Source organism: Xenopus laevis, chromosome 6L (genome assembly GCF_017654675.1).
Source record: "Xenopus laevis strain J_2021 chromosome 6L, Xenopus_laevis_v10.1, whole genome shotgun sequence".
NCBI lineage: Eukaryota > Metazoa > Chordata > Amphibia > Anura > Pipidae > Xenopus > Xenopus laevis.
The window spans coordinates 55,920,551-55,992,639 of NC_054381.1; the positions used below are offsets into that span (position 1 = coordinate 55,920,551).

The following is a 72,089-nucleotide window of genomic DNA, read 5'->3' on the forward strand; positions in this document are numbered from 1 at the left end:
AAGTAAACCTTTTTTTTCTAACTCAAAAAATACCCTATACACTGGCCCAGAACAATATACATTAGTCCCTGCATTCAGTTTAATGTGGTTTCTGAATAATAAGAGGAACTCTCCTCCTTTTCTCTCGGAGCTGTCCTTATCTCTTCGATTATGAAGAGCAGGTTCACGTGAGGCCAACAGAGAAGCAGTATCCAGTGTGCACATGCAGATTTTTTTTTTTAGCTATTCCTGCCATGACTCTTTGGTTGTTCCGGTTCATTCTAGTTCTGATGGTCAGAACTAGGATGGTCAAGAAGTCCTCAAGCTACTACACTGAAATGTACTACAAGCCCCTTACAAACGTCTTAGGATATTTTGATTGACTGAATTAAGCTTGTTTCACCCTGTTCATTATGTGTTTTGTCCACTGTTCTGATCATATTGCAACTTGCAAAAAGAGTTGCTGTTGTACTTAATTTCGCCCCCACTTACTTGGATCTTCAGGCAGCTCCCACTATTGTAGAATGTGCTTGGATTTGAACTGTTAGGAGTACAATTCCTACTGCTGCAGTTCAGAGCCCAGAGATCGTGAGTAGAAAGTTCCCCTGCACGTGAAAGCAGCTGGGCTTCCTATTGACCTTACAGTACATAACCAGGCACATTCCTAACTACTGCAGAACTCTTGTGGATTTTGTTAGCAGCTTTAAAACAACATACAAGTTACTGGAGGCAGAGATGAGTTATGACAGGAGAGGGAGAATCAAGCCTAGCAACCGGCTTGCTTCAGTCTGTGCAGGAGGAAGAGGGGCACATGATATCAGAGCAGCGTGCACAGTGTACTGCTCGCACCCGAATAGAAAGGAGGCGCGTACCCTGCTTCTTAAGACTATGATGTAGCGCTGCAGGTAGAGACTCCGATATGATAGGGAAAGCCCGATCCAAACACTCCCATTGCACATGTCATAAAGGGGAGGGGAATAAGGCACTGTCTTTTTATCCAGAAAAGAGCTGGGGAGGACACCTCTCCGTTTGGGGCCCGGCTTACAAGTGCAGCGCCGCATGATGCCCGCATCTAATAAGGCATCGGCCCACTGATAGGACAGATTACCAGTCCGGGCCTGGATATACCACAGCAGGTGGCATGTGCCGACACCAAATGAAAATATTAACTAGAGAGGTACATTTCCTGAAGAAAATGTGAGTGGTGCTTGCCGTGGCAAAACTCAGGCCCAAATCTGATTGGCTGTTGTTGCCCCGCCCCTTTTTTTCCTAATTGTGAACCACAGTCACTCAGTGACTAACATACCAAAGTTTGGGAATGCTGTCATTTAATGTGTAAAAATGGCAGCATTTCTATTTTTTTCTATTGAAAATCAATGAATGAAATTTGATTGGTTGTTGGTGGCTCCACCCACTTTTTCTAAACTTGAAGTGGAAACCCCCAGCGACCACATTTGTGATATTCAAGGTCCCTGACATCAATACTGAGAGAATGGCAGCCTTCTTAATTTTTCCCATTAAAACCAATCAAAGAAATCTGATTGGTTGGTTTTGGCTCCACCCACTTTTCTTAATTTTAATCCCAGTCCCCCAGTGACCAACTGTGCCAACTTTGAGGAGGCTGCCATTAACCGTCTTAGAGCGGCAGCAGTTTAAAATTTTCCTATTTAATTGAATGGCTGAAATTTGATTGGCTGTTGTAGACTCCGCCCACTTTTTGTAAATTTTGGCTGCAGTCACCCAGTGACCCACGGTGCCAAGTTTGGGAGCTCTGGCTTTATTACTGTGAGAATTACAGCTGTTTACATTTTCTCATTGAAGTCAATAGGGAAAATCTGATTGGTTGTTTGCGGCTCCGCTCACTTTTTTGGGTCCCCAAAATAGGACAGAAAAGTCACAACACCCCATTCCCGAATAAGATGAACGGTTTGACACCTCATTCATGGGTCTGCGACAAACTAATTATTCGATAAATTCCCCATTATAAGTCAATGGGGCAAATTTGGGGACCTCTCCTGCCCCGGGGGTAAAACTTATACCCTCGTGTGGGGTATCATCTGACACAGGTCGCAAACCTCTTCAAATGTGGTAAATTTAACGTTTCTACAAGATTCCCTCTCTGCGCTAGAATCCGTCAAAAGTTGGCCTCAATGTTAATCTATGGGACTTTTCGGGGTGGTTAATTGCCCCCGCAAGGGGCAATTAACCACCCACCCCTTAGAAAAGTCATACCACCCCATTCCCGATTAAGCCGCACGATTTGACACCTCATTCATGGGTCTAGGACAAACGGTGCGGGACTAGTTACGCGCCAAACTTTCATACGGAAGAAGAATAAAAATAAGTTTGCAAGATAACAGTAGTGATGCTTTGCTTCGCAAGCACCACTAACTAGTAGTATAAATGCACTAACCAGGCAGATCAAACCTTCCAGTGCATTGACAGTTCCAGCCTGATTACACTTACAGTATTAAAATAACATGTTAACAACCACGCTATTCCCTCACACAAAAAAATGACTACATTTTAGATTGCATTTAGTACATTCCTGCTTTATGTGTTTATTTTACTGTTATGAGAATACTGTATCTCTGGATACACACAAAGTAATTTGTATATAGGATATTCTGGGATGTCCAGGGGCTCACCAGGGTTGTGCTTTCAAGGGCCCTAGTCCACCTTCCCCATCCCCCTGTCCCCTTCACCATTTTCTACCTACTCCTTAACTTTCCACTTGAAAGTCTGGGGAGTGAGATTCGGGTCCAAGAGCAGGTACTGGGCATGTGGGGCCTACTGGGTTTTTCCCAGTGTTCCACAGGCCCAGAGTATAATTATTTTGTCTAGCTTGAATTCTCTCAATTTTAATTTCTGTATAATGAATATTACTATATCTGTTACATACCTGTGTATGCAGGTGGATTCTTCAAAAGACTTTGGTTTCCACTCAAGTAGATCTCACTCGTAGATCTTCCCATGTTATCCAGAAAATACCTGCAATTGCAAAAAGCAGTCAATTTGTGGTTTGCTTATGGAATATTACTTTCCGATAGCACAAATTGTAAAATGATGTTCTATAGTATCAGAGATTTGGTCTGGGTATAGCATTGCTGTGCATATGTCCCCGTATAATTTTAATGCACAGTGTGGGTATTAGAATGGGACGTGGGTGACTAAAGTGTAATAAAGTACAAAAACTGCATTACATAAACTACACGTTGCCCATATTTAGGGCCGGAAGTAGGGGTAGGCAGAAGAGGCATTTGCCTAGGGCACAGTGGTGGGGGACACTAGTCACTTACCTCTACAATCACTTACCCCTAGTCATGACCCTTGTCCTCTCTTGCCGGCAATGTGCTCTTGTGCGTGCGCGTGCCTGTGGTTGTACATGTGTGTAGGGGGTGCGAGGGGGCTGGCTGGCTTGGCTCGGCCCTGCCTATATTACCATTGTCAATTATCTGTGCTGTCCTGGTATCAACGTTTAGGATTTCTGGAGTCCAGCTTCTTTCATCTTTCACACAGAATCTTCCTTTCCATTGTAAATGGCTCCAGGGGTTCTTTACCTGAAGAAACCTTTAAGACTGAGAAGCAGACAACATAACCAAAAAACGTAAGAATTAAGAAAATAGAGCCCTGCAGGATATAGTTAATTACAATACACCTAACTAGACCAGAAAGTGTCCAGGCCTGCCTGGTTCAGGATAATGCATGTGGGATCACAATTTTGAACACACATTTCCAGCTACTGCCCAGTATAAACCTGGGCCCCCCCCCTCTGATAAACCAAACTATAAATCAAATTTTTTAGGATCCCCGATAGTTGTACCACCTGCATTCCATATTGGTTGTACAGAGTAAATGCGTATATATATATGTCTAAAAACAAAACTGTATGAATTCCCTTATGTCCAGGACAGTCTATGCATGTGTAGGAACCAATACTTTTTTTCTTCTTCAGTCATGACCCCTGTAGCTGTGGAGGGCCTGGAGTGGGATTTATAAAAAGACCTGTCATTTCAAGTACACAGAGGCCCAAACAGCCCACACCAACCAGATAAATAGTGACTGCCTATAGCAGCGGTCCCCAACCTTTTTTACATTTAAATATAAAAAGAGTTGGGGAGCAACACAAGCATGAAAATAGTCCCTGGGGATGCCAAATAAAGGCTGTGATTGGCTATTTGGTGGCCCCTATGTGGACTGGCAGACTACAGGAGGCTCTGTTTGGCAGTACATCTGGTTTTTATACAACCAAAACTTGCCTCCAAGTATGGAATTCAGTAATAAGCACCTACTTTGAGGTTACTGGGAGCCAGTAACGGAACTAGGTGGGGGCGGGCCCTGGTGCGGGCGCACACAATCTGCCGGGGGGGCCCTGCGGGGTGCGGGCCCTGGCCCAGTTGCACCCCCTGCGCCCCCGGTAGTTACGCCCCTGCTGGGAGCAACATCGAAGGGGTTGGTAAGCATGAGCAAATTTCCTAGAGGTAAAAGCGGTTGTTCATTTACTTTACACAGTAAGTGATAGTCTGAGACAATTTGCAAATAATTAAAAACCATTTATTATTTGTGTTGTTAGTTATTTAGCTTTTTACTCAGCAGCTCTCCAGTTTGCAGTTTCAGCAATCTGGTTGCTAGGGTCCAAATTATCCTAGCAATAATTAATCTACAAGACTGGAATATGGGTAGGAGAGGGCCTGAATAGAAAGATCAGCAATACAAAGTAGCAATAACTGTACATTTTGCAGCCTTACAAAGCATTTGATTTTATATGTGATCCGTGACCCCCAGGGCCAGACCAATCCGTCCAGCAGCCCTAGGCAACCAAGCGGCCACCACCCTCCTCACCAGTGGGCACGTGTAAACGTCCACGTGCCGTAAACTGGGGTAAATAGACAGAGGATAAGGAGAGTAGAGTGAACGAAGGGAAAGCGGCAGAGGGGAGGACAGAGGAGGGGGGAAGTGCATCAGAGGGGAGGCAGAGGGAAGGCGAAGGAGAGGAGAGTGACAGAGGGGAGTGACTGGTGGTAGGCAAAGACCCATTAACAGGTACCTGCTCAGCTCCCCCGTATTTATGTGCTCTAGGTAGGTGCCTCTTCTGCCTACACCTAGTTCTGGCCCTCGTGACCCCCATTTGAAAGCTGGAAAGATTCAGAAGAAGAAAGCAAATAATTCAAAAACTATAAAAAAGAAAAAAAGAAGGGCAATTGAAAAGTGGCTTAGAATGAGTCACTTCTTTAATACAAACTAAGTCCCAGAATATACACACTCTAGACACCCAATGGACAGATCCAACCCTACTTTAATAAAGGATAATATATTTCACACAAATTCTATATCTAAATACATAAAGATATTAATGTGCAGAGGCAAATTGGCTAATGCAACAAGTTTGGGGGGTGCGAGTGACGTGCTGGGGGAACTTGTTGTGCAGAGGCAGTTACAAGTTCGGTCTGCAGGGAAGGGGGGTGCAGGTGGAACTCGAGTTGTGCAAAGTCAGAAGGAAAGTTTTTACAAGTTGGGAAGATGTGGAGAGGGGTAAATTTGACAAGTTTGGGCCGCAGGTGGGGTTGGTGCTGACGGTGCTTGGCATTCTCTACCTTGGCAGAGGGCTCTGGGAACAACTCCAGGTGCACGTGCAATTTATCCTTAGACCTGATCTTCTGAGGATTGGTTCTAAACAGCAGACTTACGACAATTACATGTCTGCTGTTTTGCCTTTTCCTAGAAGCCCCCCCATAATTTCCTACTGGATACACTCTACAAGCCTTCTACAGGTCTCCCTCCAGCAGACCTATTTTACACACAACACACATTCATGCAAGCTTTTTCTAATTTTATAGACTTATTCACACACACATGTATACAGAGTTATATATGCACTCGCACAACTTTAGCAAGTGTACAACATGCGCGCGCGCACAAAAAAGTACTTGTTGCCTTGCTTTTTTTTTTTTTACTTTTACTTATATATGTAATATGCACACTGGCTGATTAATGAGATGTGAGGCCCTTAGGTTACAGTTTCCACAGGGCCCTTATCTGTGATGCTGAGCCAGGGTCACAGGTGCACAGTGTATCTGCAGACATAAGGGGCATGGGCCCATCTAGCATTGGCTTTCAATTATTATTTGTTTTTTCTTTGCTTTTATAGTATCTTGTATTTTTTTCTGCACTTTGCCCTGGGCCTGGGTCTAGCCAAGTGCTATACTGCCCCCCTGTGTACATCTGGTACTTGCTTCCAGGCCTGAATTTTTTTCCAATTATTTTTATTTTCTTTAAAAATAGTTTGGGGGGCAGCAGTGCCGTGCTGCCCCCCATGTGTACGGCTTTATAAAAATATTAAACTGTGCTGCAGGCTTGCAGCTGCTACTGGGCCGGTCGGGTGCCATGCTGCCCTTGTGCACGGGCAGTACCTGCTTTCTGGCTAGCTGGGAGAAGATTAGGCAAAGCATGTCAGTGCCTGTACTTTGTGTGAGTCTCTATAAAGCTGCACTTATGTGCCTTGCTGTTTTGCTTAATCTTCTCCGATCCTGCCAACACAGCAAAAATATATATTTTTTAAAGAAAACAATAACTTAAAAAGCCCCACGGGCCCCTATAGCCTAGGTAAGCCTATGCATTAATTGTTGACCTGTAGGAGATAAGATCCTCTGAATTGGAAGCTTTGAGGATATTTTTCAAGGTTTCCAATTTTTTTTTATAAAAGCTGATAATTTTAGGAAAGCATTGAAACTTGGTAATTTAGGAGTAGAAAGACATATTTACCCATTTTAGATTAGTCATATTTTTTTTCCAAAAATGTCCAGTTTCCTAAGGGTAACCTACTGTTAGTTTTATATTTCTGAAGTCTGCAGATTTCTGGAGCAGCGCTCTTGGCCTTTAGTAAAGTACTGCTGTTGCTTTTTGTCATATACAAGTCAGAACTTTCCACAAAACAACATCTTTTTTATTGACGCATTTGGGAGTCATGGGACAAATTGTATACAATTGTATTTTCATGTATAAAATAAATGGTTTCTGATAGGTGGTTATATTAAGTCAAATATTTTTGACTTTCCCATTTTTTAGACATTAAGAATAGATTGCTATAAATTTGTAATTACACAAAAGTACAAAAAAAACTTCCCAAATCCTCTGGTAGTGAAAGGGTTAAAACGACTGCACGACTCGCCGAATAGGAAAGCAAAGAACACTAGAAATTCCACAGAACTTGCCATTTTTACAATATCCCAATTTGGAAACAAACATCATGCCAAGGACAGCAGCAACACACAGAAACTGGCGCAGCTCGTCTGTCAATACAGTCCATTTTAGGATGAACTCAGGAATGAGCTACGTATGTGCTACAGGCTCTCTCCCTCTGTCACAATTCCCACCTCCCCAACGTTAGCATTTAGTCATGTATCTGCCCTATTCCATTGGATCTTACCCCCTCCATGATCTCTACATCTATGTCAGGTGTCAGGCTTCCTTCAACTTACTTGCAGCATCCAGTATTCCTGCCCTCATTGGCATCTAAACTATATGACTCAGATTCCCCGCCCTAGCAGCTCTCAGCCAATCGCCTTCCAGCAGAGGGTGGGAACATTTATGTAATCCAATGAGCAAGCAGTATTCCATTATTGCTGTTGCAGACGAGCCAATCAAAACGGACTGCCCTCTATCGATTCTGATTGGCTGTAGCTATGGTGGGGCGGGACTTTCTGTCAACAGGGAAAGCAAAAACGGCTTATGAAGGGGAAAACATATCGTGCAGGAGAAATGACATGGAGGAGCCTGCAGATGTCTATACCTCAGGTAGGATTAAAGACACCTGTCCCCAGGACATACAAGTAACTTAGAAGGAGGGAGAGGAGGGTGCATGAAGCATATGGGGAGGGATGATAGAGGTGGGCGGGGTTAGGGGCGGTGCCGCAGGGCAGAGAGTAGAAATAAGGGATGACACAGGGAGCGAGGGAATAATCAGTGTGAATAATTGAATGTTAACATTGGGGAGAGCTAACCTTAGGGAGGCAGATGTTTTGCAGGTGAAATGAGTGTTACTGGAAGCTGTCCCCACAGAGACACTGACTGTACTGCCTTATACACGTGACACATGGGAGACATGGGGGTGGAGTTCTCAGGACTTTCTAGTTCTTGCAAGGGGAGTACGTAAACAGCAAATGAATTGCTGAGGCAGCTGGGAGTTGTAGTTAACAAGTGCTGCTTAGTGAAGGAGTAACTTAGGACAGCGGCTTGAAAACAGTGAAAGGGGGCGGCGCTGCGTTATGCAAAGCCACACCCCCCTGTTTTCTATTGGCCCGCGGAGGCCAGCAGCTGACATAGAACTTGTCTGACAAACTTGCCGAGCCAGGTATGCTGATGGGAAAATAGCATGAACAATTTTTGAAGGCAGTTTTGTGTTTCAGGGACCAGAGGTACAGTACAGCTGTGTTACATTTGTACATGTGATGATATCCTTACCATTATTGCTATTGCTCTCCTGCTTTGTACAGACGTTTAGTTGAGGGTGTGTTGTCAGGAGGGCGGCTCAATATGTCAGGCAAGTGGTTTCTAGTCATGTGTGAATATGATTCACTGGTATAGCTGCAAATGGGCATGGGAACCAAGGGTTAATATGGGGTGCCCTTTTTATTTCAGTACAACTTTCTCTGGCCACGTGCTGTACCAGCCAATGCACACAGCTTCTGAAGCCACACCCCCAGGAATGACAGTTAGGGTCAGTTGGAAGGAGGAAGTCCTCCTTTCTGAAGCCAACGCCCACAGCCAATGACAGTTAGTTCAGTTGGAAGGAGGAATCAGGAGGATGGACTGGCTGGTCTGTGTGGGTCTCGCTAAGTATCCTGTAGCATGTTACCCCAATAATGGCAGGAAGGTGAGATATTATCTTTTTATAGTTACCGTGTATATTGCAGCAAGGGTTGAGAAAATATGATCATCAAGGTTATATTGTTGATTAACAGAATTGTGCCTAACTTCTGGGGTAATCTGTTCAGCAGACAGTGATGACAGTTAGTTGAAGATGGATTGCTGGTTGTGTGGTCTGACTAGTGGGCAGCAGACAGCAGCACATACCCAATAATGGCAGGAATGAAGGCAGCGGAGGGGACGACTGAAAGGTGGTGGGTATGGAGAAAAGGGAAAGGGGAAAGGAAAAGGAGCCCCAGTGGGGAAACTGAAAATTGAGAGTGAGAAAGAAAAGTAAGCAAGGTCGGGAGCAGCAGTCTGAGTACTTAGAATGGCAGGAAGGTGAGATAGAATCTTTTTATAGTTATAGCAGCAAGGGTTGACAAAATACAACATAACCATCAAGGTTAACTTTTTGTTTTGCTAAATGTATGCCTAATTTCTGGGCTGACCTGCCCAGCAGTGATAACAGTTATTTCAATTGGCAGGAGAAAATCAGGTTTGCAGCATGTTCCCCAGCGTGGCTAAATTCTGGGTTGGAGCAACAAGTAGCATGTGTCTATCTTCTATGTCTTGTTGGGAATAATATCTGTGAGTATGTGTAGGGGTGTTGGGCATTATATTTACATATTATTAATATCACTATTATTGTAAGCTAGTAGCCCAAGCATATAGTGATGACAGTTATTTCCGTTGGCAGGAGAAATCAGTAGGATGGGTTAATATAAGGATTTGGTGCTTTGTTAATTGATGCTATCAGTTTTGTTTTGATTTTTTTCTGTAATGATTAATTTTTATTATTTATTATTTTAATTCCAATAAATTCCCAATAATGGCAGGAAGGTGAGATAGTATCTTTTTATAGTTTATAGCAGCAAGGGTTGACAAATACACATAACAATCAAGGTTAACTTTTTGTTTAACTAAATTATGCCTAATTTCTGGGCTGAGTGCCCAGCAGATAGTGATGACAATTATTTCCGTTGGCTAGGAGAAATCAGGTTTGCTGGTTTGCAGCGTGTTCCCCAGGTGCTTAAATTCTGGGCTTGAAGCAACAAGTAGCATGGACCACCTTCTGTGCATGGTTGGGAAAATAATATCTGTGCGTATATATGTAGGAGTGTTGGCATTATATTTACATAGTTCATGAATATCACTATTACTGTAGCTAGTTTATAGGGATTTGCCATAGATGCATAAGGTGCTGCATGATATATATGAGAAATGTCAGGGTTATTATAAAAGCAGTGGTTGTGTGTTGAAAGATGGGCCTTTTAGAAATAGAAATGCCCCTAATCTGTCACATGGTATGTCCTCTGAATATATATATCTATATCTATAGTATATATATATATATATATATATATATATATATATATATATATATATATATACCTATAATATAATAACAATAAGGAAACTAGTTCTGATCCGTCTACTATAAGGAAGATTTTGATTGGTTGCTACTAGAATGTGCTCTGATGCAGTTTACTCTTTTATATTGAAAAAAAAAAATAAAATTTGTTGTTAATTTATTTTTTTTACCCCTACAGCTACTGCTGCTAGTAAAGGCTCGTTCATTCCAGAGGAAAGGATAACGCCTCAGACAAAAATTACATGGCAGGTAAGTCAGAATATTAAAAATGTATCTGGCCCCAAAGCAGCAGTGGCAGCTCACTCAGAAATTGTTATTTTAGGTACTTACACACTAGGCCCCTGGCACACAGCACATTTTGTTTGCAGCTGAGGCAGAGGACAGTGCCCCTTCTCCACTTGTTGACTTACTCCTTACTGCTCCTTATACTAATCATCAACTAGGTCTGTAGTGAACGCATACAGAACAGTGACAGACAGATCTCAGTGCTCAAGCTTTCAAGCTAGTGTTTTGGTTGGGGTTGCTCCTGTCACTGTTCCATCTCATCTGTGTTCAATTACAGGCTTGTCATTAGTATTAGGCGCCAAGTGACAGGTAGAGAGGAGCATTCTGTCTGCCAGTGTTCTGCCCTGAGAGCAAATACCAAAGGCCTTAGTGCTGTACGGGCATTTAGGTGCCTGTCATTTCCAGTGGGTGCCTGCCATGAGGCAAGGAGAGAGGCCTTGTCTTAGACCGCATTGCCCCGCAAGTTACCAGAGGCGACAAAAAGCCAAATTTCAAAAAACGTAATGCGCTCTGTGCCCCCAACGATGGAATCCCACGGATTCACTCTTTATTCACTTGCTGGCATTTTCATGTGCATATTTATTAAATGTTTAAAACAGAGATTATTTGATAATGCTGCATAGGTAAATGGAGAGCAGGGAAGTTCCCTTTCTATTTGCCTCTAAATCAAAAAACAACACATTATGTTATTTATTGAAGAGTAAATAGATTTAAAATCTTAATATTTAATATCCCTAAAAATTGTATATGTGTGAACACAGAACTAGTGATGGTATGGCAAACTTTATTTTAGTGCATTTAATGCTTTATTAATCTTTTTCTCTATTTATCTCTATATTGCTAGAGATGTATATACAAATCTGGTAAAGTGTGAGTGCTTTACGATAAATGGTGATACTGCTTTTTTGAGAGAGAATTTAAATGTCAAATATATTGCAATGTGATTTTTATTTCTGTTTAGCTGTGGGAGTAATGCCAATGCATATATTTTTATATATTGTACACTTAATTTTGTTTAATATTAGAATATTTGAGGGGCATGTTTATGTATGGCACAACGGCTATGCATACCCCCCACCCCCAGGATTTATGCAAAATCATTCTTGCCTCAGTAAAGTTTTTTTGTAGTGTGGTAGCAAGTTTATGATAGGTGTTCATTTATGATGTAGTTGTTTTTAGTGTTTTTTTTTTATGTGTAGGCTGTTGGTATGTATATATTCTCTACTTATGGAGCATTACAGCATAGAGGTGTAGTAACTGAGCCTAAATTTGTCAGCCTTTATGGATTGTTTACGAGTCAATTTAGACCCTTGGAGGGGACAATAGTGCAGAACTGTGGTAAGGATGCTGCAGCAGCTGCACCCTGTTTGATCTTGCAGTTCTACATCTCTGTTAGATGTAATACAGTTGATCTGCAGTGTTATATCTTTGTTTTGAGATGTTTTAAAAGTTTTGTAGTATTTTTAATGGTTTGTAGCATTTGCAGCCTATGATGTGTATAGCTTGTATAGCATTAGTCCAAGACCATGCATGGGCAGGTAGGGATGCATTGGAGGAGAGTGACCCTAAAAGAACTGGGATTTATGCTGATATTTCTACAGAATGTAGCAGCTATCTTTTAAAATTCAAAAGCATCCTCCCATTTGGTGGCTGAACAGCGTAGGAAACAGATACATCACTGTGATACCAATTTTCTAATAGGGCTGCCGTCTGTGCCTGAAAATATGGGCAATATGAATTAGTGTGTATGTCTTTGGTCTAGTTCAGGGTGTCAGCAACGTTTACTATCAAAAGCATTTGCTTGGCACACAGGTTGCTCCCTGGTCCTTTCTTTGCTCTAAGATCTTCATGGAGCAATGCAAAAGGACCCGCTGACAATTTTTTTCACTTGTGACTTGAATTAGTGCTGTGATTGGTCTACATCCTCTTAGTTTTTGCACAAAAACTGTTCAATATTGTCATTATTGTATTGGATTTATCTTCTTGATATTTCTGACATGGGTATGCTTTTGCTAAAAGTTTATTGCATTTCATGTTTTCTTATTTTTTTGTCTGACTTGAAATAATGTGCGCTTGGTCTACATCCACATCTTTTTTTGCACATGACCAAAAATGTAGTATATTGTCGTTATTGTATTGGATTTATCTCTTGCAATTTCTGTTTCATGGGTATGCCTTTGCTAAAAGTTTATTGTATTTCATGTTTCTTATTTTTGTCCAGTTTATTGCTTTCAGATATGTATGCAGGAGTTATGGTCGCTAAGAATGTGTCTAAATGCAGAGGGTGTCTTTTTGAGGTTTCTGTATTTCTTTATGTTCTTGTGGTGGTCATTGAAACTTGATGCATGTGGACCTAGGAGCAAACAGGCATTTTTGCCTTATTATAACACATACTGGTAGGGTTTCCACCTTTCTGGATTTCACCCGCACAGCCCAGTTCTTGGACGGGCTTCCCGGGTGAAAAGTGCCTTTCCGGATTTCCAAATCCAGACAGGACATTGAAGTGAATGACATGGTGATCAGGCAATCACTGATCGACACGTCACCGGCCCACCCTTGACGTCATCTGGCCCGCCCCCCAACATCACCTCCCTGCCCTCGACGTTATCCGGCGTTTGCCCCCAACATCATCCGTCCCACACCCCGACTTCACCGGCCCGCCCCTGCCAGGTTCCCCCATGGAAGAAAGGTGGCAACCCTACATTCAGAGGCGGAGAGATGGCGGTCAGTGGGGCAACATGTGTGTCTGGGGCATTTGCTTGGCACACAGGTTGCTCCCTGGCCTTTCGTTTGCTCTAGGATCATCATGGAGCAATACGAAGGGACCTGCTGACAAGTTTTTTTCACTTATGACTTGAAATAGTGTTGCGCTTGGTCTACATGCACATCTTTTTTTGCACATGACCAAAAATGTTCAATATTGTCGTTATTGTATTGGATTTATCTCTTGGAATTTCTGTTTCTTGGGTATGTTTTTGCTAATAGTTCATTGTATTTCATGTTTTCTTATTTTTTGTCCAGTTTATTTCTTTCAAATATGTATGTAGAATTCTGGTCACTAAGAATGCGTTTAAATGCAGAGGGTGTCTTTTTGAGGTTTCTGTAATTCCTTAAGTTCTTGTGGTGGTCACTGAAACTTGATGCGTATTGACCTAGGTGCAAATAGGCATTGTTGCTTATTATTAAACTTAGAGGGACCCGCTGATAATTTTTTTCACGTGTGACTTGAAATAGTGTTGCGCTTGGTCTACATCCATATCTTTTTTTGCACATGACCAAAAATGTACAATATTGTCATTATTGTATCGGATTTATCTCTTGCAATTTCTGTTTTCATGGGTATGTTTTTTGCTAATAGTTTATTGTATTTCATGTTTTCTTATTTTTTGTCCATTGTATTGCTTTTAAATATGTATGTAGAGTTATGGTCGGCTAAAAAAAAAAAAAAATGCGTCTAAATGCAGAGGGTGTCTTTTTGAGGTTTCGGATATTTCTTTATGTTCTTGTGGTGGTCACTGAAACTTGATGCGTTGTGGACATAGGCGCAAACAGGCATTTTTGCTTATTATTACACATAGAAATGGAAAGTCATTTGAAAAAAAGTAGTTTTATCTGGTGATCTATCTGAAAACAACTAGTTGTTTGAAGGTGAACCACCTCTTAAAGAATGCATTTCACCATATTGTGGTTTATCTTTTTGTGGAGATCATTTAAATACAATAGATGGTGTGAGATAGACACACCAGTTGTTTCTTTTGAGTTGTTACCTTCTTATGAACACAGCCCTGCCATCCATTATTTGGAACCTTGCATACAGTACAATGTATACAATCCGTGTGTGAATGAGGCACCAAAGGCACACCAGAGATAATGCTGGGCAGTCAGAAATACATTTAACTGCATGACAAATCTGTATAAGTGTTAATGGATACATTGAAAATAACTCTCTGTCTTTTATATGGACCTTTATAAGAATAATTGGGGACCCCGGGTTCCAAACTTCTGGGGCCAGCACAGTGCTCAATGAGCAAACTGCACTCAAACATGGCACCGCCATATCAATATTTCACTTTGGGGGCCGGACAGATCAGGGAGCGGGTCTGGGCCATGAGGGCCAGTTTTCCCAATGTCCCGCCAGCTCAGTCCTACCCTGTCTTCATTTAATTTCACAAGGACTCAGGCAATATGTCAGCCTTTACTTAGTAGGTGGGAGGCCAGGGATACATTTCCAAGTAAATGTAAATAAATGAAAAGTCTGTGTTGAGTAAATATGAAAGGTGAAATTGTTTTTGTGTGCATTAGTAGATAGTTTGACCAAAAGGTGAAAATGATTATTCTTTGGCAGCAAAAGCCTTGTTATGCAAACGTTTATTGTTTGGGCACTGGCCCATGGGACATTTTCAGCACCTTCAATATTTATTAGCTCAGGAGGCAGGTCTCTAATGCTTAAAGTCCACTCCATTGACCTGCTATGGCATTTTTAATTGAAATCAGTTGTCAAGCAATTGTTACTGGAAATGTGCACTGCCGTGTTTCTTAGTGATCTCCCTCTACTACCACAAAGAAGTGTTTTGTATTGAAAGACTGCAGGATAACAATGCATCATGTTTAATATTTTGTATAAGTCAATGGAAGAGGCACCTATCTTAATTTGAAGTCAGGGGATGTGAGGGTCATGAACAGAATTATGGAAATATCAGTGTTGCCTCGAGCTTTTATGTTTTATTCACAGCAAATGCCGTGTTGTACATTAGATTTATTAATTTGTTTAACACATTTTTCCAACATCTTTAAAATAGATATAAGAACTTGTTAATTTAATGATGTTTCCACTACTAATTAATAACTCGTTAACTTAATGTTTCCACTACTAATTAAGAACTTGTTAACTTAATGATGTTTGCCCTATTAATTAATAACTCGTTAACTGAATGTTTTCCACAACTAATTAACAACTCGTTAACTGTGTGATTTTTCCACTACTAATTATAAACTTTTTAACTAAATGATGTTTGCACTACTAATTAATGTCTCATTAACTGAATGATGTTTCCACTACTAAGTAATAACTCGGTTACGGAATGATGTTTTCCACTATTAATTAATAACTCGTTAACTGATAGATGTTTCCACAACTAATTATTAACTTGTTAACTTAATTGTCTACTACTAATTAATAACTCGTTAAATGGAATGATGGTTGCACTACTAATTAACTCGTTAACTACATGATGTTTTCCACTACCAATTAATAACTCGTTAACTGAATGATGTTTGCACTACTAATTAATAACTTGATAAATGAATGATGTTTTCCACTACTAATTAATAACTCATTAACTGGAATAATGTTTTGCACAACTAATTAATATCTCGTTAACTGAATCATGTTTGCACTGCTAATACATAACTTGATAAAAGAATGATGTTTTCTACAACTAATTAATAACTCGTTAACTGAATGATGTTTGCACTGCTTATTAATAACTCGATAAAGAATGATGCATTTCAGTACTAATTAATAAATCGTTAACTGAATGATGTTTCGATCACTAATAACTCATATCAATGTTTCGACTACTAATTAATGAATTGGTAACTGAATGTTTCCACTACTAATTGATAACTCGTTAACTGACTGATGTGTTTTCACTACCAATTAATAACTATTTAACTGAACGATGTTTGCACTGCTAATTAATAACTTGATAAATGAATGATGTTTTCCACTACTAATTAAAAACTCGTTAACTAAATGATGTTTTCCACAACTAATTAATAACTTGTTAACTGATGTTTGCAGTGCTAATTAATAACTTGATAAATTAATGATTGTTTTTCCACTAGCAATTAATAACTCGTTTAACTGAATGAGTTTGCACTGCTCAATTAATACTTGATAAATGAATGATGTTTTCCACTAGTAATTAATAACTCGGTTAACTGAATAATGTTTTGCACAACTAATTAATATCTCGTTAACTGAATCATGGATTGCACTGCTAATACATAACTTGATAAAAGAATGATGTTTTCTTACAACTAATTAATAAGTCGTTAACTGAATGATGTTTGCACTGCTTATTAATAACTCGATAAAGAATGATGCATTTCACTACTAATTAATAACTCGTTAACTAAATGATTGTTTCACACAACTAATTAATAACTCGTTAACTGAATGATGTGTTGCACTGCTAATTAATAATTTGATAATTAATGATGTTTTCCACTACTAATTAATAACTCGTTAACTAAATGATGTTTTCCACTACCAATTAATAACTCGTTAACTGAATGATGTTTACACTGCTAATTAATAACTTGATAAATGAATGATGTTTCGATCACTAATGACTCATATCAATGTTTTGACTACTAATTAATGAATTGGTAACTGAATGTTTCCACTGCTAATTGATAACTCGTTAATGACTGATGTTTTTCACTACCAATTAATAACACCTTAACTGAATTGATGTTTGCCACTGCTAATTAATAACTTGATAAATGAATGATGTTTTTCCAATACTGATTAAAAACTCGTTAACTAAATGATTATTTACACTACCAATTAATAACTCGTTAACTGAATGAAGTTTGCCACTGCTACATTAATAATTTTGATAAATGAATGATGTTTTCCACAACTAATTAATAACTCGTTAACTGAATGATGTTGCCACTGCTAATTAATAACTTGATAAATGAATGATGTTTTCCACAACTTATTAATAATCGTTAACTGAATGATGTTTCCACTGCTAATTAATAACTTGATAAATGAATGATGTTTTCCACTACTAATTAATAACTCGTTAACTTAATGATGTTTTCCTACTACCAATTAATAACTCGTTAACTGATGTTTGCATGCTAATAATAAACTTGATTAAAATGAATGATGTTTTCCACTACTAATTAATAACTCGTTTAACTGAAAGATGTTTGCCACTGCTAATACATAACTTGATAACAAATGATGTTTTCTACAACTAATTAATAACATCGTTAACTGAATGAGGTTTGCACTGCTAACTAATAACTGATAAATGAATGATGTTTTCCACTACTAATTAAAACTCGTTAACTAAATGATGTTTGCACTGCTAATGTAATAACTTGATAAATGAATGATGTTTCCAACTACTAATTAAAAACTCATTAATTAAATGATGTTTTCCACAACTAATTAATAACTCGTTAACTGAATGATTTTTGCACTGCTAATTAACTTGATAAATGAATATGTTTACACTGCTAATTAATAACTTGTTAACTTAATTGTCTACTACTAATTAATAACTCGTTAAATGAATGATGGTTGCACTACTAATTAACTCGCTAACTGAATTGATGTTTTCCACTACCCAATTAATAATTCATTAACTGAATGATGTTTGCACTGCTAATTAATAACTTGATAAATGAATGATGTTTTCCACTACTAATTAATAACTCGTTAACTGAATAATGTTTTGCACAACTAATTAATATCTCGGTAACTGAATCATGTTTGCCACTGCTAATACATAACTTGATAAAAGAATGATGTTTCTACAACTAATTAATAACTCGTTAAACTGAATGATGTTTGCACTGCTTATTAATAACTCGATAAGAATGATGCATTTCACTACTAATTAATAACTCCGTTAACTAAATGATGTTTCGGCACAACTAATTAATAACTGGTTAACTGAATGATGTTTGCACTGCTAATACATAACTTGATAAATGAACGATGTTTTCCAATACTAATCAATAACTGAATGATGTTTGCCACTGCTTATTAATAACTCGATAAAGAATGATGCATTTCACTACTAATTAATAACTCCGTTAACTAAATGATGTTCGCACAACTAATTAATAACTTGTTAACTGAATGATGTTTGCACTGCTAATTAATAACTTGATGAATGATGTTTTCCACTACTAATCAATAACTTGTCAACTAAATGATGTTTTCCACTACAATTAATAACTCGTTAACTGAATGATGTTTGCACTGCTAATTAATAACTTGATAAATGAATGATGTTTTCCACTACTAATTAATAACTCTTTAACTAAATGATGTTTTGCACAACTAATAAATATCTCGTTAACTGAATGATGTTTGCACTGCTAATTAATAACTTGATAAATGAATGATGTTTCCACTACTAATTAATAACCGTTAACTGAATAATGTTTTGCACAACTAATTAATATCTCGTTAACTGAATCATGTTTGCACTGCTAATACATAACTTGATAAAATAATGATGTTTTCTACAACTAATTAATAACTCGTTAACTGAATGATGTTTGCATCTAATTAATAACTTGATAAATAAATGGTTTTCCACTACTAATCCAATAACTTGTCAACTAAATGATGTTTTCCACTACCAATTAATAACTCGTTAACTGAATGATGTTTGCACTGCTAATTAATAACTTGATAAATGAAATGATGTTTTCCACTACTAATTAATAACTCGTTAACTAAATGATGTTTTCCACTACCAATTTATAACTCGTTAACTGAATGATGTTTGCACTGCTAATTAATAAACTTGATAAATGAATGATGTTTTCCACTACTAATTAATTAACTCGTTAACTGAATGATGTTTTCCACTACCAATTAATAACTCGTTAAACTGAATCATGTTTGCCAATGCTAATAAATAACTTGATAAATGAATGATGGTTTTCACTACTAATTAATAACTCGTTAAACTGAATAATGTTGTGCACAACTAATTAATATCCTCGTTAACTGAATCATGTTTGCATCTGCTAATTAATAACTTGATAAAAGAATGATGTTTTCTACAACTAATTAATAATCCTTAACTGAATGATGTTTGCACTGCTAAACTAATAACTTGATAAATGAATGATGTTTCCACTACTAATTAAAAACTCGTTAACTAAATGATGTTTGCCACTGGCCCTAACTTAATAACGTTGATAAATGAATGATGTTTTTCACAACTAATTAAAAACTTGTTAACTGAATGATTTTTTCCACTGCTAATTAACTTGATAAATGAAGTGATGTTTACACTACTATATTAATAACTTGTTAACTTAATTGTCTACTACTAATTAATAACTCGTTAAATGAATGATGGTTGCACTACTAATTAACTCGTTAACTGAATGATGTTTTCCACTACCCAATTAATAACTCGTTAACGGAATGATGTTTGCACTGCTAATTAATAACTTGATAAATGAATGATGTTTTCAACTACTAATTAATAACTCGTTAACTAAATGATGTTTTCTACTACCAATTAATAACTCGTTAACTGAATGATGTTTGCACTGCTTATTAATAACTCGATAAAGAATCATGCATTTCACTACTAATTAATAACTCGTTAACTAAATGATGTTTCACACAACTAATTAATAACTCGTTAACTGAATGATGTTTGCACTGCTAATTAATAATTTGATAAATGAATGATGTTTTTCCATACTAATAATTAAAACTCGTTAACTAAATGATGTTTTCCACTACCAATTAATAACTCGTTAACTGAATGATGTTTACACTGCTAATTAATAACTTGATAAATGAATGATGTTTCGATCACTAATGACTCATATCAATGTTTTGACTACTAATTAATGAATTGGTAACTGAATGTTTCCACTGCTAATTGATAACTCGTTAACTGACTGATGTTTTTCACTACCAATTAATAACACCTTAACTGAATGATGTTTGCACTGCTAATTAATAACTTGATAAATGAATGATGTTTTCCACTACTAATCAATAACTTGTCAACTAAATGATGTTTTCCACTACCAATTAATAACTCGTTAACTGAATGATGTTTGCACTGCTAATTAATAACTTGATAAATGAATGATGTTTTCCACTACTAATTAATAACTCGTTAACTAAATGATGTTTTCCACTACCAATTAATAACTCGTTAACTGAATGATTTTTGCACTGCTAATTAACTTGATAAATGAATGATGTTTACACTGCTAATTAATAACTTGTTAACTTAATTGTCTACTACTAATTAATAACTCGTTAAATGAATGATGGTTGCACTACTAATTAACTCGCTAACTGAATGATGTTTTCCACTACCAATTAATAACTCATTAACTGAATGATGTTTGCACTGCTAATTAATAACTTGATAAATGAATGATGTTTTCCACTACTAATTAATAACTCGTTAACTGAATAATGTTTTGCACAACTAATTAATATCTCGGTAACTGAATCATGTTTGCACTGCTAATACATAACTTGATAAAAGAATGATGTTTTCTACAACTAATTAATAACTCGTTAACTGAATGATGTTTGCACTGCTTATTAATAACTCGATAAAGAATGATGCATTTCACTACTAATTAATAACTCGTTAACTAAATGATGTTTCGCACAACTAATTAATAACTGGTTAACTGAATGATGTTTGCACTGCTAATACATAACTTGATAAATGAACGATGTTTTCCAATACTAATCAATAACTGAATGATGTTTGCACTGCTTATTAATAACTAGATAAAGAATGATGCATTTCTACTACTAAAACTCGTTAACTAAATGATGTTTCGCACAACTAATTAATAACTTGTTAACTGAATGATGTTTTGCACTGCTAATTAATAACTTGATAAATGAATGATTTTTCCACTACTAATCAATAACTTGTCAACTAAATGATGTTTTCCACTACCAATTAATAACTCGTTAACTGAATGATGTTTGCACTGCTAATTAATAACTTGATAAATGAATGATGTTTTCCACTACTAATCAATAACTTGTCAACTAAATGATGTTTTCCACTACCAATTAATAACTCGTTAACTAAATGATGTTTCGCACAACTAATTAATAACTTGTTAACTGAATGATTTTTGCACTGCTAATTAATAACTTGATAAATGACATGATGTCCTTATCCCACTAACTAATCAATAATTGGCGAACTGAAATGAATGTTACCTCCCACTACCAAATTAATAACTTCCGCTAACCTGAATGATGTTTTGCACTGCTAAATTAATAACTTTTAATAAATGAATGATGTTTTCCACTACTAATTAATAACTCGTTTACTAAATGATGGTTTTTCCACTATCCCAATTAATAAACTCGTTTACCACTGAATGATTTTTGGCACTGCAAATTAAAACTTGAATAAATGAAGTGTATCGTTTAGCAATATCACTGCTAGATGCGAACTAAACTTAACGCATCCTATACTAAATGATGTTTTCACACTACCAATTAAATAAAACTTCGTGTGTAGACTATGTAATGATGTTTATTGCACTGCTTAATATAAAACTGGATATAAATGAAGTGATGTTCCCACACTACTATATTAATAACTCGTAAAACTAAATGACTGTTTTGCCACCACCCAACTTAATAACTCGTTAACTGAATGAAATTTTTTGCACTGCTAGATGTAACGTTGGATAAAATGGAATGAAAGTTTACACTGCTTTCAATAATTAATAACTTTTTTAACATTTAATTGGTCTACCTACTAAATTAATAACTCGTTAAATGAATGATGGTTGCACTAACTAATTAACTCGCTAACTGAAATGAATTTTCCCACTACCATTATAACTCATTAACGAATGATGTTTGCACTGCTAATTAAAATAACTTGATAAAATTGAATGATGTTTTCCACTACTAATCAAATAACTTGTCAACTAAATGCATGTTTTCCACTAACCAATTAAAACTCGTTAACTGAATGAGTTTGCACTGCTAATTAATAAACTGATAAATAATGATGTTTTCCGCTACTAAATAATAACTCGTTAAACTAAATGATGTTTTCCACTACCAATTAATAACTCGTTAACTGAATGAATTTTTTGGCAACTGCTTAATTAACTTGAATAATGAATGAGTTTACACTACCCTTCTCGGGCAAAGCCGCAATCCGCCACTGCTAATACATAACTTGATAAAAAGGAATGATGTTTCTAAAACTAATTAATAAACTCGTTAACTGAATGATGTTTGCACTGCTTATTAATAACTCGATAAAGAATGATGGATTTCAATTATAATTAATAACTCGTTAACTGAATGATGTTGCACTGCTAACTAATGAACTTGATAAATGAATGATTTTTCCACTACTTAATTAAAAACTCATTAATTAAATGATGTTTTCAACAAACTAATTAATAACTCGTTAATGAATGATTTTTGCACTGCTAATTAATTTGATAAATGATGATGTTTACACTATAATTAATTAACTATTACTTTATAAAAAAAAAAAACAGTCTACTAATAATTAATAACTCGTTAAATGGAATGATGTTTGCACTGCTATTTAAATAACTTTGATAAAATAATGATGTTTCCCACTACTAATTTGATAACTCGTTAACTAATTGATGTTTTCCATACCAATTAAATAACTCGTTAACTGAATTCTTGTTTTGCCAAACTTTTTGGCTTAAATAAATAACTGATAAAAAGAATGACGTTTTCTAACAAACTAATTAATACTCGTAACTGAATTGATGTTGCACTGCTTATAATAACTCGATAAAGAATTGATGGCATTTTCACTAATTAATAAAAACTCGCTTAACTAAATGATGTTTCTCACAACTAATTATAACTTTAAACTGAATGATGTTTGCACTGCTAATTTAATAACTTGATAAATGAATGATGTTTGTCCACTACAATTAATAACTCGTTAACTGAATGATGTTTACACTGCTAATTAATAACTTGATAAATAAATGTTTTCCTCTACTAATTTAATAACTCGTTAAACTAAATTGATGTTTTTTCCACTACCAATTAAAAGTACTCGTTAACTGAATGATGTTTGCACTGCTAATTAATAACTTGATAAATGAATGATGTTTTCCACTACTAATAATAAACTCGTTAACTAATAATGTTTTGCACAACAATTAATATCTCGTTACTGAATCCATGTTTGCACTGCCTAATATATAAACTTGATAAAGAATGATTTTTCATACAACTAAATTTATAACTTTAACTGAATGATGTTTTACACTGCTTATTAATAATCGATAAAGAATAATGCATTTCACTACTAATTAATAACTCGTTAACTTAAATGATGTTTCGCACAACTAATTAATAACTCGTTAACTGAATGATGGTTTGCCACATGCTAATTTATAACTTGATAAAATGAATGATGTTTTCCACTACCAATTAATTTACTCGTTAACTGAATCATGTTTTGCCACTGCTAATTAAATAACTGATAACATGAATGATGTTTTCCACTAACTAATTAATAACTCAACTGAATAATGTTGTGCACAACTAATTAATATCTCGTTACTGATCATGTTTGCACTGCTAATTAATAACTTGATAATAAGAATGATGTTTTCTACAAACTAATTAATAACTCCTTAACGAATGATGTTTGCACTGCTAATTAAAACTTGATAAATGAATGATGTTTTCCACTACAATTAAAACTCGTTTAACTTAAATGATGTTTGCACTGCTAATAATAAACTTGATAAATGAAGGGATGTTTGCCACAACTAATTAAAAAACTTGTTAAACTGAATGATTTTGCACTGCTAATTAACTTGATAAATGATGTTTTACACTACTAATATAATGGTTAACTAATGTCTACACTAATTAATAACTCGTTAACGGAATGAATGTTTTGCACTGCTTATTATTATAACTTGATAAATGAATGATGTTTTCCACTACTAATAATAACTCGTTAACAAATATGTTTTGCCACAAACTAATAAATATTCTCGTTAACTTTGAATGATGTTTTGCACTGCTAATTAATAACTTGATAAATGAATGATGTTTTCACTACTAATTAATTAACTCGTTAACTGAATAATGTTTTGCACAAAACTAATTAATATCTCGTTAACTGAATCATGTTTGCATTGCTAATACAATAACTGAGAAAAGAATGATGTTTTCTACAACTAATTAATAACTCTAACTGAATGATGTTTGGCACTGCTATTAATTAACTCGATAAAGAATAAGATAGCAATTTCACTTACTAATTAATAACTCGTTAACTTAATGATTTTTCCACTACCAATAATAACTCGTTAAACTGAATTGATGTTTGCACTGCTAATTAATTAACTTGATAAATGAATGAGGTTTTCCACTACTAATTAATAACTTGTTAACTAAATGATGTTTTCCACTACCAATTAATAATCGTTAACTGAATCATGTTGCACTTGCCTAATTAATAACTTTGATAAATGAATGAGTTTCCACTACTAATTAATAACTCTTAACTGAATAATGTTTTGCACAACTAATTAATATCTCGTTACTGAATGATGTTTGAACTGCTAATTAATAACCTGAATAAATGAATGATGTTTTCCACTACTTAATTAATAACTCGTTAACTAATGATGTTTTGCACAACTAATTAATATCTCGTTAACTGAATGATTGTTTGAATGCTAATTAATAATTTGATAAATGAATGATGTTTTCCACTACTAATTAATACTCGTTAACTAAAATTTGATGTTTTCACTACCAATTAATTAAACTCGTTAACTGATGATTTTTGCACTGCTAATTAATAACTTGATAAATGAATGATGTTTTCACTACTAATAATAACTCGAACTAAATGATGTTTTCCACATACCCAATTAATAACTCTTAACTGAATGATGGTTGCACTGCCTAATTAAAACTCTGTTAAATGAATGATGTTTTCCACTACTAATGAATAACTCGTTAACTAAATGATGTTTTGCACAACTAATAATATTTTCTCGTTAACTGGAATGATTTTTGCCACTGCTAATTATTAACTTGGATAAATGAATGATGTTTTTCCACTACAATCAATAAACTTGTCAAATAAATGATGTTTTCCACTACCAATAATAACTCGTAACTGAATGGATGTTTGCACTGCCTAATTAATAACTTGATAAAATGAATGATGTTTTCCACGTACTAATTAATAACTCGTAAACTAAATGATGTTTTCCACTCCAATTAATAAACTCGTTAACTGAATGATGTGCCACTGCAATTAGATAACTTGATAAATGAATGATGTTTTCCACTACTAATTACATAACTTGTAACTAAATGAGTTTTTCCCACTACCAATTAATAACTCGTTAACTGAATAATGTTGCACATTGCTTAATTAATAACTTGATAAATGAAGGATGTTTTTCATGCTAATTAATAAACTCGTTAACTGAATAATGTTTTGCACAAACTAATTAATATCTCGTTAACTGAATCATGTTTGCACTGGCTAATACATAATGATAAAAGAATGATGTTTTTACAACTAATTAATAACTCGTTAACTGAATGATGTTTGCACTGCTTATTAATAAACTCGATAAAGAAATGATGCATTTCACTACTAATTTAATAACTCGTAAACTAAATGATGTTCGCACAACGAATTAATAACTCGTTAACTGAATGTTTTGCACTGCTAATTATGAACTTGATAAAGATGATTGTTTTCCAACTACTATCAGATAACTTGTCAAAACTAAATGAGTTTTCAACTACCAATTTAATAACTCGTTAACTGAATGTTTTGCACTGCTAATTTAATAACTGATAAATGAATGATGTTTTCCACTACTAATTAAATAACTCGTTAAACAAAATGAATGTTTTTCCACTACCAATTAATAACTCGTTAATCTGAATATGTTTTTGCACTGCTAATTAATAACTTTGATAAATGAATGATGTTTTTCCACTACTAATGTAATAATCGTTAACTGAAATGATGTTTGCACTGCTAATTAATAACTTTGTATAATGATGATGTTTTCCACTTACTAATTAATAAATAGTTAACTGAATGATTTTTCGATCCACTAATAACGTTCATATCAATTGTTTCGACTAGCCTAATTAATGAATTGGTAACTGAATGGTTTCACTACTAATTGTAACTCGTTAACTGACTGATGTTTTTCACTACCAATTAAATAACTCCTTAACTGAATGATGTTTGCACTGCTAATTAATAACTGATAAATGATGACGTTTCCACTTACTAATTAATAAACTCGTTAACTAAATGATTGTTTTCAACAACCAATTTATAACTGTTAACTGAATGATGTTTCCACTACTAATTGATAACTCGTTAACTGACTGATGAATAACTGAATGTTTCCACTACTAATTAATAACTCGTTAACTAAATGATGTTTCGCACAACTAATTAATAACTCGTTAACTGAATGATGTTTGCACTTCTAATTAATAACTTGATAAATGAATGATGGTTTCCACTACTAATTAATAACTCGTTAACTGAATGATGTTTTCCACTACCAATTAATAACTCGTTAACTGAGTGATGTTTGCACTGCTAATTAATTACTTGATAAATGAATGATGTTTTCCACTACTAATTAATAACTCGTTAACTAAATGATGTTTTCCACTACCAATTAATAACTTGTTAACTGAATGATGTTTGCACTGCTAATTAATATCTCGTTAACTGAATCATGTTTGCACTGCTAATACATAACTTGATAAAAGAATGATGTTTTCTACAACTAATTAATAACTCGTTAACTGAATGATGTTTGCACTGCTAATTAATAACTTGATAAATGAATGATGTTTTCCACTACTAATTAACTCGTTAACTGAATAATGTTTTGCACAACTAATTAATAACTCGTTAACTGAATGATATTTGCACTGCTTATTAATAACTCGATAAAGAATGATGCATTTCCCTACTAATTAATAAATCGTTAACTAAATGATGTTTTCCACTGCTAATTAAAAACTTGTTCACTGAATGATGTTTGCACTGCTAATTAATAACTCGATAAAGATTGATGCTTTTCACTACTAATTAATAAATCGTTAACTGAATGATGTTTCGACCACTAATAACTCTCATCAATGTTTCGACTACTAATTAATACATTGCTAACTGAATGTTTCCACTACCAATTAATAAATCGTTAACTGAATGATGTTTGCAGTACTAATTAAAAACTCGTTAACCTAATTGTCTATTACTAATTAATAACTCGTTAACTGAATGTTTCCACTACTAATTAATAACTCGTTAACTGAATGATGTTTGCACTGCTAATGAATATCTTGATAAAAGAATGATGTTTTTCACTACTAATTAATAAATCGTTAACTGAATTATTTTTGCACTACTAATTAATAACTTGTTAACTTAATTGTCTACTACTAATTAATAACTCGTTAACTGAATGATGTTTGCACTACTAATTAACTCGTTAACTGAATGATTTTTCCAACTATTAATTATTCGTTAACTGAATGATGTTTGCACTGCTAATTCATAACTCGATAAATGAATGATGCTTTTCACTACTAATTAACAACTCGTTAACTGAATGATGTTTGCATTGCTAATAAATAACTTGATAAAAGAACGATGTTTTCACTACTAATTAATAACTCCTTTACTGATGTTTTCCAACAACAAATTAATAACTCATTAACTGAATGATTGTTTGCAGTAGTAATTAAAAACTCGTTAACTTCATTGTCTACTACTAATATATAACTCTTTAAATGAAGATGTTTGCACTGCTAATAATAACTTGATAAAAGAAGATTTTTTAACTATTAATTAATAATCATCTAACTGAATTATTTCTCCACTGCTAATAAATAACTTGAATAAAAGAAGTAGTTTTTAACATTAATTAATAAATCATTAACTGAAGTTATTTCTCTCCACTACTAATTAATAACTTAACGTATTGTCTACTACCAATAATAGCTTGTTTACTGAATGATGTTTTACACTACTAATTAATAACTTAAGTTAATTGTCTACTACTAATTAATAACTCGTTACTGAACATGTTTCCACTACTAATTAAGTACTAGCTCGTTAACTGATGTTTTCCACAACAAATTAATAACTCGTTAACTGAATGTTTGCACTGCTAATAAATAACATGATAAAAGAATGATGTTTTTCACTACTAATTAAAATCCGTTTACTGAAGGATATTTCGACCACTAATAACCCATATCAATGTTTCGACTAATAATAAATAACTTGTTAACTGATTTTTTTCCACTACTATTTAATAACTTGTAAACTGAATGTTTCCGCTACAAATTAATAATCAATAACTGAATTATGTTTCCACTACTAATTAATAACGTGTTAACTTAATTGTCTATTAATAATTAACTCATTAACTAAATGTTTGCACTACTAATTAACGTCTTAACTGAATGACGTTTCCACTACTAATTAATAACTTGTTAACTGAATATTGTTTGCACTACTAATTAACAACTCATTAACTGAATGATGTTTCCTCTAATTATTAGCTTGTTAACTTAAAGATGTTTCACTACTAATTAATAACTGGATAAGCAAATGTTTTTCACTATTAATTAATAACTCGTTAACTGAAATGTTCCACTACTAATTTATAACTCAATAACTGAATGATGTTTCCACTACTAATTAAAAACTCGTTAATAGAATGATGTTTTCTACTATTTAATACGTCGTTACTGAATTTTGTTTCCACAACTTATTAATAACTTGTTAACGTAATTAAGTGTCTATCACTAATTAATAATCCATTAAACTTGAATGTTTGCACTACTAATGAACTCGTTAACTGAATGCTTTCTGCTACTAATTAATAACTTAACTGAATGATGTTTTCCACAACTAATTAATAACTCATTAACACTACTAATTATTAACTTGTTAACTAATGATGTTTGCACTACTAATTAATAACGCAATAACTGAATGATGTTTTCACTACTAATTTATAACTCGTTAACTTAATGATGTCGACCACTAATAAGCAATAAAAAAATTTGACTACTAATTAATAACTTGTTAACTGAATGATGTTTCCACTAATTATTAACCTGTTACCTTAATTTTTACACTACTAATTAATAACTCGATAAGTAAATTATGTTTCACTACTAATTAATAACTCGTAAACTGAATGATGTTTTCCACAATTAATTCATTACTCATATAACTGAATGATGTTTCTACTACTAATTAATAACTCCAGGGGAATTTAGTTAATTGGAATATGATGACTTCCACTGCTGCTGTCTTTGTCTTCATTGTGTTTTTCTGCAGCCAAATAAAGTTTTTCATTGCAAGTGACAAGATGTCTGTTTTGTATTATTGGAATTCTTAAATACCTTTCCTTAAAAAAATCTATAATGTTGTTTTTGCAGCTTTTCTACATAAGCCCAATTGAATGAATTCATGTTTCCCCATTTTCCCATCTGTCAGCATAAGGCTCTTACAGACGAGCGTTTTTACCTGCGCTCCCCTGCATTCCGTTTTTCTGCGTTCAGCCGCAGGGGAGCGCAGGAATAGACGCATTACATTTTTTCCAATGGGGCTGTACTCACACAGGCGCCGAACGCAGGAAAAATGCAGCATGTTGCATCTCAACCTGCGTTCGGCTCCTACACGCGCCTGTGTGAGTACAGCCCCATTGGAAAAAATGTAATGCGTCTATTCCTGCGCTCCCCTGCGGCTGAACGCAGAAAAACGGAATGCAGGGGAGCGCAGGTAAAAACGCTCGTCTGTAAGAGCCCTTATGCTGACAGATGGGAAAATGGGGAAACATGAATTCATTCAGTTGGGCTTATGTAGAAAAGCTGCATAAATAAGAATAATAGAACTACCTATTTTTTTATGTAGATATGAACGTATCCACAAACTGAGAGCAAATCATTATACATTGCCTCCGGCTTGCACCATTTCTCTGCCCCTTTAGGCTGGCCGACTCAATTAACCCCTCCCTCGCCTTGTTTTAAACTGAAGTGAACAGAATTGCTGTCAACTGTTTAGGGAGAAGGAAAGGTAAAAACCAATGGGGGGCATCCCCCAGGAATTCTATTTGCTTATCTGCTACGTTAGGCTGCCATTCCTCTTCTTCAAAACTGCCAACATCTCAAGCCCAACTAATTCCTTATCTTGGCAAATAGAAGAAATCCTCTGCACTCGCCCCCATAGTCTATATAATAAAGACATTGAGAGTTTTTTCTGTTTTAAGCTACTACAATTGCTCTCCCCGGATATTCCAAACATCAGGATGATTTTAATGAACTGACACATTTATTAAAGCAGGTTCTTGTGTCAGTTTGTCAGGCGGTTCCTATTGCTACAAGGTGATATATAGATATACACATATATACAGTACGTTAAAAAAAAAAACACTGCACGGTGTTGAAAAAATATGTTTTATAGCACTATCCTTTGAAACAAGATTCAAGTACAAGTTACATTTGGGCTGTCTGTGGTACCCAACTCCCTTGAAGATTCTGATTGTACAAGACTGTGAGCCGTACTGGAGATGCACAATGTCACATCAGGGAAATGCAGGATCTTTCATGCCTCTTTGAACTGGGAATCTGCTTGCAAATCTTTGTCACTTGGAAGAACGGATTTTAATTCCCGGGTCACTGGAGTTGGGTCACCTTAATGGCTAATGCGGTGTTGAAGTCTAAAAAGAAGGGTCCCTCCTGGGCAGGCAGAAATGTAGTAGTTATAATGTTATAGACACCAGCCGGGATATTCTCCAGTTCCATGTAGCAGAAACCACACCTGGAAGAGAGACATGAAAATAACAATAAATAACCTCAAAAATAATGACTGTATTATATGGTGGGTTTTTAACCCTAAAAAAGCATTTAAAGGATAACCTATTTAACTTTAATAGTTGCTAACAAACATGATTTCCTACATCAGTGTTTGATTTATAGTGATTTATAGTGTACTAGTGGCTCAGTCTTACACAGGATCATTAGCTTGGCAGGAGCACACTGTACACTAGTACAGGTATGGGACCTGTTATCCAGAATGCTCGGGACCTGGAGTTTTCTGGATAACACATCTTGCCATAATTTGGATCTCCGTGCCCCGTACTAGAAAATCATTTAACATTAATTAAACACAGTAGGATTGTTTTGCCCCCATTAAGGATTACTTGTATATTAGTTAGGAGCAAGTACATGGTACAGTTTTATTATTACAGAGAAAAAGGAAGTCATTTATAAAAAATTAAATTTTTTGGATAAAATGGAGTCTATGGGGTATATTTATCAAAGAGTAAAGTTAGAGGTCGCCACAGTCCTCTAGAGTGAAATTCTGCCACTTTCCATTAATTTCTATGGGATTTTGAAAGGCGTATTTATCAAAGGATGATCTTTCCCATACAAATTAATGTGGCGGAATTTCACTCTAGAGGACTGTGGCGATCTCTAACTTAATTTTTTGATAAATATGTCCCCTATGGGAGACAGTCTCTATAATTTGGAGCTTTTTGCATAACGGGTCCCATACCTGTAACCCCCACCTTTCTGTACATGTCTGCAAGAGGACAGATACCTGGGAAGAGAATTGGAGGGGGAACATGGGTGCTGCCTCCTTGGCAGTAAAAAGTACAATACTGGCCCTGGTGTTATATTAACGTTCCACATGCTGTGCATATAAATTAATTTTGCACTTGACAATGAAACTTTTAATAATTCCATATTGAAGGTATTTTATAAGCAGCAGATAATACATTTACAGTTCTCTAAATGATAAAAAGGGTGACTTTCACCAGATCCACACAGAGGATGGGGTGCCTTGGCCCAGAAGCTGTATCTTGGGGAGACATGACTCAGCACATGATATCAGTGATAAAGTAGCAGGGAATCACTAAATACGGCCCAACACTTTACTGCTCAGACTCAAATGCTTTTGGCCTGTATGGCTTAATCACAGACTGTTTTCAAGCCACACTTTCTTTGATGCACTTGCTGAGAGTTAGGGATTACCCTCGGGTAGATATACTGAGCAGATGCCCAAATGGTATGAAGCCGTCACTTAAGTCTCAGGAATCATTTCATGAAGCAAATAATGGAAATAAAATGTACATCCACTTCCATGGGATTCCAGAGAAAGAACTCGAGGTCCGGTTGGATCAATCGTACCAATTGGGCAGGTCCTCACAAACACACGAGTTCCCATTACAGACGGGCACTGGGCAGGTGTCTGTTCAGCCGACCTCTAGTCCATGTTCATGCAACCTCTCCATTCCCTTCCATCCCTCTCCCCTTCGGCTTTTCCCCTCCCCTCTGGCAATCTCCCCTCCGTCGCTCACACGAGCATGGCAGGGGGAGCGTGGTGGCGCCCAGTTGGATTGGCCCAGCACTGGCCAGGCACCTGCATTTAATTTCAATATTAATGACCATGTGGTGCAACCATCTCACTATATGTGTGGGATTGTAAGGCTCTGCCCATACAAAGCTAAAACAACTCATCAGCTGATTTATTGTGGGTGTTGCGTCTCTCATATCCCTCAGGCCATGTTTTTAGGCAACATGGTAGCAATGTCCCCTGGTGTGTTGATTTTATTTAATTAATTACATAAATGGAAAATGTAAGTGACAAAAGCAAAACCAATCAATGACCAGTAAATAAGAACTTATCCCACAATTATCGCTTGTTCTGCCATTCTGGTCTTAGAGGAGTATAAAGGACAGCCAATAAGCATTCTAGCTGAGCGCTCATATCCTGACTTATCATACCAATTTAGAGGGCTGCATCATTTAAATGGTTTCAGAAGCAGGTGCACATTATTTAGTATAAAAGATAAAGCTGACGCATGTGAAGGGTGCTGAAGTATATATTGGGTAACATCTGTACTAGGGATGCACCAAATCCACTATTTTGGATTCGGCCAAACCCCCGAATCCTTTGTGAAAGATTCGGCCGAATACCGACCCCGAATTTGCATATGCAAATTAGGGTGGGAAGGGGATATTTTTTTACTCCCTTGTTTTGTGACAAAGAGTCACGCAATTTCCTCCCCATCCCTAATTTGCATATGCAAATTAGGATTCTGATTCGGTTCAGCCAGGCAGAAGGATTCAGCCGAATCCGAATCCTGCTGAAAAAGGCAGAATCCTGGCCGAATCCCGAACCGAATCCCTAATCTGTACATTAGGTATTGTAAGGTTCTGCTTGAAATCATGACAGGGACTGATACAGCAGTGTTTTCTTATATCTGGTACGTTCTTATGAGCTGAAGGGAACTTGACTCAATGTTAGATCCAAAGTGGGGGTGCCCTATAGGTATCAAGTATCCAACTGATTGGAATTATTTGCATATATAAAGGGGGGAAGGATTGGTGTTACCTGTAGTCACCGCTGCTCTTTTTCTGGAAACCAGAGGGCCCAGGGTCTCCTGTAGTCGACACTGTAATGACTTCAAAGCCAACACTGTACTGCTGTATGAGAGAAGCACACAATATTCACTGCAAAGAAGCTATTTTCTAACATAAATGCCAGGGCCTATTTTAATTCTCAGTCCTGACCTGCTGCTAAGGCTATGCGATTCCTGATTGCACAGTGTTGGGGGGGCCACATTATTATTAATTTCATGATGGAAGCTGAGGGCCAGTGTAAATTTGAAAGTGGGCTGCAATTGGCCCCGGGCCCGTCTTTGGACATACCTTGGTTAGGGGCAACTGCAGGAGGCTATGGAGCTTAGAGCCACAGGCAATGAAGAGTTGCTGCCAGTCAGCTGTCAGACACATGGGGGACCTTGTATTTGCCACCTGCCATAGCTCCCTGGCACCCCCAGCTTGCTACTTCTGAATGTGACACAAATCTCCGTCCCTCTTATATTTAGTGCTAGTGAATGCAGAGCTATACAGAGAGAGAGCAGCAACTCTTGCACTTCATTCTAGGAGAGGAGAGATTGCTTTCAGCTTTGCACCTGCACCAATTTTGTAGATATGAGCGGACACTGCATTAACCATTTAATAGACACCTTTGAAACAATATATAAGGCTCCTTTATTAAAGAAAAGCTCCTCAAAGTTGCATTGAAAGCTGCAGCTGCTTAAAAACACAGAGCTGCATTTGCAGTGCAACTACATCAGAGCAATGGGACTGCAGAACTTCAGGGCTTGCTCACAGTGTTTGTGGCTTGTGTGGAAGGACTGACGGCCACACTGAGAATTGCAGCAACCAACCAAGGTAAAAAAGTACAAAGGATTTGTGCTATGGCTTTAAATAAAGGGAAACTGTTACCCTATTTCTAACCAGGCCCGGACTGACAATCTGTCAGTTCGGGCAATTTCCCGAATGGCCGCTCCATTTACCTTTGAAATGGGCCGCTTCTGATTTGCGGCGTCTGGGCAGGGGTAGAGACTGACTTACATGCACGCTGTGCTTCTCCTTCACACACACGCTGCGTTGTTCCTCCTCCTAAGATCACTCAGGGAAAGGCAAAGGTGATTGCCAGATGGACGGTTGGGAGGTGTCAGAGAGGTCCCGTGCTGTTTCATGAAGCTCCTAGGAGAGGTAGGGGGAGGTAGGGGTGTCTGTGTGTGTCTCTCTGTGTTTGTGTGTCTCTGTGTCTGTCTGTGTTTCTGTGTGTGTGTGTTTGTGTCTCTCTGTGTTTGTGTCTTTGTGTGTGTGTCTCTCTGTGTGTGTGTGTGTGTCTGTGTGTGTGTGTCTCTCTGTGTGTGTGTGTCTATCTGTGTTTTTTTTGTCTGTGTGTGTGTGTGTGTTTGTCTCTGTGTTTGTGTGTCTCTGTGTCTGTATCTGTGTGTGTCTTTGTGTGTGTGTGTGTCTCTCTGTGTGTTTGTGTGTCTCTGTGTGTGTGTGTCTCTGTGTGTGTTTGTGTCTGTGTGTTGTGTGTGTCTCTGTGTTTGTGTGTCTCTGTGTGTGTTTGTGTCTGTGTGTATGTGTGTCTCTCTGTGTTTGTGTGTCTCTTTGTGTGTGTGTTTACATGTGGGCCTGCTTTGTTTGTTTTTTGCCCGGGCTGCTTTTTGCTCCCAGTCCGGCTCTGTTTCTAACCCTTTCTTAAATGGGCACCTATGTCTGTTTGAAATCACTGAGATAATCTATGATGTGAAATCTGTAATCTAACATGCTGTACAAATGAAAATAACTGGGATTATTATATTCAGATTCTTCTCTTTTTCACTTTAGAAGCATGTCCTCATGGAACATGGGTGGGGGGATCCACAATGTTTTATATACATTATATACAGTTTATATACAAGATTTAGCTGGACTACTTATTAAACACTGGCCATCATGCTGTGCAAGCCATACGACTGGGATGTTCAACCTGAAGGCCTCTCGCTTTGGCCTCATCCACATTTGTATTTTTTATGCCCATTCAGTTGGAAATTGGCATCTATTTGTATTGAAGGCAGATTCACTTTCTGGCACAGTTATACCATTGCACCTCCAAATTGAAATACAAGTTGACAGAGTTCTTGTTCTTGAGATGGTGGGAGGTGTAGTTCAGATACAGCTGGATGGATGTCCTTGTTATTTGTGAAATGAAATGTCATTTCTCCATGCTGTACCGTACATGAAACATGTAGTTTTAATGCAGATTATTGCCTTATTGAGTCTACAAAGTAACCCGGGCAGAAGCACATACAATTGGTATTTGTGTAATGTGATGTAATAATGCAGTTACATGTGGCAGCTAGCTGAGGGGGACTGGGATTGGTGGTGCACCCAGTCACAAGACATGAACACAGGAATAATTCTCTTCTCCTCTCTCACTTTGGGTTACACGGTACTTGTTTTAATGCAATAAATCATTTGCCTCAAACCTTTGTGTAGTGAGTGATTTTGCTTGAATGCGCGGCCCCTATTGTACATTGTGTGACACTCTATTAAAGGCACACTGTCATTAGAATAATGCTTCTCTTCTGGGGTGCTGGAAACATTGGATCATGGTGAAGGTTCTATGCTCTAGGGCAGTGATCCCCAACATGTGGCTCACAGGCAACCTGTTGTTCTCTGATCCCTTGGATGTTACTGGCCTCAAGCAGGTGCTTATTTTCAATTTTTTGCTTGAAGTTTAGATGCATAAAAATCACATGTACTGCCACATAGTGGCTCCTGTAGGCTGCCAGTCCACAAAGTGGCTATGAAATACCCAATCACAGCCCTTATTTTGCACCCTCGTGGAATTTTTTTCATGCCGGTTTTGCCTCCCCACGGGTAAAAAGGTTGGGGATCCCTGGTCTAGGGATTCTAAAAGGTGTCAACTAGACGCATGAGGTTCTTGGTTTCTCTATCTATGGGGCAAATTCACTAACCTGCGGAGTTGCGCTAGCGCAGGCTTCGCCGCACTTTTGCCAGGCGAAGTTACGCTAGCGAAGCCTAATTTGCATTAGGCACCAAGTTAAAGTACAATGGATGTACAGTATATGTAGCAGCAATACATTACACTTCACAAGCCTGGGAAAGCTTCATAAGATAAAATAGAGTTGTTATTTTGGCCCTATACATGTGCCCAGTGTATAGTTTAGGTGCCATATTTTAGGAAATGTAGGGGGGGAAGGAGGGTACCCCCAAAAAAAATTTACCATTTTTTTTCAGCCTATCACCCTAAAAAAAGTAAAAGACGCCAGTGTGTTTTGGAACTTAGAAAAAATTTCAACTTTTTTTTAGAAGCAATCCCTATCTACTCTATTGCACTTCACCTGGTCTGAGGTGGCGAAGGCAAGTCTGGCGCAAGAGGGAGCGTTCAGTAACGGACTGGGGGTCCTGGGCCCACTGGGACTGTTACCTTGGGGCCCCCATTAACATTTTGTACTGGTAGCATTAATAAAACAACAATCTGCCTATCAAGTAAAATCCATGACTAATCGAGCACATCTAAAATTATTTGGTCCCAAACAATGGGCAAAATGGGATACAACAGGGCACCCTGAATGGTAATATATATAATAAGATAGGTATAAAAAAAGATATGAGCTAATCCAGTCACACCACCTCTGATCAAGTGCCCAATGATGCAAAACTCATCAGGAGGGTGTGGTTAGCAAGGGGTATGCCGACAGAAAGAGGACACTGCCATGTGATATGCTGACATTTTTTTTAAAACTAATAAACACTATAAGTGATTAACTGCCTGTGACATGTTATTATATATACAGGACCTTGCACACAGTATCACAAATGATAATTTGTTAGATAATCTTCAGTGATGGGCAGATCTGTCGCGTTTCATGAAACGGCAAAAAATTCACGAAACGCATTGAAATTAATGAGCGTCAAAATAATTATATTGCACGTCAATTTTGCCCCCGAGCGACAAGTTTTATAGGCGTGACTATTTGGTCCAAATACATTAAAGTCAGTGGGCGCACGAATATTTTTTTTTTGACGCTCTGGATTTTTCGCCTGACAATTGTCACCACAGCTTCAAGAATTAATTCCCTTTGCCCGAAACGCAGAAATTCGCCACAAATTTGCGTCTGACCAATTTATTCGCCCATCACTAATAATCTAACATACACCCATTTTCTAAAATACATGATCTCTTATCTGAAGTGATTTGTTACTGACTTCTGATCATCTAAAAATGATGGACACAGTGCCTGAAATTACCCAGTACACTGTATGCCATTTCCATAAGTCTTACATGTAAATTTGATTTGAAAGACTATTTACTATCACGTTATTACATCGTAACTGTTTTATAACTCTCACTCTTAGGGTAAGGGCACGTGCTCAGATTCGGGGAGATTAGTCACCCAGCAACTAATCTCCTATTCTTCGGGCGACTAATCTCCCTGAACTGCCTCCCGCCGGCTAGAATGTAAATCACCGGTGGGATGGCACTAGGAGCGCTTCTTTTTCCGAAGTGGCCCGAAGTTTACTCATGAGGCAACTTCGGAAAACGAAGAGCATAGATTTGAAGAAACAACCAGGTGGAAGAAAAGCTCTAAAAAGACATTTTATCCATTATGTTTTTACACAGCATCTCATGTAAACTAAAGTCTCTTGTAGGGATGCACCGAATCCAGGATTCGGTTCGGGATTCAGCCTTTTTCAGCAGGATTCAGCCGAATCCTTCTGCCTGGCTGAACCGACTCCGAATTTACATATGTAAATTAGGGGCGGGTAGGGAAATTAAGTGACTTTTCATCACAAAAGATTTTTTTCCCACTTTTTCCTTTCATGACCGTAATTTGCATAAGCAAATTAGGATTCGGGTCGGTTCGGTATTCGGCCGAATCTTTCTCCGAGGATTCAGGGATTTGGCCGAATCCCAATAGTGGATTTGGTGCATCCCTAGTCTCTTGAGAACTATTAATTAGGGATGCACCGAATCCACTATTTGAGATTCGGCTGAATTCCTGAATCCTTGGTGAAAGATTCGGCCGAATACCGAACCAATCCTAATTTGCTTATGCAAATTACGGTCATGAAAGGAAAAAGTGGGAAAAAAAATCTTTTGTGATGAAAAGTCACTTAATTTCCCTACCCACCCCTAATTTACATATGTAAATTCGGAGTCGGTTCAGCCAGGCAGAAGGATTCGGCCGAATCTGAATCCTGCTGAAAAAGGCCGAATCCCGAACTGAATCCTGGATTCGGTGCTTCCCTTATATTAATGCTTTCATTTTGTAAAAGTTGCCAACCGATACCTTTCTAAATGGTGATTTACTAGTAAAATACCTCACCTGATCACAGTGAGCTTGTTGTAACATGGAATACGTTCTTTCACCCCATAATCATTTATGTTGTTATTGTCTAGTTCCAAAGCAATCTTTTTGTGGTACAGGTATGGGATCCGTTATCCGGAAACCCATTATCCAGAAAGTTCAGAATTACGGAAAGGCCGTCTCCCATAGGCTCTATTATAATAAATTAATCCAAATTTTTAAAAATGATTTCCTTTTTCTCTGTAATAAAAAACAGTAACTTGTACTTGAGATATAATTAATCCTTATTGGAAGCAAAACCAGAATATTTGGTTTATTTAATGTGTACATGATTTTCTAGTAGACTTAACCTTTTCGCTGCCAGACAATTTGGCTGATTTGGTACTTCTATTGCCAGACCATTTTTGAATATTTTGTACTCTTTCACTTTAAGAGCCTTTCCTGGGGGGTCTTTAGTTTAACCAGGGAAACAATACATGTTTTTTTTCAGGACAACCTGAGCTTTCAAAATATGCTAGAATTTTTGTGTAATTCAACTTTTGTAAAAAAATATAGGCTTCAAAGTGCCTTGTAAAATGAAAAAAAAAAAAATCAGGTTTCACATAGTACAATTACATATATCAGAAACATCATTTATTTTATGTACGAGAACACAGCAGATTTGGAAAGGTCTATGTCTCCTGAACGCAACAATACCAAATATAGTTTTATTGAGATTTCTCACTTATATAGATCAAAATCTACAAGCAGTACACTAGCAAATTTCCAAAGCACCGCTCCACAAAACGGCATAATTCTGATTTCAAGGCCAAACATTCCACTAACAGTAGGTTCACCCCAGAAAACTATATATTTTCAGAAAGTACACATTCTCCCGAATCTAAATTGGGTATGCATGTCTTTCTACCCCAAAGTACCAAGCCGCAAATCTTTCCTAAATTGGCAATTTTGGGACATTTCCAAAAATCACCTCAAAACTTCCAACGTGCAGCATCTTATATCGAACATACTATTGGTATCAAGACAAATGACCCCAAATATGAAAGCCTGGGGTCTGCTGAACAGTTTCATGCCAAATATGTATAGGTGTACGTAAGCACGTGGCATATAGGAGCCTCAAAAAGAAGACCCCCCCATTTGGTCTATCATTTTCAGGTGCTGCAAAATCAACAGATTTACATCATTTTAGGCTGGACAAAGGTAGAAAAAAAAAACGTTCACCCCAGAAAGCCATATATTTTCGGAAGTACACATTCCCCCGAATCCGAATTGGGTACGCATGTCTTTGTACCCCAAAGCACCAAGCCGCAAATCTTTCCTAAATTTGCCAATTTTGGGACATTTCCAAAATCACCTCAAAACTTCCACCTGTAGCACCTTATTTCATACATACTATAAGGTATCAAGATAAATCACAGTTTGATACCCAATGTACATAGGAGTATCGAAAGTACATGACATGTAAAGACCCCAGAATCTACCATGCGCATACTTATTACATTTACACTAATTTCCAAACATTACCAGTTTTATATGGGATAAAAGCTACAAAAAGTTATGGTAACCCCTAAAAGCCATATATTTTTGGAATGTACACATTCCAATGAATCTAAAATGGGTAATTATGTCTTTCTACTCCAAACTACCTTACTGCAAAGCTACGCTAAAGGCAGTGGTTTTTATGACATTTGAAAATTGTCTAAAAATACCCTAAATATTGACGCCAAGGGTCTACTGAACAGTTTGATGCCCAATGTGCATAGATATTCCAAAGCAGCTGGCAAGTGCGGACCCCCAAAAAATTTGTGTATTTGAATTTCGTTCGCTGTCTTTTCGCCTTCTGTGAAGAGTGACCCCTGACTGCGTATTATTTGCCAAAAGACCCTCCTAACAGCACATAGACCCCCAAAACCATATATGTTGGAAAGTACACATTCAGACAAATCTAAAATGGGTAATTATGTCTTTCTACTCCAAACTACCTTACTGCAAAGCTTCGCTATAGGCAGCGGTAAAAATATTGCAATTGGTCGCATTTATTTTACCCAATTTCATACATACAATTGTAAAACACCCTAAATATTGACGCCAAGGGTCTAATGAACAGTTTGATGCCCAATATGCATAGATATACCAAAGCAGCTGGCATGTGCGGACCCCCAAAAAATGAGTGTATTTGAATTTTCTCCGCTGTCTTTTCGCCTTCTGTGAACATAGACCAGTGACTGTGTATTGTGCCACAAGACCCCCTAACAGCACATAGACCCCCAAAATTATATATTTTTGTAAAGTACACATTCTGACAAAAAAAAAAAAAAAAGCCTGAAAATAAAAAGAATAAAGCTAACTTTGTAAAATGTGTATTGTGTACATGGATGTGTATGTAAATGAGTGTATAAGTGTTACATAAAGGCCACCTACCGTTCTGAAGTCCAGGAGGGTCCTGGGCAGCCAAGGGGGGTCCTACAGCAGAGTCCACGCAGCAGGAAGTCCTGATCGCGCTGGAGCAGGCAAGCAAAAGACGCAGCACAGAGCAGACACGTGTCTGCATAATGGCGTCGCAGGACCCACGTGACCTCCCCCTCCGGTGTCCCTGCTCGTTGCCTAGGGGTTGGGAGCCACCGGAAGCCTCTGCTGAATCGGCAATCGCCGCAGATGCAGAGAGAGGCCCTTTACAGCCAAGAACGTAAGTACTACGTGCTTGGTAGTTAAGGCTTTCCCCTGCAAGGAAAAGGTTAAGGCGTGAAGATCCAAATTAGGGAAAGATCAGTTATCCGGAAAACCCCAGGTCCGAGCATTCTGGATAACGGGTCCCATACCTGTACTGATTTAGCACAAATGAGATGGCACCACAATCAGATGACGACGCTCCACAGAAACTTAGCTTGATATAGTCTGCGCATATTCCTTTGGCTGCTAGTTTTCCCACTTTCTCACTCTGTTTTACAAATGCACCGTGCCATTCAAATAAAGTGAGTTAATGCATGTACACGGTTATATTCCAGAAATGGGGATCGAGGTAGGCTTTTTAGGTGGGATTTAAGACTGGTAAAGTTAGTGCTTTTCTTTTGATCTTGATTAGTGCAATAATAAGAACACACTTGAGAAAGGGCCTTTGCAGCCTGAAACATGTTGTGTGGACAAAAATAAAAGCACAATAGCAGACAATTTCTGCCCCAGTGTATGATTCCTAACCGCTTTGACTTATCGATACAATACTTGGATGCCTAGGACAGAGTATCCGGGGAACCACTACACTGGACAACATTTGCCTCAAACTGCAGCTGACTGTGAGTAATTACACAAGTTGACCCCCTTTTTGTAATTGAGGCCAAAGAATTTTTCAAGTAAAGGGTACTGCCAAAAAGAGGCCCATACTACTTAGTTGGCTGCTCGGGGGTGCAAATTTCTAACAAATGGTAAATAAAACTTGCCACTGATCGACAAACAAGCTTGTTACACTGAAACAAGCACCTGATTAACACAAACCCAGCCCATTCCCCATTACCTATACGAGCCCCATGGTTGTCCCACGTGGGTCATGGGCACCACCATCTTGGATGCGATGCCCCTGGAGACGGGCGCTCCTGACATTCTGCTGCTGTCCCTTCATATTTTCCCAAGGAATTGTGCTCAAAGGAAATATCTATGCAATCATGAATTTATTGCATCTGTCTGCATATGCTGTAATGGGTCTTCACTACACAGAATAACATTAACTGGCCATGCAGTTAGCCAGTCCCAAGTGACACCATAACACACCTCATAGAATGCTGGGTAATAGCCTCTTTATAATGGGAAATGGCGACAGGCTGGGAAGGATTTCGATTTTCTGGAGGTTATAACGTGCTTCTGAACAACTTGGGGGAAAGAAATCAAAAGGAAAATAAATATACATGTAGCTCTTCACATTTCCATTAGACAAATCCATATGAAAGTACAAGTATGGGATCCGTTATCCAGAAAGCTCCCAAACTACAGTGCAAAGACCCCCGCAAAACCATATATTTTTTGTAAATTACACATTCTGAAGAATCCAAAAAGCTACACTAAAGGCAGTGTTTTTTATGACATTTCTGAAGATCACCTAAAAATATTGCAATTTGCCACATTTATCCCACATAATTTCTTACATACAATTGGAAAACACTAAATATTTACGCCAAGGATCTACTGAATAGTTTGATGCCCAATATGCATAGATATACCCAGGGCCGGACTGGAGTAAAAAGCAGCCCACACATAAATGCGTGCTGGTCTTTTACTTACACACACGGCATATTTCAAATGTATATATACATATATATATTATATAGTGGATAATGTATCCCCTACTGTAAGTTATAAAGATATGTCACCGAGGAGTTATGTGACCATATAAAAGAATGAGGCCGGATAACTCCGAGGTGACCACTAATATCTTTATAAATTTAAGTAGGGGGTACATTATGAATACTAGACATTAAGCCCGTTAAATTAACGGGCGCTAGAACATATGTCGTCACATACCTCCCAACATTTCAGAATGGGTAACATTAGTAGGCAGGGCCCCCCTTTGTAGCACTGGTGGCCAGGGGTTAATGCTGGTGCCCAGGGGGTGTTAACATTGGTGGCCAGGGGGGTGTGACCATTGGTGGCTAGGGGGGTTAACATTGGTGGCCAGGGGGGGGTTAACATTGGTGGCCAGGGGGGGGTTAACATTGGTGGCCAGGGGGGGGTTAACATTGGTGGCCAGGGGGGTGTTAACATTGGTGGCCAGGGGGGGTTAACATTGGTGGCCAGGGGGGGTTAACATTGGTGCCAGGGGGGTTAACATTGGTGGCCAAGGGGTGTTAACATTGGTGGCCAGGGGGGGTTTAACATTGGTGGCCAGGGGGGTTAACATTGGTGGCCAGGAATGGCAAGCCCAGCAACAACAGCAGAGAACACGTGGTAATAAAGCTTTTTGGGGATGATGGGGCTTAGCAGGGGCGATCCATTGGTGACAGGGGGGACGTGTTGCCTGTTTATGTTATTTTCATCACACATGTGCTGCTGCGGATAAACTACACCTCCTGTTATCCTCCAATAGCCTCCTACTGCTACAGGATCATTCAGACTCTCGTTTGGCTTTAACTGAGGTGTTTAGTACATTCCCTCTGCATTCTGAGCATCTATTGGCGCTGCCTGAGTCGGTTGTTCATTGTGAGTAACTGTAAGGTGACTGAGGTATATATGTCAGTAATCTCGCTAAAATCGCTGCCGGGTCGAGGATAGATTTTCCTCTTTGGGTCTGAGCCTTGAGCTGTCCAGTATCAGGCGGGTGGCAATCCTACAGCCTTTGCTAATACCCTGACATGGCCCGTCATATGACTTCCAACAGTAGCACCGCCCCTTAACCACTTTAGCGCAACTGCTGGAGCTTTCACACAGCCTAAGGTTTCCTAATGACATTTTCCCTTTTTTTTTACGTTGGTTGATTGGCGCCAATAGGGACTGCCGATACCTCTACGGGCTCTATCAATCTGGGAGAGGGTTTGCTTGTAAAAACGCTGGCAGTCTGCGGGTTACTCTGCGTTGTGACATGTCAGGGTCCGCCTCCCTCCCCCCACGTGGTGCACATGCGCAGTAGCGCATTTCCACGGACACAGGGACGGACTGGACGCCAGAGACACTGGGATTTTATTATATAGGATAGGATAAGGATAATGCATTATTACAGCCAACTATCCCCTGCTAGCCGTTTGGTAGCGCTAGAGGAGCTGGGGAAGCATTTCCCTCCAGAATCATCCCTCGCCTCCGCTGTCCAAGCTACCAGAGTTCAACTCATTAAGTGCAGATCAGATACACGCCAGCAGAGAGCGCTGAGCTTCCACCAGCAAGCAAAGCCCAGAGGAGTTCGCTCAGGACTGCAAGTGCAGTTCCACATCACTCCTTCTTTCTAGGCAGAATAGAGAGGCGAACAGGAGACAAAGCCTGCGCTGCCCTCTCATACAATATATTAGAAAAGAAAGGAGGGGGCTGCTCTATGCCTAGATTTACACAATGGTGTCTGAAGACCCTCACCAGCACCCATACATTGCATTGAAAGTGTCCACAAACAGCAACAAAGCCAGAACAGATTTGTAGCATCTTCTTTATAAACTTACAAATGATAGAGACTGCATCTCTTCTATTGTGGCTGAAACGGAGCGCCCCACCCCACACATCAGCCTGCACGAAAAAGCAAACGGCCAGTGCCTTTAATTGCAGTATTGGCGGGTTCTGCGGCCACATGTTGCTGGGGAGCACACTCCGTGCCTTGTTAGGTTCTGTAGCAGCGCCCATGTCTGCCTGAGAGAGCCGTGTGTCTTATTAGCGGCGGACTCGCTACGGGCTCTATCAATCTGGGAGGGGTTTGCTTGTAAAACGCTGGCAGTCCGCGGGTTACTCTGCGGTTGGTGACGTGTCAGGGTCCGCCCCTCCCCCCACGTGGTGCACATGCCGAGTAGCGCATTTCCACGGGACACCAGGGACGGACTGGACGCAGAGACACTTGGATTTTATTATATAGGAATCTAGTTTTTATGTGTCTTACAATGGAAGGAATGGCTTCGCTTATACACTACTAAATGACACTTCAGTGGTGTATCTAGAGTTTGCACCCCCCCCTGCAAAGGAATTTCAGCCCCCCCCCTGTGAACCACTTTGGTGCCTCCCTCCATTTATATTAGTCAATGGCAATGCCAATATTAAATATACATTTTTTATTTTTGAAGTTAGAATAACATATGTGGAGTATATGGAAAAGTAAATTAGATAAAGAAAAACCAAATTAAACAAGGGCCTGAAGAATTTGATCATTCATATTATCGAGTTCTGAAGAAACATGACAATATACATGATCATTATGGAATTAGCCTATTGCCTGTTGGGACTCCATACTAATAGTAGGCCTGCTATGTAGATAGCTAGGACCCAACGTATTCTACCCATGTGCAGTTGACATAATTAAAGGGGATCCCTGCCGGAGGGAAAAGGGAGGGGGCAGAAGGGAAAGGAAAAAAACAGAATGGCTAAAACAAAGAAAAGTTATGAGAATACAAAAGAAAAACATAAATAAGCATAAAATATGGAAGCAATTCCATGTAAAATACCCCCAGAATTCATATTAGAATGACATAGTGGCATATTCACAAATGATACCCACGGAACATTTATTTTTATGTGCAACAGCCTCAGCACATGTATAAAACTAAACACACCATCACATTTTCACATTTCACATTATTTGCCCGCTTCCTGATTTCTTATTCTTTTGCATGTTTGTCACACTTAAATGTTTCTGCTCATCAAAAACTGTTAACTATTAGTCAAAGATAACATAATTGAACACAAAATGCAGTTTTTAAATGAAGGTTTACGTTATTAAGGGAGAAAAAAAACTCCAAATCTACATGGGCCTGTGTTAAAAAGTGATTGCCCCCCTTGTTAAAAAATAACTTAACTGTGGTTTATCACACCTGAGTTCAATTTCAAAGGTTATAAAGCCATTTCTAAAGCTTTGGGACTCCAGCGAACCACAGTGAGAGCCATTATCCACAAATGGCAAAAACATGGAACAGTGGTGAACCTTCCCAGGAGTGGCCGGCCGACCAAAATTACCCCAGAGCACAGAGACAAGTCATCCGAGAGGCCACAAAAGACCCCAGGACAACATCTAAAGAACTGCAGGCCTCACTTGCCTCAATTAAGGTCAGTGTTCACGACTCCACCATAAGAAAGAGACTGGGCAAAAACGGCCTGCATGGCAGATTTCCAAGGCGCAAACCACTTTTAAGCAAAAAGAACATAAGGCTCGTCTCAATTTTGCTAAAAAACATCTCAATGATTGCCAAGACTTTTGGGAAAATACCTTGTGGACCGACGAGACAAAAGTTAACTTTTTGGAAGGTGCGCGTCCTGTTACATCTGGCGTAAAAGTAACACAGCATTTCAGAAAAAGAACATCATACCAACAGTAAAATATGGTGGTGGTAGTGTGATGGTCTGGGGTTGTTTTGCTGCTTCAGGACCTGGAAGACTTGCTGTGATAGATGGAACCATGAATTCTACTGTCTACCAAAAATCCTGCCAGGAGAATGTCCGGCCATCTGTTCGTCAACTCAAGCTGAAGCGATCTTGGGTGCTGCAGCAGGACAATGACCCAAAACACACCAGCAAATCCACCTCTGAATGGCTGAAGAAAAACAAAATGAAGACTTTGGAGTGGGCTAGTCAAAGTCCTGACCTGAATCCTATTGAGATGTTGTGGCATGACCTTAAAAAGGCGGTTCATGCTAGAAAACCCTCAAATAAAGCTGAATTACAACAATTCTGCAAAGATGAGTGGGCCAAAATTCCTCCAGAGTGCTGTAAAAGACTCGTTGCAAGTTATCGCAAACGCTTGATTGCAGTTATTGCTGGCTAAGGGTGGCCCAACCAGTTATTAGGTTTCAGGGGGCAATTACTTTTTCACACAGGTTTGGATTTCTTTTCTCCCTAAATAATAAAAACCCTCATTTAAAAACTGCATTTTTGTGTTTACTTGTGTTATCTTTGACTAATAGTTAAATGTGTTTGATGATCAGAAACATTTTGTGTGACAAACATGCAAAAGAATAAGAAATCAGGAAGGGGGGCAAATAGTTTTTCACACCACTGTATTTCATGGAAAGTTTACAGTTTATGCCTGGAAACCACAGCGGTCGCTTGATTTAGTGGGCCCTAAGCAAATGCCCCTTTTGCCCTGTTATTACAGCCACCCCTAACTACCTCCCTTCTGCAGCGCCCCTTCCCTTTCATAATGCACGCTTCCTCAGGGACAGGTAACCCTGGAGCTGTCAAACTCTTAGCATGCTTCAAGAATAAGTAAACCTTTTTTTCTAACTCAAAAAATACCCTATAACACTGGCCCAGAACAATATACATTAGTCCCTGCATTCAGTTTAATGTGGTTTCTGAATAATAAGAGGAACTCTCCTCCTTTTCTCTCGGAGCTGTCCTTATCTCTTCGATTATGAAGAGCAGGTTCACGTGAGCCAACAGAGAAGCAGTATCCAGTGTGCACATGCAGATTTTTTTTTTAGCTATTCCTGCCATGACTCTTTGGTTGTTTCCGGTTCATTCTAGTTCTGATGGTCAGAACTAGGATGGTCAAGAAGTCCTCAAGCTACTACACTGAAATGTACTACAAGCCCCTTACAAACGTCTTAGGATATTTTGATTGACTGAATTAAGCTTGTTTCACCCTGTTCATTATGTGTTTTGTCCACTGTTCTGATCATATTGCAACTTGCAAAAAGAGTTGCTGTTGTACTTAATTTCGCCCCCACTTACTTGGATCTTCAGGCAGCTCCCACTATTGTAGAATGTGCTTGGATTTGAACTGTTAGGAGTACAATTCCTTACTGCTGCAGTTCAGAGCCCAGAGATCGTGAGTAGAAAGTTCCCCTGCACGTGAAAGCAGCTGGGCTTCCTATTGACCTTACAGTACATAACCAGGCACATTCCTAACTACTGCAGAACTCTTGTGGATTTTGTTAGCAGCTTTAAAGCAACATACAAGTTACTGGAGGCAGAGATGAGTTATGACAGGAGAGGGAGAATCAAGCCTAGCAACCGGCTTGCTTCAGTCTGTGCAGGAGGAAGAGGGGCACATGATATCAGAGCAGCGTGCACAGTGTACTGCCACAATACAGCAACTGCTCGCACCCGAATAGAAAGGAGGCGCGTACCCTGCTTCTTAAGACTATGATGTAGCGCTGCAGGTAGAGACTCCGATTATAATAGGGAAAGCCCGATCCAAACACTCCCATTGCACATGTCATAAAGGGGAGGGGAATAAGGCACTGTCTTTTTATCCAGAAAAGAGCTGGGGAGGACACCTCTCCGTTTGGGGCCCGGCTTACAAGTGCAGCGCCGCATGATGCCCGCATCTAATAAGGCATCGGCCCACTGATAGGACAGATTACCAGTCCGGGCCTGGATATACCACAGCAGGTGGCATGTGCCGACACCAAATGAAAATATTAACTAGTAGTATAAATGCACTAACCAGGCAGATCAAACCTTCCAGTGCATTGACAGTTCCAGCCTGATTACACTTACAGTATTAAAATAACATGTTAACAACCACGCTATTCCCTCACACAAAAAAATGACTACATTTTAGATTGCATTTAGTACATTCCTGCTTTATGTGTTTATTTTAACTGTTATGAGAATACTGTATCTCTGGATACACACAAAGTACTTTGTATATAGGATATTCTGGGATGTCCAGGGGCTCACCAGGGTTGTGCTTTCAAGGGCCCTAGTCCACCTTCCCCATCCCCCTGTCCCCTTCACCATTTTCTACCTACTCCTTAACTTTCCACTTGAAAGTCTGGGGAGTGAGATTCGGGTCCAAGAGCAGGTACTGGGCCTGTGGGGCCTACTGGGTTTTTCCCAGTGTTCCACAGGCCCAGAGTATAATTATTTTGTCTAGCTTGAATTCTCTCAATTTTAATTTCTGTATAATGAATATTACTATATCTGTTACATACCTGTGTATGCAGGTGGATTCTTCAAAAGACTTTGGTTTCCACTCAAGTAGATCTCACTCGTAGATCTTCCCATGTTATCCAGAAAATACCTGCAATTGCAAAAAGCAGTCAATTTGTGGTTTGCTTATGGAATATTACTTTCCGATAGCACAAATTGTAAAAATGATGTTCTATAGTATCAGAGATTTGGTCTGGGTATAGCATTGCTGTGCATATGTCCCCGTATAATTTTAATGCACAGTGTGGGTATTAGAATGGGACGTGGGTGACTAAAGTGTAATAAATTACAAAAACTGCATTACATAAACTACACGTTGCCCATATTTAGGGCCGGAAGTAGGTGTAGGCAGAGGAGGCATTTGCCTAGGGCACAGTGGTGGGGGACACTAGGCACTTACCTCTACAATCACTTACCCCTAGTCATGACCCTTGTCCTCTCTTGCCGGCAATGTGCTCTTGTGCGTGCGCGTGCCTGTGGTTGTGCATGTGTGCAGGGGGTGCGAGGGGGCTGGCTGGCTTGGCTCGGCCCTGCCTATATTACCATTGTCAATTATCTGTGCTGTCCTGGTATCAACATTTAGGATTTCTGGACTCCAGCTTCTTTCATCTTTCACACAGAATCTTCCTTTCCATTGTAAATGGCTCCAGGGGTTCTTTACCTGAAGAAACCTTTAAGACTGAGAAGCAGACAACAATAACCAAAAAAGTAAGAATTAAGAAAATAGAGCCCTGCAGGATATAGTTAATTACAATACACCTAACTAGACCAGAAAGTGTTCCAGGCCTGCCTGGTTCAGGATAATGCATGTGGGATCACAATTTTGAACACACATTTCCAGCTACTGCCCAGTATAAACCTGGGCCCCCCCCCCTGATAAACCAAACTATAAATCAAATTTTTTAGGATCCCCGATAGTTGTACCACCTGCATTCCATATTGGTTGTACAGAGTAAATGCGTATATATATATGTCTAAAAACAAAACTGTATGAATTCCCTTATGTCCAGGACAGTCTATGCATGTGTAGGAACCAATACTTTTTTTCTTCTTCAGTCATGACCCCTGTAGCTGTGGCGGGCCTGGAGTGGGATTTATAAAAAGACCTGTCATTTCAAGTACACAGAGGCCCAAACAGCCCACACCAACCAGATAAATAGTGACTGTCTATAGCAGCGGTCCCCAACCTTTTTTACATTTAAATATAAAAAGAGTTGGGGAGCAACACAAGCATGAAAATAGTCCCTGGGGGATGCCAAATAAAGGCTGTGATTGGCTATTTGGTGGCCCCTATGTGGACTGGCAGACTACAGGAGGCTCTGTTTGGCAGTACATCTGGTTTTTATACAACCAAAACTTGCCTCCAAGTATGGAATTCAGTAATAAGCACCTACTTTGAGGTTACTGGGAGCCAGTAACGGAAGTAGGTGGGGGCGGGCCCTGGTGCGGGCGCACACAACCTGCCGGGGGGGCCCTGCGGGGTGCGGGGCCCTGGCCCAGTTGCACCCCCTGCGCCCCGGTAGTTACGCCCCTGCTGGGAGCAACATCGAAGGGGTTGGTAAGCATGAGCAAATTTCCTAGAGGTAAAAGCGGTTGTTCATTTACTTTACACAGTAAGTGATATTCTGAGACAATTTGCAAATAATTAAAAAACCATTTATTATTTGTGTTGTTAGTTATTTAGCTTTTACTCAGCAGCTCTCCAGTTTGCAGTTTCAGCAATCTGGTTGCTAGGGTCCAAATTATCCTAGCAATAATTAATCTACAAGACTGGAATATGGGTAGGAGAGGGCCTGAATAGAAAGATCAGCAATACAAAGTAGCAATAACTGTACATTTTGCAGCCTTACAAAGCATTTGATTTTGTATGTGATCCGTGACCCCCAGGGCGAGAACAATCCGTCCAGCAGCCCTAGGCAACCAAGCGGCCACCACCCTCCTCACCAGTGGGCACGTGTAAACGTCCACGTGCCGTAAACTGGGGTAAATAGACAGAGGATAAGGAGAGTAGAGTGAACGAAGGGAAAGCGGCAGAGGGGAGGACAGAGGAGGGGGGAAGTGCATCAGAGGGGAGGCAGAGGGAAGGCGAAGGAGAGGAGAGTGACAGAGGGGAGTGACTGGTGGTAGGCAAAGACCCATTAACAGGTACCTGCTCAGCTCCCCCGTATTGATGTGCTCTAGGTAGGCGCCTCTTCTGCCTACACCTAGTTCTGGCCCTCGTGACCCCCATTTGAAAGCTGGAAAGATTCAGAAGAAGAAAGCAAATAATTCAAAAACTATAAAAAAGAAAAAAAGAAGGGCAATTGAAAAGTGGCTTAGAATGAGTCACCCCTTTAATACAAACTTAGTCCCAGAATATACACACTCTAGACACCCAATGGACAGATCCAACCCTACTTTAATAAAGGATAATATATTTCACACAAATTCTATATCTAAATACATAAAGATATTAATGTGCAGAGGCAAATTGGCTAATGCAACAAGTTTGGGGGGTGCGAGTGACGTGCTGGGGGAACTTGTTGTGCAGAGGCAGTTACAAGTTCGGTCTGCAGGGAAGGGGGGTGCAGGTGGAACTCGAGTTGTGCAAAGTCAGAAGGAAAGTTTTTACAAGTTGGGAAGGTGTGGAGAGGGGTAAATTTGACAAGTTTGGGCCGCAGGTGGGGTTGGTGCTGACGGTGCTTGGCATTCTCTACCTTGGCAGAGGGCTCTGGGAACAACTCCAGGTGCACGTGCAATTTATCCTTAGACCTGATCTTCTGAGGATTGGTTCTAAACAGCAGACTTACGACAATTACATGTCTGCTGTTTTGCCTTTTCCTAGAAGCCCCCCCATAATTTCCTACTGGATACACTCTACAAGCCTTCTACAGGTGTCTCCCTCCAGCAGACCTATTTTACACACAACACACATTCATGCAAGCTTTTTCTAATTTTAAAGACTTATTCACACTTTGGCACATATAAACTCTCACACACATGTATACAGAGTTATATATGCACTCACACAACTTTAGCAAGTGTACAACATGCGCGCGCGCACAAAAAGTACTTGTTGCCTTGCTTTTTTTTTTTTTACTTTTACTTATATATGTAATATGCACACTGGCTGATTAATGAGATGTGAGGCCCTTAGGTTACAGTTTCCACAGGGCCCTTATCTGTGATGCTGAGCCAGGGTCACAGGTGCACAGTGTATCTGCAGACATAAGGGGCATGGGCCCATCTAGCATTGGCTTTCAATTATTATTTGTTTTTTCTTTGCTTTTATAGTATCTTGTATTTTTTTCTGCACTTTGCCCTGGGCCTGGGTCTAGCCAAGTGCTATACTGCCCCCTGTGTACATCTGGTACTTGCTTCCAGGCCTGAATTTTTTTCCAATTATTTTTATTTTCTTTAAAAAATAGTTTACTGTGTTGCCTTAGCAGGCCTACAGCAGTGCCGTGCTGCCCCCCATGTGTACGGCTTTATAAAAATATTAAACTGTGCTGCAGGCTTGCAGCTGCTACTGGGCCGGTCGGGTGCCATGCTGCCCTTGTGCACGGCCAGTACCTGCTTTCTGGCTAGCTGGGAGAAGATTAGGCAAAGCATGTCAGTGCCTGTACTTTGTGTGAGTCTCTATAAAGCTGCACTTATGTGCCTTGCTGTTTTGCTTAATCTTCTCCGATTCTGCCAACACAGCAAAAAAATATATTTTTTAAAGAAAACAATAACTTAAAAAGCCCCACGGGCCCCTATAGCCTAGGTAAGCCTATGCATTAATTGTTGACCTGTAGGAGATAAGATCCTCTGAATTGGAAGCTTTGAGGATATTTTTCAAGGTTTCCAATTTTTTTTTTATAAAAGCTGATAATTTTAGGAAAGCATTGAAACTTGGTAATTTAGGCGTAGAAAGACATATTTACCCATTTTAGATTAGTCATATTTTTTTTTCCAAAAATGTCCAGTTTCCTAAGGGTAACCTACTGTTAGTTTTATATTTCTGAAGTCTGCAGATTTCTGGAGCAGCGCTCTTGGACTTTAGTAAAGTACTGCTGTTGCTTTTTGTCATATACAAGTCAGAACTTTCCACAAAACGACATCTTTTTTATTGACGCATTTGGGAGTCATGGGACAAATTGTATACAATTGTATTTTCATGCATAAAATAAATGGTTTCTGATAGGTGGTTATATTAAGTCAAATATTTTTGACTTTTCCATTTTTTAGACATTAAGAATAGATTGCTATAAATTTGTAATTACACAAAAGTACAAAAAAAACCTCCCAAATCCTCTGGTAGTGAAAGGGTTAAAACGACTGCACGACTCGCCGAATAGGAAAGCAAAGAACATTAGAAATTCCACAGAACTTGCCATTTTACAATATCCCAATTTGGAAACAAACATCATGCCAAGGACAGCAGCAAAACACAGAAACTGGCGCAGCTCGTCTGTCAATACAGTCCGTCCTAAAATGCGTTCCGTAATACATGTGCTACAGGCTCTCTCCCTCTGTCACAATTCCCACCTCCCCAACGTTAGCATTTAGTCATGTATCTGCCCTATTCCATTGGATCTTACCCCCTCCATGATCTCTACATCTATGTCAGGTGTCAGGCTTCCTTCAACTTACTTGCAGCATCCAGTATTCCTGCCCTCATTGGCATCTAAACTATATGACTCAGATTCCCCGCCCTAGCAGCTCTCAGCCAATCGCCTTCCAGCAGAGGGTGGGAACATTTATGTAATCCAATGAGCAAGCAGTATTCCATTATTGCTGTTGCAGACGAGCCAATCAAAACGGACTGCCCTCTATCGATTCTGATTGGCTGTAGCTATGGTGGGGCGGGACTTTCTGTCAACAGGGAAAGCAAAAACGGCTTATGAAGGGGAAAACATATCGTGCAGGAGAAATGACATGGAGGAGCCTGCAGATGTCTATACCTCAGGTAGGATTAAAGACACCTGTCCCCAGGACATACAAGTAACTTAGAAGGAGGGAGAGGAGGGTGCATGAAGCATATGGGGAGGGATGATAGAGGTGGGCGGGGTTAGGGGCGGTGCCGCAGGGCAGAGAGTAGAAATAAGGGATGACACAGGGAGCGAGGGAATAATCAGTGTGAATAATTGAATGTTAACATTGGGGAGAGATCACCTTAGGGAGGCAGATGTTTTGCAGGTGAAATGAGTGTTACTGGAAGCTGTCCCCACAGAGACACTGACTGTACTGCCTTATACACGTGACACATGGGAGACATGGGGGTGGAGTTCTCAGGACTTTCTAGTTCTTGCCAAGGGGAGTACGTAAAACAGCAAATGAATTGCTGAGGCAGCTGGGAGTTGTAGTTAACAAGTGCTGCTTAGTGAAGGAGTAACTTAGGGACAGCGGCTTGAAAACTAGTGAAAGGGGGCGGCGCTGCGTTATGCAAAGCCACACCCCCTGTTTTCTATTGGCCCGCGGAGCCAGCAGCTGACATAGAACTTGTCTGACAAACTTGCCGAGCCAGGTATGCTGATGGGAAAATAGATGAACAATTTTGAAGGCAGTTTTGTGTTTCAGGGACCAGGGTACAGTACAGCTGTGTTACATTTGTACATGTGATGATATCCTTACATATTGCTATTGCTCTCCCTGCTTTGTACAGACGTTTAGTTGAGGGGTGTGTGTCAGGGATGGGCTCAATATGTCAGGCAAGTGGTTTCTAGTCATGTGTGAATATGATTCACTGGTATAGCTGCAAATGGGCATGGGAACCAAGGGTTAATATGGGGTGCCCTTTTTATTCAGTACAACTGCCCACGTGCTGTACCAGCCAATGCACACAGCCTTCTGAAGCCACACCCCCAGGAATGACAGTTAGGTCAGTTGGAAGGAGGAAGTCCTCCTTTCTGAAGCCACGCCCACAGTAATGACAGTTAGTTCAGTTGGAAGGAGGAATCAGGAGGATGGACTGCTGGTTGTGTGGTCTCGCTAGTATCCTGTAGCATGTACCCCAATAATGGCAGGAAGGTGAGATATTATCTTTTTATAGTTACCTGTAAATTGCAGCAAGGGTTGAGAAAATATGATCATCAAGGTTATATTTTGATTAACTAAATTGTGCCTAACTTCTGGGGTAATCTGTTCAGCAGACAGTGATGACAGTTAGTTGAAGATGGATTGCTGGTTGTGTGGTCTGACTAGTGGGCAGCAGACAGCAGCACATACCCCAATAATGGCAGGAATGAAGGCAGCGGAGGGGACGACTGAAAGGTGGTGGGTATGGAGAAAAGGGAAAGGGGAAAGGAAAAGGAGCCCAGTGGGGAAACTGAAAATTGAGAGTGAGAAAGAAAAGTAAGCAAGGTCGGGAGCAGCAGTCTGAGTACTTAGAATGGCAGGAAGGTGGGATAGAATCTTTTTATAGTTATAGCAGCAAGGGTTGACAAAATACACATAACCATCAAGGTTAACTTTTTGTTTTGCTAAATTATGCCTAATTTCTGGGCTGACCTGCCCAGCAGATAGTGATAACAGTTATTTCAATTGGCAGGAGAAATCAGGTTTGCAGCATGTTCCCCAGCTTGGCTAAATTCTGGGTTGAGCAACAAGTAGCATGTGTCTATCTTCTATGTCTTGTTGGGAAATAATATCTGTGAGTATGTGTAGGGGTGTTGGCATTATATTTACATATTATTAATATCACTATTATTGTAGCTAGTAGCCCAGCAGATAGTGATGACAGTTATTTCCGTTGGCAGGAGAAATCAGTAGGATGGGATAATATAAGGATTTGGTGCTTTGTTAATTGATGCTATCAGTTTTGTTTGATTTTTTTCTGTAATGATTAATTTTTATTATTTATTATTTTAATTCCAATAAAATTCCCAATAATGGCAGGAAGGTGAGATAGTATCTTTTTATAGTTATAGCAGCAAGGGTTGACAAAATACACATAACAATCAAGGTTAACTTTTTGTTTAACTAAATTATGCCTAATTTCTGGGCTGAGCTGCCCAGCAGATAGTGATGACAATTATTTCCGTTGGCTGGAGAAATCAGGTTTGCTGGTTTGCAGCGTGTTCCCCAGCGTGCTTAAATTCTGGGTTGAGCAACAAGTAGCATGGACCACCTTCTGTGCATGGTTGGGAAATAATATCTGTGCGTATATATGTAGGAGTGTTGGCATTATATTTACATAGTTATGAATATCACTATTACTGTAGCTAGTTTATAGGGATTCTATGGATCTTGCCATAGATGCATAAGGTGCTGCATGATATATATGAGAAATGTCAGGGTTATTATAAAAGCAGTGGTTGTGTGTTGAAGATGGGCTTTAGAAATAGAAATGCCCTAATCTGTCACATGGTATGTCCTCTGAATATATATATATATATATATATATATATATATATATATATATATAATAACAATAAGGAAATAGTTCTGATCCGTCTACTATAAGGAAGATTTTGATTGGTTGCTACTAGAATGTGCTCTGATGCAGTTTACTCTTTTTATATTGAAAAAAAAATATTTTTTGTGTTAATTTCTTTATTTTACCCCTACAGCTACTGCTGCTAGTAAAGGCTCGTTCATTCCAGAGGAAAAGGATAACGCCTCAGACAAAAATACATGGCAAGGTAAGTCAGAATTATTAAAAATGTTATCTGGCCCCAAAGCAGCAGTGGCAGCTCACTCAGAAATTGTTATTTTAGGTACTTACACACTAGGCCCCTGGCACACAGCACATTTTGTTTGCAGCTGAGGCAGAGGACAGTGCCCCTTCTCCACTTGTGACTACTCCTTACTGCTCCTTATACTAATCATCAACTAGGTCTGTATTGAACGCATACAGAACAGTGACAGACAGATCTCAGTGCTCAAGCTTTCAAGCTAGTGTTTTGGTTGGGGTGCTCCTGTCACTGTTCCATCTCATCTGTGTTCAATTACAGGCTTGTCATTAGTATTAGGCGCAGTGACAGGTAGAGAGGAGCATTCTGTCTGCCAGTGTTCTGCCCTGAGAGCAAATACCAAAGGCCTTAGTGCTGTACGGGCATTTAGGTGCCTGTCATTTCCAGTGGGTGCCTGCCATGAGGCAAGGAGAGAGCCTTGTCTTAGACCGCATTGCCCCGCAAGTTACCAGAGGCGACAAAAAGCCAAATTTCAAAAAAACGTAATGCGCTCTGTGCCCCAACGATGGAATCCCACGGATTCACTCTTTATTCACTTGCTGGCATTTTCATGTGCATATTTATTAAATGTTTAAAACAGAGATTATTTGATAATGCTGCATAGGTAAATGGAGAGCAGGGAAGTTCCTTTTCTATTTGCCTCTAAATTAAAAAACAACACATTATGTATTTATTGAAGAGTAAATAGATTTAAAATCTTAATATTTAATATCCTAAAAATTGTATATGTGTGAACACAGAACTAGTGATGTGTGGCAAACTTTATTTTAGTGCATTTAATGCTTTATTATCTTTTTCTCTATTTATCTCTATATTGCTAGAGATGTATATACAAATCTGGTAAAGTGTGAGTGCTTACGATAAATGGTGATACTGCTTTTTTGAGAGAGAATTTAAATGTCAAATATATTGCAATGTGATTTTATTTCTGTTTAGCTGTGGGAGTAATGCCAATGCATATATTTTTATATATTGTACACTTTATTTTGTTTAATATTAGAATATTTGAGGGGCATGTTTATGTATGGCACAACGGCTATGCATACCCCCCACCCCCAGGAATTTATGTCCTGCAAAATCATTCTTGCTCAGTAAAGTTTTTTTTTAGTGGTGGTAGGTGATAGGTGTTCAGTTTATGATGTAGTTGTTTTTAGTGTTTTTTTTTTATGTGTAGGCTGTTGGTATGTATATATTCTCTACTTATGGAGCATTACAGCATAGAGGTGTAGTAACTGAGCCTAAATTTGTCAGCCTTTATGGATTGTTTACGAGTCAATTAAGACCCTTGGAGGGGACAATAGTGTAGAACTGTGTAGATGCTGCAGCTGCACCCTGTTTGATCTTGCAGTTCTACATCTCTGTTGATGTAATACAGTTGATCTGCAGTGTTTATATCTTTGTTTTGAGATGTTTTAAAAGTTTGTAGTATTTTTAATGGTTTGTAGCATTGCAGCCTATGATGTGTATAGCTTGTATAGCATTAGTCAAGACCATGCATGGGCAGGTAGGGGTGGCATTGGAGGAGAGTGACCCTAAAAGAACTGGATTATGCTGATATTCTACAGAATGTAGCAGCTATCTTTAAAATTCAAAAGCATCCTCCCATTTGGTGCTGAACAGCGTGGAAACAGATACATCACTGTGATACAATTTTCTAATAGGGCTGCGTCTGTGCTGAAAATATGGCAATATGAATTAGGATTTGTGTTTATGTCTTTGGTCTAGTTCAGGGGTCAGCAACGTTTACTATCAAAAGCATTTGCTTGGCACACAGGTTGCTCCCTGGTCCTTTCTTTGCTCTAAGATCCTCATGGAGCAATGCAAAAGGACCCGCTGACAACTTGTGACTTGAATTAGTGCTGTGATTGGTCTACATCCTCTTAGTTTTTGCACAAAAATGTTCAATATTGTCATTATTGTATTGGATTTATCTCTTGATATTTCTGACATGGGTATGCTTTTGCTAAAAGTTTATTGCATTTCATGTTTTCTTATTTTTTGTCTGACTTGAAATAATGTTGCGCTTGGTCTACATCCACATCTTTTTTTGCACATGACCAAAAATGTAGTATATTGTCGTTATTGTATTGGATTTATCTCTTGCAATTTCTGTTTCATGGGTATGCCTTTGCTAAAAGTTTATTGTATTTCATGTTTTCTTATTTTTTGTCCAGTTTATTGCTTTCAGATATGTATGCAGAGTTATGGTCGCTAAGAATGCGTCTAAATGCAGAGGGTGTCTTTTGAGGTTTCTGTATTTCTTTATGTTCTTGTGGTGGTCATTGAAACTTGATGCGATGTGGACTTAGGCGCTTATTATAACACATACGGGTAGGGTTGCCACTTTTCTGGATATCACCCAGGTTTTGGAGGGGCTGCCCGGGTGAAAAGTGCCTTTCCGGATTTCCAAATCCGGACAGGACATTGAAGTGAATGACATGGTGATCAGGCAATCGCTGATCGACATGTCAACAGCCCGCCCTTGACCTTATCTGGCCCGCCCCCCAACATCACCTCCCTGCCCTCTACATTATCCGGCGTTTGTCCCCAACGTCATCTGCCCCACACCCCGACTTCACCAGCCCGCCCCCTGCCAGGTTCCCCCAAGGAAGAAAGGTGGCAACCCTACATTCAGGGGCAGATAGTGATAGCGTTAGTGGGGGCATGTGTGCCTGGGGCATTTGCTTGGCACATGGGTTGCTCCCTGGCCCTTTCATTTGCTCTAGGATCATCGCTGACAATTTTTTTCACTTGTGACTTGGAATACTGTTGCGCTTGGTCTACATCCACATATTTTTTTGCACATGACCAAAAATGTACAATATTGTCGTTATTGTATTGGATTTATCTCTTGCAATTTCTGTTTCATGGGTATGCTTTTGCTAAAAGTTTATTGTATTTCATGTTTTCTTATTTTTTCTCCAGTTTATTGCTTTTAAATATGTATGTAGAGTTATGGTCTCTTAAGAATGTGTCTAAATGCAGAGGATGTCTTTTTGAGGTTTCGATATTTCTTTATGTTCTTGTGGTGGTCATTGAAACTTGATGCGGTGTGGACATAGGCGCAAACAGGCATTTTTGCTTATTATTACACATAGAAAATGGAAAGTCATTGAAAAAAAGTAGTTTTATCTGGTGATCTATGAAAACAACTAGTTGTTTGAAGGTGAACCACCTCTTAAAGAATGCATTTTTTACCAATATTGTGGTTTATCTTTTTGTGGAGATCATTTAAATACAATAGATGGTGTGTGAGGATAGACACACCAGTTGGTTTCTTTTGAGTTGTTTACCTTCTTATGAAACACAGCCCTGCCATCCATTATTTAGAACCTTGCATACAGTACAATGTATACAATTAGTGTGTGAATGAGGCACCAAAGGCACACCAGAAGATAATGCTGGGCAGTCAGAAATACATTTAACTGCATGACAAATCTGTATAAGTGTTAATGGGATACATTGAAAATAACTCTCTGTCTTTTATATGGACCTTTATAAGACATAATTGGGGACCCCGGGTTCCAAACTTCTGGGGCCAGCACAGTGCTCATGAGCAAACTGCACTCAAACATGGGCACCGCATATCAATATTTCACTTTGGGGGCCGGACAGATCAGGGAGCGGGTCTGGGCCATGAGGGCCAGTTTTTCCCAATGTCCCGCCAGCTCAGTCCTACCCTGTCTTCATTTAATTTCACAAGGACTCAGGCAATATGTCAGCCTCTACTTAGTAGGTGGGGAGGCCAGGGATACATTTCCAAGTAAATGTAAATAAATGAAAAGTCTGTGTTGAGTAAATATGAAAGGTGAAATTGTTTTTGTGTGCATTAGTAGATAGTTTGACCAAAAGGTGAAAATGAATTATTCTTTGGCAGCAAAAGCCTTGTTATGCAAACGTTTATTGTTTGGGCACTGGCCCATGGGACATTTTCAGGCACCTTCAATATTTATTAGCTCAGGAGGCAGGTCTCTAATGCTCAAAGTCCACTCCATTGACTGCTATGGCATTTTTAATTGAAATCAGTTGTCAAGCAATTGTTACTTGGAAATGTGCACTGCCGTGTTTCTTAGTGATCTCCCTCTACTACCACAAAGAAGTGTTTTGTATTTGAAAGACTGCAGGATAACAATGCATCACGTTTAATATTTTGTATAAGTCAATGGAAGAGGCACCTATCTTAATTTGAAGTCAGGGGATGTGAGGGTCATGAACAGAATTATGGAAATATCAGTGTTGCCTCGAGCTTTTACGTTTTATTCACAGCAAATGCCGTGTTGTACATTTGATTTATTAATTTGTTTTAACACATTTTTCCAACATCTTTAAATAGATATAAGAACTTGTTAATTTAATGATGTTTCCACTACTAATTAATAACTCGTTAACTTAATGTTTCCACTACTAATTAAGAACTTGTTAACTTAATGATGTTTGCCCTATTAATTAATAACTCGTTAACTGAATGTTTTCCACAACTAATTAACAACTCGTTAACTGTGTGATTTTTCCACTACTAATTATAAACTTTTTAACTAAATGATGTTTGCACTACTAATTAATGACTCATTAACTGAATGATGTTTCCACTACTAAGTAATAACTCGGTTACGGAATGATGTTTTCCACTATTAATTAATAACTCGTTAACTGATAGATGTTTCCACAACTAATTATTAACTTTTTAACTTAATTGTCTACTACTAATTAATAACTCGTTAAATGAATGATGGTTGCACTATTAATTAACTCGTTAACTGATGTTTTCCACTACCAATTAATAACTCGTTAACTGAATGATGTTTGCACTACTAATTAATAACTTGATAAATGAATGATGTTTTCCACTACTAATTAATAACTCGTTAACTGAATAATGTTTTGCACAACTAATTAATATCTCGTTAACTGAATCATGTTTGCACTGCTAATACATAACTTAATAAAAGAATGATGTTTTCTACAACTAATTAATAACTCGTTAACTGAATGATGTTTGCACTGCTTATTAATAACTCAATAAAGAATGATGCATTTCACTACTAATTAATAAATCGTTAACTGAATGATGTTTCGATCACTAATAACTCATATCAATGTTTTGACTACTAATTAATGAATTGGTAACTGAATGTTTCCACTACTAATTGATAACTCGTTAACTGACTGATGTTTGCAGTGCTAATTAATTACTTGATAAATGAATGATACTTTCCACTACTAATTAATAACTCGTTAACTGAATGATGTTTGCACTGCTAATTAATAACTTGATAAATAAATGATGTTTTCCACTACTAATTAACTCGTTAACTAAATGATGTTTTCCACTACCAATTAATAACTCGTTAACTGAATGATGTATGCACTGCTAATTAATAACTTGATAAATGAATGATGTTTTCCACTAATAATTAATAACTCGTTAACTAAATGATGTTTTCCATTACCAATTAATAACTCGTTAACTGAATGATGTTTGCACTGCTAATTAATAACTTGATAAATGAATGATGTTTTCCACTACTAATTAATAACTCGTTAACTGAATGATGTTTGCACTGCTAATTAATAACTCGTTAACTGAATGATGTTTTCCACTACCAATTAATAACTCGTTAACTGAATGATGTTTGCACTGCTTATTAATAACTTGATAAATGAATGATGTTTTCCACTACTAATTAATAACTCGTTAACTAAATGATGTTTTCCATTACCAATTAATAACTCGTTAACTGAATGATGTTTGCACTGCTAATTAATAACTTGATAAATGAATGATGTTTTCCACTACTAATTAATAACTCGTTAACTGAATGATGTTTGCACTGCTAATTAATAACTCGTTAACTGAATGATGTTTTCCACTACCAATTAATAACTCGTTAACTGAATGATGTTTGCACTGCTAATTAATAACTTGATAAATGAATGATGTTTTCCACTACTAATTAATAACTCGTTAACTGAATGATGTATGCACTGCTAATTAATAACTTGATAAATGAATGATGTTTTCCACTACTAATTAATAACTCGTTAACTGAATGATGTTTGCACTGCTTATTAATAACTTGATAAATGAATGATGTTTTCCACTACTAATTAATAACTTGTTAACTAAATGATGTTTTCCATTACCAATTAATAACTCGTTAACTGAATGATGTTTGCACTGCTAATTAATAACTTGATAAATGAATGATGTTTTCCACTACTAATTAATAACTCGTTAACTGAATGATGTATGCACTGCTAATTAATAACTTGATAAATGAATGATGTTTTCCACTACTAATTAATAACTCGTTAACTGAATGATGTTTGCACTGCTTATTAATAACTTGATAAATGAATGATGTTTTCCACTACTAATTAATAACTTGTTAACTAAATGATGTTTTCCATTACCAATTAATAACTCGTTAACTGAATGATGTTTGCACTGCTAATTAATAACTTGATAAATGAATGATGTTTTCCACTACTAATTAATAACTTGTTAACTAAATGATGTTTTCCATTACCAATTAATAACTCGTTAACTGAATGATGTTTGCACTGCTAATTAATAACTTGATAAATGAATGATGTTTTCCACTACTAATTAATAACTCGTTAACTGAATGATGTTTGCACTGCTAATTAATAACTCGTTAACTGAATGATGTTTTCCACTACCAATTAATAACTCGTTAACTGAATGATGTTTGCACTGCTAATTAATAACTTGATAAATAAATGATGTTTTCCACTACTAATTAATAACTCGTTAACTGAATAATGTTTTGCACAACTAATTAATATCTCGTTAACTGAATCTTGTTTGCACTGCTAATACATAACTTGATTAAAGAATGATGTTTTCTACAACTAATAAATATCTCGTTAACTAAATGATGTTTGCACTGCTAATTAATAACTTGATAAATGAATGATGTTTTCCACTACTAATTAATAACTCGTTAACTAAATGATGTTTTGCACAACTAATAAATATCTCGTTAACTGAATGATGTTTGCACTGCTAATTAATAACTTGATAAATGAATGATGTTTTCCACTACTAATTAATAACTCGTTAACTAAATGATGTTTTCCACTACCAATTAATAACTCGTTAACTGAATGATGTTTACACTGCTAATTAATAACTTGATAAATGAATGATGTTTCGATCACTAATGACTCATATCAATGTTTTGACTACTAATTAATGAATTGGTAACTGAATGTTTCCACTGCTAATTGATAACTCGTTAACTGACTGATGTTTTTCACTACCAATTAATAACACCTTAACTGAATGATGTTTGCACTGCTAATTAATAACTTGATAAATGAAAGATGTTTTCCACTACTAATTAATAACTCGTTAACTTAATGATTTTTTCCACTACCAATTAATAACTCGTTAACTGAATGATGTTTGCACTGCTAATTAATAACTTGATAAATGAATGATGTTTTCCACTACTAATTAATAACTCGTTAACTGAATGATGTTTGCACTGCTAATACATAACTTGATAAAATGATGTTTTCTACAACTAATTAATAAATCGTTAACTGAATGATGTTTGCGCTGCTAACTAATAACTTGATAAATGAATGATGTTTTCCACTACTAATTAAAACTCGTTAACTAAATGATGTTTGCACTGCTAATTAATAACTTGATAAATGAATGGTTTTCCACTACTAATTAAAAACTCATTAATTAAATGATGCTTTCCACAACTAATTAATAACTCGTTAACTGAATGATTTTTGCACTGCTAATTAACTTGATAAATGAATGATGTTTACACTACTAATTAATAACTTGTTAACTTAATTGTCTACTAGTAATTAATAACTCGTTAAATGAATGATGGTTGCACTACTAATTAACTCGTTAACTGAATGATGTTTTCCACTACCAATTAATAACTCGTTAACTGAATGATGTTTGCACTGCTAATTAATAACTTGATAAATGAATGATGTTTTCCACTACTAATTAATAACTCGTTAACTGAATAATGTTTTGCACAACTAATTAATATCTCGTTTACTGAATCATGTTTGCACTGCTAATACATAACTTGATAAAAGAATGATGTTTTTTACAACTAATTAGTAACTCGTTAACTGAATGATGTTTTCCACTACCAATTAATAACTCGTTAACTGAATGATGTTTGCACTGCTAATTAATAACTTGATAAATGAATGATGTTTTCCACTACTACTTAATAACTCGTTAACTAAATGATGTTTTCCACTACCAATTAATAACTTGTTAACTGAATGATGTTTACACTGCTAATTAATAACTTGATAAATGAATGATGTTTCGATCACTAATGACTCATATCAATGTTTTGACTACTAATTAATGAATTGGTAACTGAATGTTTCCACTGCTAATTGATAACTCGTTAACTGACTGATGTTTTTCACTACCAATTAATAACACCTTAACTGAATGATGTTTGCACTGCTAATTAATAACTTGATAAATGAATGATGTTTTTCAATACTGATTAATAACTTGTTAACTAAATGATGTTTTCCACTACCAATTAATAACTCGTTAACTGAATCATGTTTGCACTGCTAATTAATAACTTGATAAATGAATGATGTTTTCCACTACTAATTAATAACTCGTTAACTGAATAATGTTTTGCACAACTAATTAATATCTCGTTAACTGAATCATGTTTGCACTGCTAATACATAACTTGATAAAAGAATGATGTTTTCTAAAACTAATTAATAACTCGTTAACTGAATGATGTTTGCACTGCTTATTAATAACTCGATAAAGAATGATGGATTTCAATACTAATTAATAACTCGTTAACTGAATGATGTTTGCACTGCTAATTAATAACTTGATAAATGAATGATGTTTTCCACTACTAATTAAAAACTCATTAATTAAATGATGTTTTCCACAACTAATTAATAACTCGTTAACTGAATGATTTTTGCACTGCTAATTAATTTGATAAATGAATGATGTTTACACTACTAATTAATAACTTATTAACTTAATAGTCTACTACTAATTAATAACTCGTTAAATGAATGATGTTTGCACTGCTATTTAATAACTTGATAAATTAATGATGTTTTCCACTACTAATTTATAACTCGTTAACTAATTGATGTTTTCCACTACCAATTAATAACTCGTTAACTGAATCTTGTTTGCACTGCTAATACATAACTTGATAAAAGAATGACGTTTTCTACAACTAATTAATAACTCGTTAACTGAATGATGTTTGCACTGCTTATTAATAACTCGATAAAGAATGATGCATTTCACTAATTAATAACTCGTTAACTAAATGATGTTTCTCACAACTAATTAATAACTTTAACTGAATGATGTTTGCACTGCTAATTAATAACTTGATAAATGAATGATGTTTTCCACTACCAATTAATAACTCGTTAACTGAATGATGTTTACACTGCTAATTAATAAATTGATAAATAAATGTTTTCCTCTACTAATTAATAACTCGTTAACTAAATGATGTTTTCCACTACCAATTAATAACTCGTTAACTGAATGATGTTTGCACTGCTAATTAATAACTTGATAAATGAATGATGTTTTCCACTACTAATTAATAACTCGTTAACTGAATAATGTTTTGCACAACTAATTAATATCTCGTTAACTGAATCATGTTTGCACTGCTAATACATAACTTGATAAAAGAATGATGTTTTCTACAACTAATTAATAACTCGTTAACTGAATGATGTTTACACTGCTTATTAATAACTCGATAAAGAATAATGCATTTCACTACTAATTAATAACTCGTTAACTAAATGATGTTTCGCACAACTAATTAATAACTCGTTAACTGAATGATGTTTGCACTGCTAATTAATAACTTGATAAATGAATGATGTTTTTGCCACTACCAATTAATAACTCGTTAACTGAATCATGTTTGCACTGCTAATAAATAACTTGATAAATGAATGATGTTTTCCACTACTAATTAATAACTCAACTGAATAATGTTGTGCACAACTAATTAATATCTCGTTAACTGAATCATGTTTGCACTGCTAATTAATAACTTGATAAAAGAATGATGTTTTCTACAACTAATTAATAACTCCTTAACTGAATGATGTTTGCACTGCTAATTAATAACTTGATAAATGAATGATGTTTTCCACTACTAATTAATAACTCGTTAACTAAATGATGTTTTGCACAACTAATAAATATCTCGTTAACTGAATGATGTTTGCACTGCTAATTAATAACTTGATAAATGAATGATGTTTTCCACTACTAATTAATAACTCGTTAACTAAATGATGTTTTCCACTACCAATTAATAACTCGTTAACTGAATGATGGTTGCACTGCTAATTAATAACTTGATAAATGAATGATGTTTTCCACTACTAATGAATAACTCGTTAACTAAATGATGTTTTGCACAACTAATTAATATCTCGTTAACTGAATGATGTTTGAACTGCTAATTAATAACTTGATAAATGAATGATGTTTTCCACTACTAATTAATAACTCGTTAACTAAATGATGTTTTGCACAACTAATTAATATCTTGTTAACTGAATGATGTTTGCACTGCTAATACATAACTTGATAAAAGAATGATGTTTTCTACAACTAATTAATAACTCGTTAACTGAATGATGTTTGCACTGCTTATTAATAACTCGATAAAGAATGATGCATTTCACTACTAATTAATAACTCGTTAACTAAATGATGTTTCGCACAACTAATTAATAACTCATTAACTGAATGATGTTTGCACTGCTAATACATAACTTGATAAAAGAATGATGTTTTCTACAACTAATTAATAACTCGTTAACTGAATGATGTTTGCACTGCTTATTAATAACTCGATAAAGAATGATGCATTTCACTACTAATTAATAACTCGTTAACTAAATGATGTTTCGCACAACTAATTAATAACTCATTAACTGAATGATGTTTGCACTGCTAATTAATAACTTGATAAATGAATGATGTTTTCCACTACTAATTAATAACTCATTAACTAAATGATGTTTTCCACTACCAATTAATAACTCGTTAACTGAATGATGTTTGCACTGCTAATTAATAACTTCATAGATGAATGACGTTTTCCACTACTAATTAATAACTCGTTAACTAAATGATGTTTTCCACAACCAATTAATAACTCGTTAACTGAATGATGTTTGCAGTGCTAATTAATAACTTGATAAATGAATGACGTTTTCCACTACTAATTAATAACTCGTTAACTAAATGATGTTTCGCACAACTAATTAATAACTCGTTAACTGAATGATGTTTGCACTTCTAATTAATAACTTGATAAATGAATGATGGTTTCCACTACTAATTAATAACTCGTTAACTGAATGATGTTTTCCACTACCAATTAATAACTCGTTAACTGAGTGATGTTTGCACTGCTAATTAATTACTTGATAAATGAATGATGTTTTCCACTACTAATTAATAACTCGTTAACTAAATGATGTTTTCCACTACCAATTAATAACTTGTTAACTGAATGATGTTTGCACTGCTAATTAATATCTCGTTAACTGAATCATGTTTGCACTGCTAATACATAACTTGATAAAAGAATGATGTTTTCTACAACTAATTAATAACTCGTTAACTGAATGATGTTTGCACTGCTAATTAATAACTTGATAAATGAATGATGTTTTCCACTACTAATTAATAACTCGTTAACTGAATAATGTTTTGCACAACTAAATATCTCGTTAACTGAATCATGTTTGCACTGCTAATACATAACTTGATAAAAGAATGATGTTTTCTACAACTAATTAATAACTCGTTAACTGAATGATGTTTGCACTTCTAATTAATAACTTGATAAATGAATGATGGTTTCCACTACTAATTAATAACTCGTTAACTGAATGATGTTTTCCACTACCAATTAATAACTCGTTAACTGAGTGATGTTTGCACTGCTAATTAATTACTTGATAAATGAATGATGTTTTCCACTACTAATTAATAACTCGTTAACTAAATGATGTTTTCCACTACCAATTAATAACTTGTTAACTGAATGATGTTTGCACTGCTAATTAATATCTCGTTAACTGAATCATGTTTGCACTGCTAATACATAACTTGATAAAAGAATGATGTTTTCTACAACTAATTAATAACTCGTTAACTGAATGATGTTTGCACTGCTAATTAATAACTTGATAAATGAATGATGTTTTCCACTACTAATTAATAACTCGTTAACTGAATAATGTTTTGCACAACTAAATATCTCGTTAACTGAATCATGTTTGCACTGCTAATACATAACTTGATAAAAGAATGATGTTTTCTACAACTAATTAATAACTCGTTAACTGAATGATGTTTGCACTGCTTATTAATAACTCGATAAAGAATGATGCATTTCACTACTAATTAATAAATCGTTAACTGAATGATGTTTCGACCACTAATAACTCTCATCAATGTTTCGACTACTAATTAATACATTGCTAACTGAATGTTTCCACTACCAATTAATAAATCGTTAACTGAATGATGTTTGCAGTACTAATTAAAAACTCGTTAACCTAATTGTCTATTACTAATTAATAACTCGTTTACTGAATGTTTCCACTACTAATTAATAACTCGTTAACTGAATGATGTTTGCACTGCTAATGAATATCTTGATAAAAGAATGATGTTTTTCACTACTAATTAATAAATCGTTAACTGAATTATTTTTGCACTACTAATTAATAACTTGTTAACTTAATTGTCTACTACTAATTAATAACTCGTTAACTGAATGATGTTTGCACTACTAATTAACTCGTTAACTGAATGATTTTTCCAACTATTAATTATTCGTTAACTGAATGATGTTTGCACTGCTAATTCATAACTCGATAAATGAATGATGCTTTTCACTACTAATTAATAACTCGTTAACTGAATGATGTTTGCATTGCTAATAAATAACTTGATAAAAGAACGATGTTTTCACTACTAATTAATAACTCCTTTACTGATGTTTTCCAACAACAAATTAATAACTCATTAACTGAATGATGTTTGCAGTACTAATTAAAAACTCGTTAACTTCATTGTCTACTACTAATTAATAACTCGTTAAATGAATGATGTTTGCACTGCTAATAAATAACGATAAAAGAATGATGTTTTTAACTATTAATTAATAAATCATTAACTGAATTATTTCTCCACTACTAATTAATAACTTAACGTAATTGTCTACTACCAATAAATAGCTTGTTAACTGAATGATGTTTACACTACTAATTAATAACTTAAGTTAATTGTCTACTACTAATTAATAACTCGTTAACTGAATGTTTCCACTACTAATTAATAACTCGTTAACTGATGTTTTCCACAACAAATTAATAACTCGTTAACTGAATGTTTGCACTGCTAATAAATAACATGATAAAAGAATGTTTTTCACTACTAATTAAAAAATCGTTTACTGAAGGATATTTCAACCACTAATAACCCATATCAATGTTTCGACTAATAATTAATAACTTGTTAACTGAATATTGTTTGCACTACTAATTAACAACTCATTAACTGAATGATGTTTCCTCTAATTATTAGCTTGTTAACTTAAAGATGTTTGCACTACTAATTAATAACTGGATAAGCAAATGTTTTTCACTATTAATTAATAACTCGTTAACTGAATGTTTCCACTACTAATTTATAACTCAATAACTGAATGATGTTTCCACTACTAATTAAAAACTCGTTAATAAGAATGATGTTTTCTACTATTTAATACGTCGTTAACTGAATTTTGTTTCCACAACTTATTAATAACTTGTTACGTAATTAAGTGTCTATCACTAATTAATAATCCATTAACTGAATGTTTTGCACTACTAATGAACTCGTTAACTGAATGCTTTCTGCTACTAATTAATAACTTAACTGAATGATGTTTCCACAACTAATTAATAACTCTTTAACTGAATGATGTTTTCCACAACTAATTAATAACTCATTAACACTACTAATTATTAACTTGTTAACTTAATGATGTTTGCACTTACTAATTAATAACGCAATAACTGAATGATGTTTTTCACTACTAATTATAACTCGTTAACTTAATGATGTTTCGACCACTAATAAGCAATAAAAAAATTTGACTACTAATTAATAACCTTGTTAACTGAATGATGTTTCCACTAATTATTAACCTGTTACCTTAATTTTTACACTACTAATTAATAACTCGATAAGTAAATTATGTTTTTCACTACTAATTAATAACTCGTAAACTGAATGATGTTTTCCACAATTAATTCATTACTCATTAACTGAATGATGTTTCTACTACTAATTAATAACTCCAGGGGAATTTAGGTATAATTGGAATATGATGACTTCCACTGCTGCTGTCTTTGTGTTCATTTGTGTTTTTCTGCAGCCAAATAAAGTTTTTCATGCAAGTGACAAGATGTCTGTTTTGTATTATTTGGAATTCTTAAATACCTTTCCTTAAAAAAAATCTATAATGTTGTTTTGCAGCTTTTCTACATAAGCCCAATTGAATGAATTCATGTTTCCCCATTTTCCCATCTGTCAGCATAAGGGCTCTACAGACGAGTGTTTTTACCTGCGCTCCCCTGCATTCCGTTTTTCTGCGTTCAGCCGCAGGGAGCCGCAGGAATAGACGCATTACATTTTTTTCCAATGGGGCTGTACTCACACAGGCGCCGAACGCAGGAAAAATGCAGCCATGTTG

General features: G+C 37.1%; 3 long non-coding RNA genes across 9 annotated transcripts in view; all 3 read right to left on the reverse strand.

The window, feature by feature from the left end:
- The window catches only part of LOC121394628, a 12,349-nt gene extending 6,863 nt beyond the window's left edge, over nt 1–5,486 (reverse strand). For all 3 annotated transcript variants that reach the window (XR_005961859.1, XR_005961857.1, XR_005961858.1), the window contains exons 1-3: nt 5,027–5,486; nt 3,295–3,557; nt 2,882–2,970 (exon numbers count right to left, since the gene is read on the reverse strand). This is a non-coding gene — a long non-coding RNA (uncharacterized LOC121394628). The remainder of the gene's footprint in view (nt 1–2,881; nt 2,971–3,294; nt 3,558–5,026) is intronic.
- Nucleotides 5,487–30,819: 25,333 nt separating this feature from the next.
- LOC121394629 lies at nt 30,820–33,888 on the reverse strand. Its single transcript, XR_005961860.1, has 2 exons — nt 33,778–33,888; nt 30,820–31,197 (listed from the first exon to the last, which is right to left on the reverse strand). It is a non-coding gene; the product is annotated as an uncharacterized LOC121394629 (long non-coding RNA).
- Nucleotides 33,889–41,709: 7,821 nt separating this feature from the next.
- LOC121394630 lies at nt 41,710–54,306 on the reverse strand. 5 transcript variants are annotated; one of them, XR_005961865.1, is made up of 4 exons: nt 51,765–51,874; nt 50,032–50,294; nt 49,618–49,706; nt 41,710–41,794 (listed from the first exon to the last, which is right to left on the reverse strand). It is a non-coding gene; the product is annotated as an uncharacterized LOC121394630 (long non-coding RNA). The 5 variants fall into 5 exon arrangements; XR_005961862.1 differs by lacking the exons at nt 41,710–41,794; nt 51,765–51,874 and adding exons at nt 42,351–42,933; nt 54,230–54,306; XR_005961863.1 differs by lacking the exons at nt 41,710–41,794; nt 51,765–51,874 and adding exons at nt 42,351–42,933; nt 54,178–54,236.
- Between the last annotated feature and the right edge of the window lie 17,783 nt (nt 54,307–72,089).